This window comes from Medicago truncatula, chromosome 4, assembly GCF_003473485.1.
Source record: "Medicago truncatula cultivar Jemalong A17 chromosome 4, MtrunA17r5.0-ANR, whole genome shotgun sequence".
Lineage (NCBI taxonomy): Eukaryota > Viridiplantae > Streptophyta > Magnoliopsida > Fabales > Fabaceae > Medicago > Medicago truncatula.
In genome coordinates this window covers 9,918,572-9,990,660 of record NC_053045.1, presented here as the reverse complement: position 1 = coordinate 9,990,660, position 72,089 = coordinate 9,918,572, and the positions used below count along the sequence as shown (strand labels likewise).

General features: G+C 30.3%; 1 protein-coding gene across 2 annotated transcripts; it reads left to right on the top strand.

Annotated features, from left to right (window-relative positions):
• Positions 1–14,598: 14,598 nt before the first annotated feature.
• Positions 14,599–71,370, top strand: LOC25491681 (cysteine-rich receptor-like protein kinase 24). 2 transcript variants are annotated; one of them, XM_024781384.2, is made up of 5 exons: positions 14,599–14,806; positions 14,889–15,033; positions 15,166–15,293; positions 15,435–15,543; positions 70,754–71,370. In XM_024781384.2, the coding sequence occupies exons 1-5, from the start codon at positions 14,600–14,602 to the stop codon at positions 71,125–71,127; spliced, it is 963 nt and encodes a 320-aa protein (XP_024637152.1). In that variant the 5' UTR covers position 14,599; the 3' UTR covers positions 71,128–71,370. The 2 variants fall into 2 exon arrangements, with proteins under 2 accessions (XP_024637152.1, XP_013455128.1); XM_013599674.3 differs by lacking the exon at positions 70,754–71,370 and adding an exon at positions 16,421–16,904.
• Positions 71,371–72,089: the final 719 nt, after the last annotated feature.

The window sequence follows — 72,089 nt, the reverse complement described above, 5'->3', positions numbered from 1 at the left end:
AGACCAATTTACATGTACTTTTATCTGTCGTTTCTTTGCTTATCTAAGGTTAATTCAACACAATTGGTTTCACGCGTAAAAATAAAATACTGAATTTGATTAAATAATAATAACGAGAGCCCAAACGATGGTTTCCGTCAACCTAAATTACTCATACACATTATGGTGTTTGTTTGTAATGAGAATATTATTTTTTTTGCAAAAAATAATAATTTAGATTTAGTTTTGCTTTCGCAAATCTTTATCGGATTTTAGCGCATAATTGCCTACTTTCGTAAGGCTAAACTACAGGTTAAAATTCCCTTTTCGAATTCAATAAGTTCTTAATTAATTAGAAAAGTGTTTTCGCTATCTACTTGATTAAAAATCTGAATTTTCTAAGTCCAATACCATTTTCATTCTTTCCACACGTAAATGGCATTTCAATGTTCCTACTTTCGTAGCAAAGCTTTACATTACAAACAAAAATGATCAGAACTGTAAAATTCATTCTCCTTGTAACCAAACAGGTGTGTATTTTACATGAGTCCCGTCGGTACGACGGTGCTCTCGTTTTGGACTCAATTTTCCTACTCAGACATGTTGAAACATACTCTAAGCATAAGCATATCACTGATGAATTCATATTAAAAAAAACATGAGCAATTAAAAAGACCGGAAACTTTGATAATTAAGAATGAAACAATAATCTAAACAACATATTAGCACATAATAAAAAGGGTTAATTATTGAAATTGACCCTGTAATATATGCGAAGTCTGAAAAATACCCACTAAATAAATAACACATATTATAACCCTGTAATTTGAGATTCTGATTCTTTTTGACCCTGTATTATAGTTGAAGTCCAAAAAAGCTACTTAGAGGTTGAATCTTTACATGATTTTTTTTAGGCATGTTCAGGACGCTAAAATATGAGATGACACAAAAAATTAGAATTTTTCAACTAAGGACGAAATAATTATGTATTTTTAAAGTGCCAAAAACTCAAAAAACAAAATAATGAAAACCCCAATCTAAAAATTAAATTTTGAGCTGATTGATTGCAGAGACATCTATAGAAATAAATAAAAAGGATCTGCAAAATTTTGTAGCATTTGAAAGATATTTCGATTTTTATTTTATTTTTCAACCAAAACATGCGAAATTGCAATTTTGTTTCGAGTAAGCGTATACTTACGAGTCAAATTCCGTTCTCTAATTTTTTAGACATGGTCAGAATATCATAAAAACCTTCGCCATAAAATTTTGGGGTTTTTAAACGAGATACAAATTTATTATGAATTGTTTAAGAAATTCATAATTATGGGTATTAAAAATTAATAATAAATCTGTCCCAAGTGGGAAAAATATAATTTTTGGGATAAAGCCATGTTTTAACATCTTAAAGATGCCTGCAAAAAATTATGAAAAAATTTAATCTCTAGATGACATTTTTGGACCACGTGTATATTATAGGGTAACAAATTTAATCTCAAATTACTGTGTTAAAATATGTATTTTTTATTTTACAGGGTCATTTTTCTGCCATCACGTATTTTACAGGGTCAATTTAAACAATTAACCCTAGCAAAAATTTGAAGGAAAACAACAGCAGTAGCAATCGCAGCAACAGTGAATAAGAAGTTGAAACTTTGAGTTAAAATAAGCACGTAAAAGATGTTTTAAACTAATGAGTTCCATGTGAAATCATGCGCGAATAAAAACCGAGTTTCTTTGTGTGTTTTCTAGTCGAAATACTTCTCAAAAATAACTCCAATCTGTGCAAAAAAAAAGTGAAAACTGTTGGATTCGATTCTGAATATGTTGCGTTTTCATGGAAATCGCGTTTCTGGGTTCTATGACGGGCATTGTGGAGATTGACGGCCTGCCCATCATGGACTTGGTCAAAAGCACCTTGTCTCATTTGATTTTATTCCTGACTTCAGCTTCAGCATCTCAAGTCCTGAAATGTAAATAAAACACCAGTAATCAGCAATGCAAGACACAATAAATGACTCTAAAACCAGTGCAAATCAAGCTATTTAGACATTATATTTTGCACGTTATCAAGTACCACTTTTACAAATTCTCCGTCATACTGAGTAAAAGTTGTGTTTTCTTAGATAGCATACCGATTATGAATGTTTCAATCTGGTATAACATTTCCAACATATTTTTGCGAATAAAAGTTATTTTTAATTGCGGAGCAAATTTTATTTGATCAAAATGAGAGATGTACAAATAGTAATGAACCCACATATAAGGTATAAGTACAAAGGGTACTCTACCAACTAAAATAAAATCACCCAAACTATAAATTAGTGCAAAAAATAGGATTTGAAAATACTTGTAGTACATACAAACGCCATTGCATAAACAACTTCTAAGGGGTGGACTTAATAGCATATACAATTTCATAAACCTCTAGTAACATAGTTGAGAAAATAATTCAATTTCTATCCTCCTAAACTTCCAAAGGGTTGTGTGTCAGATATGAGTTAGACCTTTATAATGAGTCTTGCTGCAAGAAGAGGAGGAGAAATAAAGAAAAGTGGTAATGAAATCAGTAGATCTAGCCATACTACTTTATAAAAAAGGTAACCAAAATGTGATTAATGAAAGAAATAATGTGCCAAAATAGGTCTCAACTTCATAAAACGAACTTTCATTAAACTAAATGTAAAATGTACAAATTAAAACACGCAATATATTCAAGGAAAAGTTGCACAAAATAGGTTTTTAGCACAAAACGGACTAAATACATAAGACCATCTTTAATATAAATTTATTGAAAGTAAGTTAAATAAAATCAAATCAAAAGTAGTTTAGACATAAACCTTTTAAGTGAACAAAGAGAAATTATAAAAAGAACAAAATATGTCGGTGCTTCGTTGACCACACATTTCGAATTTAACCAAACTCTCGAAAAGTACAAGTTTTTACACAGCTTGAGGATGTTTTATGTAATATATTCCAAAATAATACGGAAATTATTTTTAAATATATAATCTGGAATATGTCCGAATGTGGACGATTGCTTGGTCAACAAGGTTGGCTGGCTCCAAGGTCATTTAACATGTATTTTTTTATTGGTTAGAACGGTTGCACATTTCTTAGCTTTCGTTGACTGTCGTTTTAGTCAATGTTTGCATTTTGCCTATAAATAGCCCCTCATTTTTCACAATTTGTTTTATTCCAACTCACATTTTATTCTTTTCATTCTTACTTTAGTTTAGAGTTGTTTATGATACAAATATTCTACTATTTGCCTTTCATATAAAGGTTCATGTCTTCTTCTGCGGATAATATAAATGGCAAAAGTGCGTTGTTTCACACTATGCAAATTTGCACCCTCTATCTGGATATGGGGTTGGTGATCGGAGTCTACCTCTCCTACTCCGTCATCTTGTATTTCAATCTTCTCTAAAGGATGTGCGAAAGGGATGACAAATATTTTCCTTATTCTCCCTCCATCTTCTTGCACCATAGATTTAGCATTAGGTGTCTAATACTGTCTAATATTTTGTTGTAATAAGTGTTATGTTAATGATAAAATTTGTTTAATTCTTGCCGATTTATATTATGTCTCTTTAAAGCAAAATGCTAAATGTAGCGAATACTATTTTCACGAAAATATAACGAATGGCCGCGTTGTGTATAAATTGTCCATGTATAAGTTATTTCTCTCTCTCTGTTTTTTTTTTTTTTTTTTTCAGTCGTGATGTTGTCGGGAAATTATCTCTCGCGACATATAACACTTCTCCTCTTTAAATTGTCATTTTAATTTTTGCAACTTAAATAATTTATGTTATTGTAATTGAATAACTAGTTAAACACAATTTAAATTTTATAATTCAAAAATAATCAAATATGCTTCGGGTTATAAAATCCAAACGGGATAAAATGGTCAAATTGGAGGGGGTATGGGAAGTAAGTAGGGTGGAAAAAGAAATTTTAAAAAATAAAACACCAACCTTATTTATTTTACAAATCTCATTTCTAAATGGCCCATCAAATCTCTCTCAGTTTGCTATAAATACATAAATTCTGTCTCTTGGGGTTTCAAATTACAAAACACACATGCCGCAGCACAGCCCCATGAGTTTGTTTTTGCATAGTTAACAACAGGTATATCTCAAATGAGTTTTTCTAACATAGTTCCTTTGGTCCTTTGTTTTAACAAAATGTATATGCCTTTTTCATTTATGATTCCACCTTGCAGGAAACACTTTATGAGCAACATGTTGAATTTCTTCGTCGTCATCATCTACATGTGTGTTGCTTGGTCGATCACAAGATACATGTTTTGTAATCATTTCACGAGTGTGATTTCTTTGATTAAAGAATATTTCAAATCGGTAAGTGTACATCTAAATACATGTTAGTTCCTTATGTTGTCCGTATATTTTATTGAAATTGTGAATACTAGTTAATAGTTTTTGGTACTCTATCAATGAAAAAAAAAATTAAACAGAAGTATACAGTTAGAAAATATTGATCGATCTGTTTTGAAATAATTTTTTTTGTTCTATTGATGACAGAATAAAACAAGATCATCAATTTCCGATCCTTTGCCGACCACAACAATAGGATCCACTGCTACTTGCCTCTTGTTTACTGAGGCCAATGCTCTTCCATGGTCGAAATGCTGATGACGATCCATGTGAGAGGGGTCTAACCATGTTTGATTTCTTAGGCCCAGGTCCCTCTTTTGTTTGCAACATGTTTGTACTAGTCACTCTCTTTGGGATGCCCTTCATTTTTTCTGATAAACAAGAAATGGAAAACATGGATCATCTCAATAAGTTGAAATAAGAGACTCAAATTCACACAAACTTAATAAAAGAAAAGAAAATTACTAACTTTTTTTCATTAGAAAAACACATTAGCAAAGTAGGACAACTATTGTTGGGTTTCTTTGGAAGTGTAAGATAGGAAAATACTTATAAGTGGACAACTATTGTAATTTGTACAATGTAAATATACAAATTCTTTACCTATTTCTTCAAATACTACAAAGAATAATTTATAAAGTTGTGAATTTTGTTTGAACTGTGTAATTTCCCTCTATTCTCCTTTACCCACAATTGATTATGTTTTTTAGTTGGTTTACCTCTCTTAACGAGAAAGAGAGTATATATAATAAAGCATTTGATTGAAAAAATAGAGAAAATGATAAGAAAAGATATAACATGATGAATCATAAAATGATGAGAAAATGATGTAAAGATTTTGAGGAATAGTCTCTGTAAAATCAAGCCAACGGAAGACTTTCGTCCAAACTAAACATGCTACAACGCAATGCAAAAAAAGGTGAAATGGATACTCCTCATGGCCTTTGGCTAAGAGGAAAATCACTAGAACTGTCCGGAAGCACCACATTACGGTGTGCAAGATTTTCTTTTGTTCGGATACAATCAAATGTAAGCTTCCAAGAAACAGCAATCTCTAGTTCAATGTGATCTAAATCAAAAGGATAGACAAGAATCAAAATTCAACACACTGTCGAGATCTGCGACTCATCTGAAGCATTTTGTTCTGTGCTGAAATTAATAAATAACTAAAAGGTAGCTTTGATTAAGAAGTGGCATGTTACTATACTTTGGTACAATGTCTTAGTTCAACCATAAAGATAACATTCAAAATATGTATATAGCAATTAGAAAGCCATTGTCAAAAAAAATAAATAAATAAATATCATAGAATTGTATGATACTTCTTTTGTAACAGATTTGGATAAAATATTTTATGATAGTATATCTTTTTTACTTATATTTTTTCTACTTATATTTCTGATTTTATTCCTTACCCATATGATTTTTTCTACTTCCGTCCAATTGTTTTGATTTTACTCCTTACCTATATGATTTTTTCTACTTATATTTTTTCTATACTTTCAACTTCTAACCTATTTGGAGGCTCATTTGTCAAAAAAAAAAAAAAAAAAAAAAAAAAACCTATTTGGAGGCTCTTATTACATCTGATTTAATGTTTAATGCAAAAAGGGTTTTGACTGCATTTTCACCTATAACAAAGATCTTATTCTTCTTCCAAAAAAAGCCAAAGATCTTATTCTATTTTTTCTTTTAAAAATGTGGCCGAATTCTAATCAATTGCATAGCAGGTATTTATTTTTTCTATTTCTAAATATTATTTCACTCTAATTTGTTTTCCTTATCCTTTCACCTGAAACAGAAAGGAATTAGTTGTTAGTTCAAATTTGTTGTCCTTTGACCCTAACACTTGTAAATGGAACATGATTGTGGTTGGAGTTTAATGTTAGGTGAATTTGTATATTCCTCTTTATAGGGCAAGTCTAATATTTTTTTTTGGGTTAATAGTGTTTTACCCCTCTGTAATATAGGGCACTTTTGGTTTTGTCCCCTGTAAATTTTTTTTTTTTTAGATTTCATCCTTGTAAAATAAAGATTCTTCAGTATTGCCCCCTGTCCCCTATGACTCAGTAGAATCTCTTACGTGACGTGTAATATGTTTTTTTATAAAAAAGAAGTATCCACATCAGCGCCACGTAAAAGATTCTGCTGAGTCATAGGGGTCAGGGGGCAATACTGAAGAATATTTATTTTACAAGGACGAATGAACAAGAACAATAAAATTATGAAGTTTATGGAGTTGAGGAGGCATTTGGAGAAGAGAAAATGACGAAATGAACAAGAACAATAGGAAAGAACAAAGAGAAATGAGAAAAAGAACATATATGATGAAATAGTTGAAGTTAAAGAAGAAGCCCACTTGGGTTCGCTTGCTGATATTGATTTGGAATCTTAGAGTATGCACATGTTGAGGTCTCAGGTTCAATTCTCCTTAATATCAGTGTAACCTCGCTTCAGTCAGAGTTGGTTTGGATTATTGGGGTTTCGTGGCCAGTTGTGGAAGAGGCAAATACAATGTCGATATTTCATTTGATAGAAGTTATCTCTCTCTAAGGATTTTAGGTAAGAATTAGTCTTTTAACAATACTAGCCCTCAACCTGTGTGTAAGAGTTCTGTAAAATGATGTATATGTATGTTTCTAAATGTGTAAATATGCATTTGTTTTAAGGGCACTTCTAAGGTTGCAGTCAGAAAACTGACTTTTTTGAAAGAGTTATTTTGATTAGTCAATAGTATAACTTTGATGTCATGTCAGTGTTTACTAGTGTTTTGGTAAACAACGAGGGCTGGTTTTTGTTATTACAAGAAGGATCAAACAAAAAAATTTAGGACATGTTGTGCATTTCTTTTTAAAGCGTTCATCGAGTTCATAGGTTGCTTTACGAACAGGACGAGACCGTGTAGCCTCTTACGACAGAAAAGGGGTTTTAAAAAGCAAAGTAAAAGTATTAAGTTTAAATTGCATAAACTTAAAGGAAAGATAAAATACAATGCATTAAAAATAAAGGTGGTTCGACAAATCCTTTACATACATTCTTTATAACTTTTTTCTCTTGCGCCGGTACTTCGAGTGTTTTAGAATTCTATATAAGTGATTTGCGACCCGTTTCCCCTATGGAAAACTACTATTTATACATAGGAAAATAACTGGAAAAAAACAAATAATCCCACGATCAACACTTCTTCCATGTAGACAACCGTTTGTCTACCACATTCTCCATTGAGGAAACCGCTTCTCTTTGAAATTCGAATCTTCCCGCCTCAACGAAAGTTGCTTGACTTCGACGATTTTGCATCCCTGACTCGTTTCTTGTCGAACCCTAGGGCTTTTAGCCCCTTTTGGGCCAAGTCCAACATTTCGTCGAAACTCCTTAAGTTCAAGAAAAAGACTTTGATTCCTGCAAAGATAAAAGTCAACTAATGTTAACCACATTGAATGACCCTTTCACGTTTTCCCACTTTCTTCATCATTATGGCGCCTCCTTCTTGTCGATCGTTTTCTTGAAACTCTCAGCTTCTCCATTAGGTCAAGAAAATTAACTTCAAATGCAAGACACGCTGCGGTTTCTGAACAAGGATATGAGGAGTTTTGCTATCTCAATTACTTCCCTCATTTATAAAAAAACCCCTCTTTTTGCTGTGAAACACCACTTCACTCTTGTTCTTCAGGTTATATTACCTGCATCTTTGCTTTCTTTTCCCACACAGGGCAACAACAGTGAATAAGAAATTGAAAACCAAAGTTAAAATAAGCACTTAAAAACTGATTTAAACTAATGAATTCTGTGTGTAATCCTGCGTGAATGAAAACTGAGTTTATTTGTGTTTTTATAGTCAAAATCCTTCTTAGAAAACACTCCAATCCGTGCAGAAAAAGAGTGGAAATTATTGTATTAAATTCTCATGAATAAGTTGGGTATTTCTTCGAAATCACGTTTCTGGGATCCATGACGGGCGTTATGGAGGCTGACGGCCTGCCAAACGTGGACCTGGTCAAAGCGCCTTTTCTCGTTTGAAATTGTGAATATTATTAAATAGGTTTTGGTACTCTATCAATGAAAAAAATTATACACAAGGAATATCACAGTAATAAAAGTGTTTAATATGAAAAAGAAGAAAATATGATCATGACAAGAAAGCGTAAGTATATAGCAAGGAAATATGATCATGATAATCAAGTATATCTATATAGTATATGGATTGATTTGTTGTTTTGAAATATTTTATTTTTTACACTATTTTTTTTCTTTAGCAAGCTATGCTCTATTGATGACGGAATCAATCATCAATTTTCATTCCTTTGCCAAGCACAACAGTGGGAACTTCATCGCGAAAATATTCTTTTAGAATGGTCGACAATTGATGACGGCGACCAAGTGAAGCTATGTATTGACGATGAAATCAAACAAGATCACAAATTTCTGTTTTGTTGCCAAGCACATTTCTGTTTTGTTGCCAAGCACATCGTGTGAACTTCATTGCGTCAACAAGACAACAAAGATTCTTCTACCATGGTTGACAGTTGATGAAGGCGACCAAGTGTACTTCAGACAAGTGGCTTTGATGCTAAGACAGTTTGGATTGATGTGTTTATATGAAAGTGTCATATAGGAAAGTACTCATAATTTGGCAACTATTGTAATTTGTAGATTGTAAATATACAAATCCTTTACATATTTCTTCAAATATACAAAGAATAATTTATAAAGTTGGTGAATTTTATTTGAACAATGTAATTGCCCTCTACTCTATGCTTTTACCCACAAATTGATTATGTTTTTGAGTTAGTTTACTTCTCTTAACGAGAAAGAGAGTATATATAAAGCATTTGATTGCAAAAATAGAGAAAATGATTAGAAAATATATAACATGCTGATCAGAAAAATTACGGCTTTATGGCTCATGATGTGGATTTATGTTATGTTTAGCACAGTTGCTTAGATAGATTTCGGTTTAACATGACCGTAACATTTTATATCTATCAATCTAATATCACATGAATGTCAACAATAAACTGAACATTTATTTTTCTCTAAATCATTACTTCATATATGACATATACCCTGCTTTTGAATTGGTAAGAAGTTTTTGTCCTTTTGATGAAAATTTTATTACTTGCATCCATTAGTGATGCTCAAATAAAACCAATTGTTAAATTTTTGCTTGATTTGTACTAGACCTTCAAGCATTTACCGTTTACTTTATATTAGATCTTCTATAATATGTTCTACTGATTTGAAAATGATTGGGGAGGAGAATAAAGAGTTAAAGTTTGATATTCTTCCAAATACAGTAAAAAAAATTGTGCGGCATTACCGGTCAAAAGGGCTATCACCAAATCCCAACGGGACGCCAAAGTAAGTTGATGCCTTAAGAGTTTGAGTTGTTCTGAAGATGATATTTTCGCATGCATTTTAAAGAAAACCTACCTTTAGTGCTCCTGGCCGAACTTGATATTTTTGGATTTAGTATTGTAAAATAGGTTAATTTCAAAGGCATTTTTTGTCCATTATCTTCTTTCTGAAGGTTTGAGGACGATTCTAGCTAGCATTTTATTTTTGTGATGAGTTATTCCTGCAAAAGTACGTGGCTATTAAAGCTATATCAGGGAGGAGGATGCTAGCATATGATTCTTGGGTAAGTTCTCAAAGAATGGGTGGATTTGTTGTATCTCTAAGACTTTTAACTTTTGATGCATGTTCATATGTAATTCCTCTTGATTTGGTACATTTATTCGATGTGGTGTTTCATAGAAAAGCTTGATTTACATCCTCTTTATTGAAGATTTAAACTGAGATTAATTTGAAAAATCTGAGATTGATTTTAAATTAAATGATAATGATTTTTTGTAAACTAGAAATTGTTTGTATCGCCACTCTCCACATTTAGAATTGGTTCATATATTATATAATTCATATATATTCCAAGATTTTTTCGGATTGTATAATATGAAACATTCTCAGACTATGTCAAAACTTGAGGTTTAGAGGGTTTGACATGGTTCGGATTATATTTAGAAAAGTCAAATGATATTATTGGTCATTATTTGAATATATTATGCCATTATTTGTCATGATAAGACATTATTTGTCATTATGTTTATTGTAATTCCTTTTTATATATAAACAGTCTTGGACTGTAGAAATAAAATAAGAAAGAGTCATTCCTCATATGATTTCTTATATGTTTTTCAATATGGTATCAGAGCCTTATGGTTTGATTAGTGTTAGCAGCTTGCAAATAGTTAACTGCAAGTCTTAATCTTTTGCGATCCCTCAAAATTGCGATTTTTTCTTTTTTGTCTCTATAATGGCTCATCACAATCCATGGAAGACGACGACAACCATTCCCGACCTGACGCTGAAAACAACTTTTATGACCACCACAATTAGCGGCGGTCCAACTCAAGAACCAGAAACGTTAAACAATGGTAGTGGCACCATACTGATTGTCACCAACAACAACGGCAGCACCACTACTGGCAGTAGTGGTTCTGGTGGTGGTGGCCCTGTCGGTGGAGGTTCTGGTGGAGGTGGCCTTGGCGGTGGCAGTTCTGGCAGCGGCGGTCCTTATGGCAACAAAGATGGTTATTCTAATACCCTCAAGTTTGAAGTTCAGTGCCTTGATGGAAAAAATTACATGGAGTGGTCTCAAACCGTATGACTAATACTAGACAGTAAGGGAAAACTTGGCTTCATCACAAGGGAAATCCAAATGCCTTCAACAACAGATCCAAATTACAGATTTTGGAAGTCTGAGAATTCAACAATTATTGTTTGGCTGTTGAGCACTATGGAGTCAACAATTAAGAAACCCTATATATTCTTCTCTAATTTTTTATCTCAAATCACGATTGTGCCAGGCCGAACATTGTGATAGGGATGTGGCCACTTATTATAATTAGTTCATGGCGTTATGGCAGGAATTTGATTTATGCTATGATGATAATTGGAGGTGCACTGAAGACAGTGTTTTGTTTCTCAAGAGACAAGAGAATGACCGAGTATTTGTGTTGTTGGCTGGTCTTAATAATTGTCTTGATTTACTAGTCAGTACCTGTAATTTTTTACCCCTCTTTAGTCATGATGTTAGGCAAGTTGATGTTAGATTATAGCATAAAATTTGTCCTGTTGTGTGCGGTGGAGGTTATGCTGTCTACAGGGTTTTTTTTTGCTCGCCTGTTGCCGGTTTGGTGTGTGCCTGGGTGTTTTTTTGGTGTTGTTGTTGGTGTTTTCAGCAACTGCAGCATGGCTGATCAACACCTGATTTTTCAGTAGTGGTTGCGGTTTTGCGGCTGTGCAAGTTTCTAGCCTTCTAGTGTGTCTAGGCAAGCTTGTAGTTTGTTAGTGGGAAGCTGTAGTTACTACCTTTCTGTGCAGGTTTAGGTGTTTTGGTTTTTTTGTGCTATCTTTGTTGTTGTTGGGTTATGCTTGTGCCGCTTTAGGCCTTTTGATTTTTGGGTAGAGGTTCCGCATATATAAGGATTTTGGTGTTCCTACATTGTTAGGTGTTCCGCATATTTTCGGCACCTTTGTATGTTTCTCTTTGTGGTCCCAGCTTTTGTTATTCTTTCACTAGTTTGGCTTCATAAATTTCACTTGTTGTTGGTACCACCGGTACCTTATGTTTCTAATAAATTTTTGTTTCGACTTTTAAAAAAAAAAAAAAAAACTATATGAATTTATCCAAGATTTTGCTGTGATTTTGTGGTTGATGATTGAAGGATGACGACTATAGGCAGACTTGTGACAATGGAGGGATGACGACTACAATTGGACTTAATTACTATACATGTGTATACCACACATTTGTTGTGGGGATTATTAGATTTAGTAGTTAATTTTAGTCTATACTTGTCTATTGACATTGTCTACGATGAGTAGTTAATTCTTTTTAAATGTCATTTTCGAAGTGGCGAAGAATATTAGACACATGGATTATGTGTACTTACAACTCTTATAATACAAATATTAGTTTTATTGAAAAAGTTTTTTGTTTCAATATTTTTCTATTCTTACAAGTCACGTTTTAAAGAATAATCCAAATTCATTTCCATTTCACGTGATTTTGCTAATAATTGATGTATAATATGCCAAATGTTTAATAGAAGGAATTGCTGCTGTTGGTGTTTATAGTTATTTTGTTTCAATTATTAAAAAAAATGAACGATTGTAAAAAAAAAAAAAGTGAACGAAATCGAGTCAAGAAATTTAATAAATTATGATAGAAAAAAAATTTAAATTAATTATTTTTTTAGGATTATTTTTTCCAGTTAATTAGTTTAAAAATCGAAGAAATTATAAGAAATAAAATTTAGTCAAATAAAGGAATTCAATTACTTTGTCATCCAAACAATGAATTTTGAAAATGAAGGAATTCATTCACTTTACCCAAACAATGAATTTTGAAAATGAAATGAATTCAATTGAAGCATTTGAATTCCTTAGAATTTCAAATTCCCTTGAATTTTCAAATGCTCTATCCAAACACACTCTTAGTTCTCAACCGGTTTGGTGTAATGAGAATATTTTGCTGTTTGATGAAATCGTAAGTCTTATCAAAAAGAAAACAAATACGATTTCATCATTCTGTGAAAAATTCTCACGGTGCCATGTTCATATAAGCATGTTTTTCAGCTCATGAAGATGGTGACAACCATAGTCGTCAGTAATATATCAAAATAATGTGTTGAAACTTCTTGCCAAATTGATGTTTCCTTTTTATTTATTATTTTAGCTGCAGTTTTTAATTTTCTAATCTATGTATTAATGCCATTCAACATTAACAAAAAAATTTGTTTGCAGGATTATATGCCAAAATTACTTGATTTGTTGTTGTTCCTAAGCCAAGTGGAAGAAGAAACAATGTCAACTAGCTTCATTAATCCTTCTTTTTCTACCTTTAAAATATTTTCTTACAATTTATTATGAATCTATAAAGCTATAGAGTAGTACAATATTTCTTATTAAATCATGATCATTCAAAGTACTGCATAAGTATTAAGCCACAATTTCAATGCACAAAAATGGAATCCTTGCAGTCAAAATGTGACAGCAGGAAGAGGAACATAGTGGTTTTATGATTTTGATAGGTGGTTATGTATCACTTTTGATTTATTTTGTCAGGTACAGGTTTAAACTTTTTTTAGAAATTGGAAACAGATTTAGGCTAAAAAGGAGTTCAAGCCAAATTGTTTTCTTGCTCACCATAACACTATTGGTTTTGCAATGCATAAAAATTTTCAAGAAAATTGTGCTTCAATGAGGGATCTGTTGAAAAATCTTGAAAATATTTAATTCACAGCACTTGTTTGATGCTAGATCAACTAAAACAGAGTGTTTGTCTCAGGTTCGATTCTCTTTAGTGCTAATTTCAGTGGATAAGTTCATACTGAGAGTTTTACTTTGGCTTTAAACAGGCACCCCAGCAAGTGGACGGTGAGATTGTTCTCCTCGAATTATTCGGTCCTTAAATTGGATATTGAATTTTAAAATAAAATAAAAAACAAAAATGAAAAAGAAATTGATTTCATCCAGATGCACAGTAAGATTTGTTATGTTTAGAGACAAACACTTTTTTTTAAATGGTTTTATAATTAAATACAAAGAAAAAGTGTTATTTTCACTTGTTAAACCGCAAATTAATTACCTTTGAACCATATAATCCAAATCAGTTTATTTACTTGTTCAATTTCCAATTCAATTTTATTTGCATCCATTGGCATGGACTAATTGTGTAAAGAAAGAAAAGGATAAATGACATTATGTTTTTTTTTTTTATGGAAAATAATTTAAATAAAAGTATATGTTCACATTCAAAAGTCAATGGCAACTAAACAATGAATGTGTCACATTACATGATACAGACGTTGATACCAACAATTTTTTCTTTTTAGGGATTGATACCAACAATTTAGAATAGTTCACAAAAGTTTTAATCTTCAACCAATATTTCAAAAATCGAACCAAAGTTAATAGGATAAGATATTTATAACATGATTTAATTATTCAATTGATTGAACCAAATGGTAAATATATAAATAACATAACAAGTATAACAAAAAGTATTCAAGATTCAGTCAAAAATTAAAAATAAAATAAAAAAATAAAAAAAGTTTTACTGATTTAGTCAAAAAGAAAACTTCTCAAGGTTGACTCAAAATAAAATATCTCAAGATATAAATGTGGTCCCATGTATTCATTTGTTACACCTATTGCAAAATATGGACCTAACAAACCTTGTTCTTTCATCTCAAAACTTGCAAGAATGTACAAACAATTTCAATCAAAACAACCTCATTGGGTTGACACAGTTTGGAAGATTGTTTAGAGGAAACTTCCAAGGTCAACATGTATTGGTGAAAATATTGGATGATGAGAAGTTTAAGTACATAAGTTCCAAATACAATGATGAGTATTTGATTATCAAAGTAAGTTCTTCTCTCTAAATTTCTCTCTTTGACTTTCTTATTTTCTTCTTCTTTTCAACCCTAATTTGATTCTGTTTACTAGGAGGAAATAAAGTTTTGGACAAATCCAAATTTGAAAGGTTGTCCCAATCTAGTTAGTTTGATTGGTTATACTTGGGAGAGAGATATAAAAGGGATTGTTTATGATATTAATCCACTTGATACTTTGGATAAAGTAATCAAGCAAGGTAATGCTTTTGTATGTGCTTTATATGAATTTTCCTTATTGTACATGAGATTTTGCTTTGAAGATGTGCTTGAAAACAATGACATATGGTTTATTTTTATATTTATGATGTGATTCTTTTTTTCTGAGACAGATAGCTTAAATTGGCTTCAGAGAATAAATGTAATTCATGAACTTGCTATGGTCTTGAAATTCATTCATGACCAAGAGAAACAAAACATGGTGTTGAATATCACTGCATCTCATATACTTCTTGATAAGGTTAGCATAGCACACTATCATAGCATTAATCCTCTTCGTTGCTTATGAATTGATTAGATCTACAAGACAGAGATAAAGTTCGTCGCCATTGACTTATCTTGATGTATCATCTTTACTTATTAAATACAACCTATTTTGCAGGACTGCAAGCCAAAATTATTTGATTTCCTGTTGCTTAGTGAAATGAAATTGCTCAAGGAACAATTAACAATGTCAACTAGCTACATTGATCCTTATTTTTCTCTAAGAGGTAATTCTATTAAATACATTGAATATATATTTTATTTCAAATTGTTATGCAGCTATAATATTTTAAAACGTTCCATTATCTTTTATTAATTATAAAGACTGCTAACCAAGTGATTCACTTGAGCTTAAGTGTTTAATGAGTCCAAAGAACGAATCGTTTGGTAGAATCCATGTTCGATTTATAGGTAAAAAAAGACTTAATGATGTGATTAGTCCTTGCAATTAGGGGTCGTTTAAAAATTCGTCCCTGTAATTGCTAATCCTGGCAATTTAGCCTTGCAATTGTTAATCATTTAAAATTTCGTCCCTCTCCCCACTTAATCACTGCCACGCCACATGAAATTCCAAATTTACCCCTGGGTTTCCAATTCTTTCTTCAATATTTTGTCCTCTTCTTAAGGGCAAAATTGGAATTTCATCTGTGACAGTGATTGCCACGTCATCAAATTAGTGACGTGACAGTGATTAAGTTGGTCCAAGGACCAAATTTTAAATGATTAACAATTGCAAGGCTAAATTGCCAGGATTAGCAATTACAGGGACGAATTTTTAAATGACACCTAATTGCAAGGACTAATCACATCATTAAGCCGGTAAAAAAATTATTGGTCAGACTTTACTTACCTCTTGACTGGACTCTAAATTACTAGAATATAATCGTCCTTACCCTAAAAATCGGAGGGCTAACACAAAAAATGATCGTGCTCTGCCTTTGTGTAGAGCATGGTGCATAAGGATAGTGTTTTAATCCACAATTTCTAGTTTCTACCAAATGGGTTTATTTTTTTCACATGTATTTTTAGCAGCACATAATTATATGAAGAAACCTCGTTCTAAACTTTTGAATACAAAACACTAATATTTTCCTTTAATGACAGGTGGTGAATGGGATAGAAGCAGTGAAGTTTTTTCATTTGGCATTATTTTGCTTGAACTAGTAACAAAAAGATCTTCAAACATTGAAAACACAGAAGATACAAGCTTAAACATGGATAATCTAGTACACATTTGGGCTAAGAATGTGTATAAACCAAATTGCTCTCTTGTTCACAAACATCTGCAAGAAGATTGGCTTTATTGTGCTGAAGATGGTGTTGCAATAACTCGACTTGCTTTGCAGTGCATAGAATTTTTTCCAGCAAATCGTCCTTCAATGAGGGATGTGTTGCAAAATTTAGAAAAGCTTTCCGTGTTGCAACATGTGTTTGATGCTAGATCAACTAAAAGGGAGAAGAAGTTGATTTCATCATGATGCAAATTTAAATTACACAAGCCAAATATTTGACAGAAATAACTTTTTGTTTCTTAATTAACATTACAATGACAAGAAATTGCTATGTGAATCATATTTTTACTACTGAATCATTGGTACACTAGCTTAATGTTTATATGAAATATATTCGTTGAATATTATTGATATGTTCAAGTGATTATATACAAGTATTAGTTAGCTAAGAAATAATAACTAATCATGATTCATAAAGGCTAACCATTGACTAGTGCAGTAGCGTAGAAGTTCCCACCTAATAAACACTAATAATAATATTTACATAAAAAATAAAGATATTCTTTTGATATTCTATCACACTCCCGCAGTCTGAGTGGGAGGATATCCTATGTTGAGATTGTCCCTAAAATCTTGAAAGAGTACAAGGGGAAGACCTTAGGTAAAGATGCGCCTTTGATGTAACGGAAGATGCGCCTGAGAGCCTGCATGTGAACTTCCATCGGATTGTGCATAAATAAACATATTTATTGGACCGCATATGAAATATATTGATGTGATCCTAAAATTCTCTCTCTTGACAAGAATAATAAAGTCATTGTGGAATAAAAGAACCAAATTAATTTTGGGTTCAAAGTTTTATTTTCGTAGGTCATGATATGTCTGTCTTGTTTTGGCTATATTTGGAGCTCTGGATGTCCGTTTGAGGTGATCTTTAACTCGTTGGAAAGCTTACGAAATTCTCTACATTTCGTCTGTTTGACTCAAGAGCAAATTCGGAATATTTAATGGTGTAGAATGATATATAAGCAGAAGACGTGGTTAAAGTGTGTTAGCTGAAGAATTAAAGGCGGTGTTTGTGGAATTGTAACGTCTAGACATAATAAGCCTTCACAAATAAATGTGCAAATGAATATGTAACCTTCTCATGCATTGATCAGCCACTAACTTTAAAGATCCAATTAAATTGTAACCTCTTTTGTAATAACTAGCCACCTAGGAGTTATAGCACTAATTATGCTATGATTGTAAGTTTTTCAGCATCCAAGTTTATTCCCTATATAGAGGGGGCGAAAATAATGAAGGGATAAGTAGAATTTTGATAAAAAAAAAAATACACTTTGTGTGTTGTGAAGCTTTGCTTCTTTTTGGTTCTGGATTGAACCAAGTTTATCGAAACTTATCAATGGCTTCCTTACCATTGTGGCGATTCCTCAAGGCTTAGCATTCCTTCTTGGATTGGAAGTGAATGTCACGCATTCTTTCACCATTTCTTTCCCCAAATCCCTCTTTTTATTTTACTTTTATCCTATACGATTTCTGACCTTCATCATATATGGTCTTGTAAAAGTGAGATGCAAGATAGCACCTGCAAAGTTGTGATAGAGGGATGGATCCTAATATTGAGAGCCGATTGTGGTGCTAAGTTTCACTTTCGTGTCAACCGAGGTAGGAGAAAACTTACAAGAAGACATACTAGCACATCCAAGGACCTCTTGTGCATACTTTTTCTAAGATAAAAGCATACCACCTGAATGTCGAGTTACAGAAATGCCCAAAAAATAACTGATTGGTCCCAAGTCCTTCATTGTAAGTTCATAAATGAGAAGAGATATAATAGATGTGCAAAGAGCATCAGTAGAAGTGATGAGAATGATGGCATCGACATCTAGCATAAGATAAGGTATAGTAGTGTCTTACTGATAGATAAAAAGAGAGTTGCCAGCTTTGGGAGAAACCAATTGATGAAACATAATCGAAAACTCGTTTGTAACAGGCTCTAAGGACTTGCTTAAGGCCATACAACGATTTGCGCAAAAGGAAGACATGATCTTGACAACTTGGATCCTGGAACCCCAATGGTTGATACATGTAGACTGTTTCTTTGAGTTCACCATGTAGGAAAACATCTAACTGATGAATAAGCCATGCTTTTGAGAGGGCAAGACTAAGCCATGGTGAAGGAAAAAAGAGTGCATAAAATCTTTATTTCTCCCCCTCAACCAAATAATCATCTATGAGAAAAATGAACAAATACTATCATTTTTATACTACTCTTTTGTAAAATATTCACTAAGACTATTATACAACATGTTTCAATATTTTTATTTGATCAAGTAATTTCTTCGAGAATCTGAATAGTATGCCTCCATAAAATCAAATCCTTCGGGGAGTTTTATATAAAAATATCAAACAAGTCATGTATTGTAGCAAATACTTAATATATAAATTGAGCCTTTCATGTGGTAGTAGACTTAATCAAGTATGATAATGTGCTTGAATTCACTTTAGGTGAATACGTATCTTCAAATTTAATAGTAGATTTTCACCCATACTATTAAAAATAAGGCAAACTTCATATATGAATATTTCATGATTCTCTTTTTATTTTGGCTAAACTGCACTTTTCACCCCCTAAGTTTTAAAATGTTGGGATTTTGGCCCCCTATTAAAAAAATGAAAATTTGGCCCCTTTAGTCCCAAAATTGTTGAGAACACGGCACGTGTCCGAAAAAAAGGTCATAATGACAACTTTTTGTAAAGATAAAGGGTTAAAAAAACATATTTCCTTTATGTTAGAGGGTCAAAAGAGCATATTTCCCTATACATGGGAGATCACTTTTGCCATTTTTTTTACTAGGGTTCCAAAATCGCAACATTTTGAAACTATGAGGAGAAAAGTGCAGTTTAGCCTTTTATTTTCGCATCTTCAGATGTATGGACTACGTACTAATCCGAAAACCATTCTCTTTGCAAAACTAGTTTAATATCGCCTCAAATTCGAATTTCCATTAAGTCAATTATTTTAGGGTAAATACTTCTTTTCGTCCCTGTAATATTAGCAAATTCCGGTTTTAGTCCCTGTAAAAAAAAGATTTAGATTTTGTCCCTGTAATTTCAGATTCTTCCACTTTTGGACCATCATTCCAACACGTCAGCAGAATCTGCATACATGACACGTAAAATGAGGGACCAAAAGTGGAGGAATCTGAAATTACAGGGATCAAAAGTGGGAGGAATCTGAAATTACAGGGACGTAATTTATGCAGATTCTGCTGACGTGATGAAAGGAGGGACCAAAAGTGGAAAAATTTGAAATTATAGGGACAAAATCTAAATCTTTTTTTTAACAGAGACTAAAATCGAAATTCGCTAATATTACAGGGACGAAAAGAGGTATTTATCCATTATTTTATTGTCTATAATTCTGAATAAACTTTGATTCATAATCCTTGTTATCATTTTTACATATAACACTATATTTTGTGTAAAAGCATCGTCAACGTTGACTTTTATTTTTCGGTTCCATTGCATTTCATTCATTACATAATTTATCGAGATCTTTTTATTTACATAAATTTCAAGTACCTGATCAGTTCTACAGGAACTAAAAATCAAACTGTTCATTTTCTTCCTCTAAACTTCAGCAACAAAACCCATAAAAATTAACGATGATTTGATCAATTTCATTAACAACCACCGTGCCGGAAATTGCCTCCATCTCACCGGAATTTGTCTTGAAGTAACTTCATCTAATACTGGTAAGATCTGAAGCACAATTTCTTCTTCACCACTTCTACTCTTTGTCATACATGTAACAAAAATTAAAAAATCACTATTACATCGATCAGATTTAGTTGTTGATTCTGGTTTAGTTTTGCATGCAACACAACACAACATATGTTCCCTTGAATATTTTTTTAGTAAAATATTTGCTTCTGTTGAATATATTCTTCTGGAGTTTTTAATTTCTGCTATTCTACATTAATAGAAAACAGTTTTATGAATGTATTCTTTCAAATACTATCTCAGTGAAAAAACAATCAACTTATGTTTTTGATCTGAAAAATTGGTAAATCTAACTAATAATAGTGTTAAAATATTAGTATATATGACAAACAGACTAATGAATATAATTTTTTTTATGATTTACAAAAAAATATGCTATTTGTTTCAAAAAGAGTAAAAAAAAGTAGAAAAATAAATAGCATATTTTCTTAATAAAGGTAAACTTCAGTAATTTCTTAATAAAAAAAAGCGTTTTTATGCTGCTAAAGATTTTATTTTTTTACCGTTAATATACTTTTAAAAGACTATGAACTTAAAACTTTCATTAACACATGAACACAAAGTTAAATAACACGAAGGTTACCTTGCTGGGTAATTTGTAGAGCAATGTGGCATTCAAAGACATGGTAGTTTGTTGTAGAAGAGCAAAATATGAAGATGAATAAATATCCTTGAAAAAAAAAATCACATTTGTTGGAGAATAAAGTAGTTTGTTAAATACAATATGGAAGAATAAAAATAACAACATACCTGCATTTCTCTTCTTCTTCATGTTTGCTGATAATCTTTTTTCTTTGTAAATGTGTGAATTTGAATTTTGAAATTATGTGTGAACGAAGATTGGAGAATGCATGGCTTATAAACTAAGTGGAAAAGACTCTCTTACCCTTCTTACTATAAATTTTCCCAATCAAAATTAGTTATCATTACATCTTGTTTATTGAGTGGGTGGATTATTACCTTCTACCCCCTTACGAAAATTTTGTCATCGAAATTTAGAATTTATGTGAGAAAAGATGTGGATAACTCTTTATTATCTTTGGGGGACAAATAGAAATTTCATGTTGGAGATATAAGATGTTAGTTTGATGAAGTAATGATTACATCATTTTTTATAAAAAAAACTTACTTGTTTTGGATGCTTAATCAATGTCTTTAGAATACTCTTAAGCTTTCTTATCTGATTGAGATAAATGTAAATATTGTAAATAAAATATATTTTTATGTATTGAAATTTTCATGGATGGAGTTATAAGGTTAACTAAAGTGAAGAGTTAAAGTGATGTGTTAAGGGTAAAAGAATAGATTTGTGTTATTTGAATAACCATTTTAATTGACTAAAATCGCTTTGCTCTGACCTCTCTCTTCAACCTAAATCGCGTCGCCGCCCTTCCCCCCTTTTCAATCAAATGTAACCACAGTAGCAGGTGGTGTGACGGTCGGCGATAACCAGCCGCACCTCCGCAAAACCAGATGTTCCAGCTCGGGGGTTTCTGGTTTTGTTTCCGCCCTTATGGGTTGTTTCAGTCGAGTCTGTACACGATGCCATCCCTTCCAGATTTACAGCCCACGTCTCTGTTTCTTTTCAAATGCGTGGTGTTGGCGTTTGATTTGGTTGTGGATTTGTGCGATGCCTTCTGCTGATTGTGTGGGTGCCGTTGGTTTCATCATACAATGGTGGCATGGTTTTTATTGACCCTTGCTGCCGCTGTAGGTCTTATGTTGTAGTTAGATCCGATTGATTTTGTGCTCATCTCGCCTTTGTTTCCTGATTCCATTTCAGATTTGTTGAGTTCTGCTGGTTACAAAGTTTATGGGGTAGCATCCATCAAATAATCGTAATTGGGAAATGGTTTTGAATTTGTCTTAATCCTTTGTGATTGAACTCAAACAATTTTCTGATGGTTCGGCTCGAAAGGGCAATTATAGCTTGTTGTTGTTTTACAGGGAGTTGAAGGATCTTGGATTGATTCTGTGTTGGCAGACGATCCATACGCCAGTTTAGACTCGCCACTCTCTATGTTGGCTTGGACGGTGGGGCTCAAGAGGGTCATTTTGCTTGCTGCTATTTTGTTGCAGGGAGTTGATGGTACATGGATCCACTTCCGTGTTGACGGACGGTCCAATCACCACAATGAACACCTTTGGTTAGTTTTAGGATTAATTAAAGGCTCATCCACTAGCGTTGTTTTCATTTTTTGTATCATCCGTTTGGCGTCGACCTGTACTTTTGTGTGGATGTACTGTGTTAGGTTTATGCTGTCCAAATTTTTCTATGTATTTTTTCCTTTTTTATAATAATATATATGAGCACAAATGATTAGAGTCTAGTTGAGATACCTTCTATTCTTTTTTTATTTTGTGCTCTTTACTTAGAAAAAAAAAATCATTTTAATGAAAACTTTTTGGACAACCATAAATTTATACAGAAATGAAGGTATTGACACAAAAATCAAAGCAATAGAAAGAGAAAATAAAAATATGTTGTGAGTAAAGAAAATTTTCACAAAAGTTGTAAAAAAAATTGTTGTATAAATATCATTTCTCAAAAAAATATGCCGTGTTATATGTAGTTGTTTAATCATTTAAATAAGTAATGATTTTTTAACAACCATTGGAAGACAACTTTTGTTACAATCTTTTTTTAATTTTTTTATTAATCAAAAATAATAGAGACAAAAAAAGAAGATGATAAGTACTTATGAAAGAAAATTTTTCAAAAGTTGTGATAAGATAGTCGTGCAAATATCATGTCCATAATTAAATTCAACATTTACTTCACACCAAATAATCTTGACCAATGGTTGGATATAGTTCTTATTTTATTAAATAAGTGTGAAACCAATCAATAACCAAAGCTTTAAATCAAAGAAACCAATATCATGTTCATTTTATAGTTATACGGACCCTATCCCTTCTTCTTTTCTTTTGGACCATAAGTTTGTCTGCTGTTGCTGCAGAACTTGAATTTGCAAGGTCTACTTCCTTCTTCTTTTATCTTCTCCTTCTTACATGCAAACATAATAACTACCATTTTATTATTGCATATTTGCATTTATGAACAGTAATACTTTTTCTTTGAACAAATGAACAGTAATACATAAATAAGGTAAGAAACAAAATTGTTGGAAAGACTGTCTAGTTGTTGAACCAAAATTATATTTCTACAGCAGAGTTGTTGACTTGTTGCAGTCAACATTACCTTATTATGATCTTCATGATGCTAACTACTACATATTGGAGAAGGATCTTGAACATTTGCTGAAAGTGCTGGAAATAAGGTAACAAACAATCATACTATTTTTTTGTTTTTGGTATCGGGGGTTTGAACCCTGGATCTTACATATATAATGCATTGTCCTTATTAACTGAGTTAAACTCATGGGGACAAACAATCATACATTAGAACTATAGTCGATATTTTAATTAATTTCTTAAGAGTATTGCAAGGGTTTATAAATCAACTTGAGTTTTATGCTTTTGTATTATTTTTTAGAGAAACCAACTTGAATGGATAAGGATCGAATCAATCAAACATGGGGTCCGTTTCTTTCAGATTTTCTTAAAAAAAAAAAACTATTTTTTCATTAAAAAATCATTTTTTTCATTTTTTGAAGTGTTTGTTTAGCATTTTTAGAAAAATCATTTTATCAAAAAAATCTATTTTGACTTTAAAATGAAAAGCTATTAGGATTAGCTTTTCTCAAAATTTATTTTTTTCAACAACAAAGAGATAACACATGTACATGTTAGAACTCATTTTTTTTTTAAAAATGGATTTTTATGGATAGTAGGCAAACACAAATAATTTCAGATTTTTTTTAAAATCTCTAAAAAAAATCTCTAGATTCTTTTGATATAAAATCTATTTTTTTTAAAGCTGAAACAAACGCATAGTCTATTTGTAAGAAATTTTACTTTTCAAAGTAAAGCTTAAAACTTGAACCCTGCTTCCGAGAAATGTCCTCTAATTTCAACCATTAAAAAGGGGAAATAACAGTAGATTGATACAGAAACCTCAATATTTGAGAAAGCTATACTACATTGATTAAATAAAAGAGTCTGATATCCAAACACTAACGCTTTGTTTGCGAGTTTTGAGGGGAAGGAAAGGAAAGATTAATGATGGGAAGGGAAGGAAAGGGAGGGAAGAGAGAAAGGAGGGAAAACCTTTCCCTTGTTTGGGAGCTAAAAAGCCAATAAGGTAAGGAGATGGAGGGCTTATGTTATAGTTTTACTATTTTACCCTTTTTCCTCTTAAAATCAATACATTGTTATACTTCATAATTTAACTTCTAATTTATTCAAAACAACTTATCTCATGAAAAACAAATTATTACGATTTATTTTTAAAAAACAACTTATTTATAAAAAAAAAAAGCTTATTACAATCACTTTTTAAAAACAACTTATTTATACAAAACAACTTATTGCGGCCTCTCTTTAAAAACAGCTTATCTTATGAAAAATAAATTATTACGATCTTTTTTTAAAAAACAGCTTATTTATACAAAACAGCTTAATACGACCTCATTTTCTAAAACCGCTTATTCAAAATAGCTTATTTATACAAAACAGCTTATTACGACCTCTTTTTCAAAAACAGCTTATTCAAAACAACTTATTTATGCAAAACAGCTTAATACGATTTCTTTTTCAAAAACAGCTTATTCAAAATAACTTATTTATACAAAACAGCTTAATACGACCTCATTTTCTAAAACCGCTTATTCAAAACAGCTTATTTATCCAAAAACAACTTATTACGACCTCTTTTTCAAAAAGAGCTTATTCAAAACAGCTTATTTATGCAAAACAGCTTAATACGGTGTCTTTTTCAAAAACAGCTTATTCAGAACAGCTTATTTATGCAAAACAGCTTAATACGACCTCATTTTCTAAAACCGCTTATTCAAAACAGCTTATTTATACAAAACAACTTATTACGACCTCTTTTTCAAAAAGAGCTTATTCAAAACAGCTTATTTATGCAAAACAGCTTAATACGACTTTCAAAAACAGCTTATTCAAAACAGCTTATTTATACAAAACAGCTTAATACGACCTCATTTTCTAAAACCGCTTATTCAAAACAACTTATTTATGCAAAACAACTTACTACGTCCTCTTTTCAAAAAATAACTTATTCACCGCTTACGTCTTATTAAGCTGTTTCGTATAAATAAGCTGTTTTGAATAAGCTATTTTTTGAAAAAGAGATCGTATTAAGCTGTTTTGCATAAATAAGCTGTTTTTGAAAAAGAGATTGTATTAAGCTGTTTTGCATAAATAAGCTGTTTTGAATAAGCTCTTTTTGAAATGAGGTCGTAATAAGCTGTTTTTATATAAATAAGTTGTTTTGAATAAGCTGTTTTTGAAAAAGATATCGTATTAAGCTGTTTTGCATAAATAAGTTGTTTTGAATAAGCGATTTTTGAAAATGAGGTCGTAATAAGCTGTTTTGTATGAATAAGCGGTTTTTGAAAATGAGGTCGTAATAAGCTGTTTTGTTTAAATAAGCTGCTTTGAATAAGCTATTTTTGAAAAAGAGATCGTATTAAGCTGTTTTGCATAAATAAGTTGTTTTGAATAAGCTGTTTTTGAAAATGAGGTCGTAATAAGCTGTTTTTTTATAAATAAGTTGTTTTAAATAAGCAGTTTTTGAAAATGAGGTTGTAATAAGTTGTTTTTTATAAATAAGTTGTTTTGAATAAGCAGTTTTTGAAAATGAGGTCGTAATAAGCTGTTTTGTATAAATAAGTTGTTTTTAAAAAAGATTGTAATAATTTTAGTAATGTCTAAAATTGGAATTTTGAATTATTAAGAGGGCAAAATTGTCAATTTGTATGTTTAACCCCCCAAAATCCCCCAATTTGGGGGAACTTTAAAATTGGACAAATGAAGCCCTTCAAAACCCCCCAAAACATTTCCCTTGTTTTTTTAAAACTCGCAAACAAGGGTTTACCACTCAATAAACCTTTACTTCCCTTCCCTTCCCCTCCCCTCCCCTCCCCTCCAAAACCCAACTCACAAATAAAGCCTAACAGGAGAGCCTTACCATTTTGTAAATGACATGAAATGATTATTTATTAAGTTGCAACTATGCCAGGTCCTATACCTTATTTATTCAGAAGCGGAGTCCTTCATGAACCAAGGTGGGGCCATGGCCCACCCCCAAATGTTTTTTATTATATATTTATATATATATATATATATATATATATATATATATTAAGAGCCTGCTTTAGTGGTTAAGAGCATTTTTGACAAGTCTTATATGGTAGGTTCAACTCTTGCCTGCCAAAGTCATTTTCATTTATTCTTTTATTTTCTTTTGTATAAAAAAGAAGAAGCATAATTCATAATTGTTCAAATAATCTTTTTTTTTTTACTTAATCCTTTCTTTCTTTAATAAAACATAACTCCTTTATTCAATTTCAAATAATCTTTTAGGTAAAATTGTCTCTTTATTTTTTTATTTTATTTTATTTTTATACAAAGGGGACTTCAATTCTTTTTTTGTCAAAAAAAATTCTCTTTTAAAACACATAACATTTGCTCAAAAAAACACATAACATATTTTTTATATAAAAGAGGACCTCAACTATCTTTTATAACACATAACATATAATATAAATGTCAAAAAAACATAAATGTTAAAATATCCTTAAAAAACATGATATCATAAAAATATTTAATTGTATAAACATTATTTTTTTTAGGTAAAAAAAATACTATATTCTTTATTAAATTAAAATATATTTCATTATTGTACTTGATTATAAGTATATTTTCTTATGTAATGATCTTTTTTACATTAATATATATGTCATGAATTTTATTTTAAATTTTTTTTACTCAGTCGTTTGATTCAATTCGATTTAATACATATACATCTGTTTATTGAAGTCGAGTCATTTAATTCAGTCGTTAGGTTCAATGTAACACCCCAATTTCCCAACATAAATATTGTTAAATAAAATCAGAGTTAATCAACAAACGGAGTGTTACACTGCTTTTCAAAAATTCTTGAATAGGATAAAATGCTATTCATTAAATAATAGTTTCAATAAAACATATCAATTCATCGCAGCGGAAATATTTTCAACATTAAACATCCTTCAAATAAATCCTTGGCACATGGCCTCAACGAAATATCTTTAATGATTAAAATCAATATCAACAAGTTCATAATGATACATAAGGAATGAAAACATGTCAACGATATCCCATCCCGTTACGTATCAGATCCCTACGACACTTGAGCCACCACTTCTAATATTCTTCAATACCTGCAAGTTACCCATACGAACGGCAACAATTCCAAGCAGAAGGGGTGAGATTCAAAAACAATAATAGTAGATATATAAATCATCAACTTAATTAAATGACATAATTAGCAGCATATATTCAACAATAATATTCATACTTATTCATCTTTAGGAACACTTACTAAATCAACCAATGACGACAACAACAACTCAATCTACAACAACAGCAATAACTCACTCAACGACAACCACAATTACAACAACTCCATCTGCAACAACGACAACAACAACATCAATCGACAACGACATTAACTATGACAACTTCTCCATCAATAACAACGACAACAACAACATCAATCGACAACAAATTAACTATGACAACTTCTCCATTAATAACAACGACAACAACAACATCAAGGTAGCACCATTTCCATCGTGTTGAATGACTACGCATTCCGGGGCATAAGCCCCCAACAGTTGAATGACAAGGCATTCCAGGGCATAAGCCCTCAACGGTTGAATGATTAACATTCCAGGGCATGAGCCCTCAACAGTTGAATGACAAAGCATTCCATGGCATAAGCCATAGTCATGAAAGAACTCAACTTGTGTATATCAACATACAACTCAACTACGACAACGACAACATAGGCAACGACAACAACCGTGCATAATAACTATGACTCACACCTCAACAGTGTCAATTTGTGACACAACAACCTTTGCACAACGGTATTCAAAATCTTGTATAATTTATTTAAATATAAATATACATCAAACAACAAACAACAATCAACCATATTCATCAACACATACATTCATATAATAATTCATCATTATCCAAAATTATATAATAAATATTAATAACTTTTTATCACTATTATTATAAAATTAAGAGAAATCACACATTACTAATTGACGTAATAAATCATATGATGCATATTAATTACTGGAGCAAGATCAAAATGTCCTTTTAAAACTTTCATTGGTTCCAGCACATGTGAATTTCAATTCGGATCAATCGATATCAAATATTTATTTTAAGTTAAAAGTAAGTCTAAGCCTAAATTCATTCATATTACTAGGCCATGAAAAACATATACTTTGTCAGCCGCAACACCAAAATAGAAATTATGAATATGATTTCATCTTTTATTAGACTCATAAACTATAATTCTAAATGCTATTTATGCATAAACCAAAGAGCACACTAAAGTCATGAAGAATAGACCAATAGAATTGAAATTCTAGCACAGGACATGGCAATTTAACAACAAGGGAATATAATGAAAACTAAAATTGATTTCCGATTTACGTACGATACTGAATTCAACCCTAAAAGAATAGCTCAAACAAAACTCATAAACATGATGTAAAACAAAACCGAATAGCACATATTGAAACAGAAGTAACCACAAAAACATTAAAACAAATCGAAGTCTAAAGATAGCAAAACCACATTAATTATTACCGAAAATCTATAATCAATATATCAAAATCACAGTAACGACATAGAGCACAAATTTTTAACAAGGATTTCATAGAACTCTTAACCCTAATCCCAAATTCTAAAATTAATCAGAATCTTTGCTAAAACAGAATCAGAATTATATAGACTATAACTATTGAGAGTTAGCCTCACCCTTACCTTGAATTGACGAACAAGCTCTACGAAAATCAGATTCTCCCCTTTGGCTCTCCTCTAGGTTTTTCTCCCAAAACTCTGTTGTACGTGAAAACTACTTCTCCCTTCTATTTTCTATTTCTTAATAAATATAACCTCTCAATATTTCTTAATTCCTCTTAATTCTATTAAATTCTAATTTAACCCCCAAACTCCAAAATAAATCCTAATTCTCACTTATTCTATTAAATACTAAAAATAGCCATTTAATAAAATACACCACACCACAAATCAACATAAATGATTTAAAAATCATATAAAATCAACTAAAAATAATTAAATAAAATTGGGGCGTTACATTCAATGACCTAGTTGTTTGATCAATTATCTTGTACTTTATCAAGGTTGATAAACGGTTCAGATTTTAAAACACCGGTTTGAATTAAATTCAACAAATAACAAATTTATAGTCATTGGAACTAACCAATGATAAAATGTACTTGTAAGAAAATTAAGCTTCATCACTATTTATGGCCCATCTTAAACTTTTTTCCTAGCTCCGCCGCTGACCTTATTAGTTACAGATCCTATCTTTTAACTACGCTTATATTTTGCCAAATTCCAACAGTTTTGTAAATGTTATTGCCTCTGCAGCTTTTGTTCGCTGCAGGACATTAATTGCAGCAGTAACTATTACTCCTAATTCTCTAGACAGAATCTCTAATATTGGATGGACTCCCTGTTTCAAATTTGTTTGATGAAAAATGTGGCATCGAGTATCATTTTTCAAATGAACAGATTTCGAATGAAGAAAATCTTAATACACAAAAAAAAATTCATTGTGAAAAGTGTGTCATCTACTATCATTTATCAACCATTTTATTTTTCAATACACAATACAACACACACACAAACATATATATGCCTAATTTTGATCTATTGAAATATTTAGATGGCGAGTTTTCTAACTGATTTGGCGAAGCCTTATGTGGATAATTTGATAAATGGGGCAATCACTGAGTCAAGTTATATATGTTGCTTCACATGCATTGCTAAGGATTTTGAAGAAGAAATAGAAAGGTCAACTGTTAAGCAACGTGTTGATTTGGCAACCAGAGGAGAAGAAGATATTCAAGGTAATGCTCTTTTTTGGGAAGAAAAAGCTGATAAACTCATTCAAGAAGACACAAAACAAAACAAAGATGTCTTTTTGGATTTTGTCCCCGTATCATATGGCGATATAGAAGGGGAAAGGAACTGACAAATAAGAAGGAGCAAATTAAAAGATTGATTGAAACGGTAAAGGAACTTTCAATTGGACTCCCTGCTCGTCTTCCAGATGTTGAACGTTATTCATCCCAACATTATATTCCTTTTAAAAGTAGGGAATCCAAATACAAAGAGCTTTTGGATGCATTGAAAGACGACAACAATTTTGTAATCGGGTTGAAAGGGATGGCGGGCACAGGAAAACCTACATTGACCAAAGAAATTGGTAAGGAACTTAAGCAATCCAAAAAATTTACTTACGTCATGATACGACAGTGTCATTATCTTTTGATATTAGAAAGATTCAAGATGATATTCTTGGACCGTTGGGATTGAAATTTGATGACTGTAGTGAATAAGACCGACCCAAGAAACTATGGAGTAGATTAACCAATGGTGAGAAGATTCTTCTAATACTTGATGATGTGTGGGGAGATATCAATTTTGTTGAAATAGGGATTCCACAAAGTCGCAATCACAAAGGTTGTAGAATTCTTATAACCACACGCAATATGTTGGTGTGCAACAAATTAGAATGCAGTAAGACAGTCCAACTAGAGCTCTTATCTGAAGAAGATGCGTGGACCATGTTCAAAAGTTATGCTTGTCTAAGCGAAATTTCAACTAAAATTTTTCTCGACAAGGGCCATAAAATTGCAAATGAATGCAAAAGTTTACCAGTTGCAATTGCTGCTATCGCCAGTAGTTTGAAGGGCATACAATGTCCGGAAGAGTGGGATGGGGCCTTAAAATCCTTGCAGAAACATATGCCAATGCACGATGTTGATGTTGATGATGATATGGTTAAAATTTATGAATGCTTGAAGTTTAGCTATGATAATATGAAGAACGAGAAAGCCAAGAGACTGTTCCTTTTGTGTTCTGTTTTTCGAGAAGATGAAGAAATTCCTATTGAAAGGCTAATCAGACTTGGCATAGGAGCAAGCCTTTTTGGAGAAAATTATGGTAGCTACGAAGATGCTCGAAGTTAAGTTGTCATATCTAAAAATAAACTTTTAGATTCTTGTTTATTGTTAGAGGCCAAAAAAAGTAGAGTGAAAATGCATGACTTGGTTCGTGATGCAGCCCGATGGATAGCGAACAAAGAGATTCAAACAGTGAAGTTGTATGATAAAAATCAAAAGGTAATGGTTGAAAGGGAGACAAATATTAAATATTTGTTATGTGAAGCCAAGCTTAAGGATGTGTTTTCCTTTAAGCTTGATGGCTCCAAGCTTGAGATTCTAATTGTCATTGTCCACAAGGATGAAGACTGCCGTGATGTGAAAATCGAAGACTCAAATTCATTTTTTGAAAATAGTACGAGCCTTCGAGTTTTTCATCTAATCTATGATCATTATTATAATCTATCTCAATCATTGCCTCAGTCAGTTTAGTCGATGAAAAATATTCGATCTCTTCTCTTTAAGCATGTCAATTTGGATGACATCTCTATTTTGGAAACCCTGCAAAGTCTTGAGACTCTTGATTTGAATCATTGTACAATTGATGAATTGCCTCATGGAATCACAAAACTAGAGAAACTTAAATTATTGAACTTGAAAGATTGTGAAATTGCAAGGAATAATCCTTTTGAAGTGATTGAAGGATGCTCATCACTTGAAGTGTTGTATTTCAGAGGTAGTTTTAATGATTTTTGCATAGAAATAACTTTCCCTAAATTGAAAAGCTTTTATATCAATGAATATTCGGATTTAGCAAATGATTTATCAATGAAGTTTGTGTCTTTTGAGTCCGATGACTTTTTCCTATCTGAAACAACACTCAAGTATTGTATGCAAGAATCAGAGGGTATTAGATTGTGTAGAATCGAGAGGGTGTGGAGAAACATCATACCTGAGATTGTTCCTTTGGATCAAGGTATGAATGATCTGGCTGAGCTTCATTTGAGATGCATTTTACAACTAAAATGCCTCATTGACACTACGCATACTGAATCTCAAGTATCAAAAGTCTTCTCCAAGTTGGTTGTACTAGATCTTAATGAATTAGAAAATTTGGAAGAATTGTTCAATGGTCCTCTTTCCTTTGACTCTTTGAACAGTTTAGAGAAGCTGTCCATCAAGGATTGCAAACATTTGCAAAGCTTATTTAAGTGCAACCTAAACCTATTCAATCTAAAGAGCGTGTCGTTAGAAGGATGCCCGATGTTGATCTCCTTATTTCAACTGTCAACAGCTGTTAGCTTAGTGTCGTTAGACAGATTGGAAATAAAGGAATGTGGAAGTCTTGAATACATAATAGATGAAGGAAAAGGTGAGGAGTCGAGAGGTGAAATAATTGATGATAATGAAAGCACAAGTCAAGGCTCAATGTTTAAGAAACTGGAAGTTATTAGTATTGAGAACATCACAATCAGTGATTGTAAACATTTGAAAAGTTTATTCAAGTGCAACATAAACCTATTCAATCTAAAGAGTGTGTCGTTGGAAAGATGCCCGATGTTGATCGCCTTATTTCAACTGTCAACTGCTGTTAGCCTATTGCTGTTGGAGAGATTGGAAATAATTGATTGTGAGCTTCTTGAAAACATAATAATCGATGATAATAACAGCACAAGTCATGCTCATGATCTTCCAACACTAAAATCCATCATAATAAAAAGTTGTGATAAGCTGAATTACATATTTGGTGAAGATGTCAAACTTGGTTCTCTCGAATCATTGGAGTTTGATGGCATACCAAATTTGATCGACATTTTCCCATAATGTAATCATGCCATGTGATCTTTCTCCAGTAAGGGAGCATCTTCCATATCTGGATATGCTTCCAAGCCACAAGAACAATCAGACCCTATCAAATGCAATATATTTTCATGGACTGATATATATTGTTGTGGTAAAAAATATAGGCACAACAAATTGAGGAGTACCAAAAATACTACAACCTCATTGGTTTCTGAGGATCAACCGCAGGACAACATAATGGTAACCCTCTTACCTTCTTCTGTGATGTTATTTTTGTACTTTTTTAATAAGAAACTATTGATACATTTTATTATTTTAAAAAGAAAAACTATCTTTAAATTCGTTTTATTAGACATCCTAAGCTTGAAGATTACTAGTAATTAATATAATAGCAAATCACTAATACCGTATTATAATGTACAAATTAATAGTATAACAAGTTTAATGCTATTTCAAGTGTTTAATAACTTTGGTGCATTAAGTTAGTTATAGATAAATAAGGCCGGTCTGTCGGAATTGAATTGTAGGAGAGAAAATATTACACAATATATAAAAGAAAAATAGAAAAATGATTTATTTTTATATTCGCACACTAAGAGATTATATAATTGGAGAGTTCTACTACATCAGAGAAAAAAAAATGCAGCAAAAACGTGTTCCACCATTTCACTAACAAAGAATGAGCCATCTATACAAGTAGTTATTCCTTGCTAGTATTCTTTTTGACACTTTGTCAATCTTAAAAGTAAAACATCGATCTTTTTTATTTTAAGCAGGTTAGCGAAATAAGTGTTGAAGAAGGAACTGCATCAGCAAATACCAAGAGAATAACAGCATCATTACAGGTGAGTTTATTTTATTTAACAAAGCCTTCAAATTAAACAAATAAGTGTTGAAGATATATTTTTGACCAAATAAATGAAGGATATTGTTATGAATTCTGCGATATGAATAAATAAAATCATGTTTTAGTTGTGTCATCACATCCGAGAATAAAATTTAGTAAATTTATAAACAAACATAGACATATATATTTCTAACATTTTATTTTTAGGAATCAACAAATATAACTTCAAATAAAAACATCGTAAATTATTCACATGTTAGCATATGTCAATATAACTTCTAAGCCAATCGAATTCGAATATGTGTCGTGTCTTTATCATCGTATTATTACTTATTACTGCTAGGGATTCTAACATAATTTTCTACCTTATTTTATTTATTTATAGTTGATTATTAATTACTAGGGATTCTAACATAATTTTCTATCTTATTTTTTTTCTGGGTTTGTCTAACATATGCAATATTGCATATGTTAAAGAAACTAATTGTAGTAACTTTTCATTGAAAAATAGTATCAATTATTATTAAAAAGTTGTCTATTTAATATAGAATACACAAGTTCCAAGATAAATTTGCCATTTTAAATTTCTTAACATGTGCAAATTTGCACATGATAGAGAAACCTTTTCTTTATTTATAGTTGATTTTTTTAACATTGTTTTCATCTGCTTATTAGCTTCATGCACTCTTATAGAGTATTTACTTTGAAAAAATTGCAATGACACTAAAATGTTGCTCAACATCTAATCTTGCATCCAATGCAAAAAATTTGTGAAAAGTAGAATTTTGTAGCTTCAACTTGGCCGTGTATTTAACGCGTAAACAGGGTTTAAGCATGATGAAACAATTAAACTGAGGAAATTATTAAACCCCTAAAAGGATGTAGCAAGGTTGAAAAAATAAACTTATGAAAGGTCGATCTTTACTATTTTTAGTTAAAAATAAATTTTATAGTAATAGAGAAAATGTATTATATATAATATTTAATTAAAATTTATATTAAATTAAAAATATGATGGTCCGCCATTAGATTCGGTCCATATTAGCCTATAATAAAGCAAAAGAGAAAATTTTACTTCTAAATTAAACATAGATACATGTCTAGGTATAAAGTGTTCCTACATATGAATGAGTTTCCAATGCTTCCCTTCCTACATATGAAGTCAAAATTGGAAGACGGATCAATTAACTTGGACAATTAATTAAAGCTTGGACAATTAGATTAGATTGCTAAATTGACAATTTAACCCATTAGATTAATGATTTTATTAGATTAGATTAGATGAGGGTAATGACGGAAAATTGGTGGTAATCAAGTTTCTTATATATTTTTTTGAGAGGAGTTTCCGCCAACATTTTTGATAGAAAAGATTTAGTTATTATAATTATAGATGATAGAAAATTTTTTTTTATTTTTTCAAAAAATTATTCATTTAAGAATTTGGTGTACCAATACAATCAAATTCTTGGATGTACTCATTCCATATACATTTGGCCTATCATAAATCATAAATAACGACAAACGTGCTTAATTAGTTGACTTTATTCCATGTTTCTCCAATACGGACAAGTGACTATAATATGATTGATTCTAATTAGTTGACTTTATTCCATGTTACATTTGGCCTATCATAAATCATACTAGGTTTACTTTCTTCATACATTTGTTGGCTTGATTCTAATTCCATGTGCCTCGTATCCTGTCTCAAATAGTACTGCCAAAATAGGCTTAATTGCACTTTTCCCCCCTATAGTTTGCCAATTGTGCGATTTTGCACTCCATAGTTTTAAACGAGCGATTTTGCCCCCTATAGTTTTCCCCCTTTCTGATTTTATGGTCCCCATGACATTTAGTGCTGGTTTTTTATCCATTAATGTGTGCCACTTGTGTAATTCCATTTTTTAAAAAATAAAAAATGGTATTTTTCAGATTTTGAGAGAAGGAGCACGTGATTTTTCAGATTTTAAGAAGAAATATCACGTGCCTCCTTCTCTCAAAATCTGAAAAAATACCATTTTTTTATTTTTTAAAAAATGGAATTACACACGTGGCACACATTAATTGATAAAAAACAGACATATCAATACTAAATGTCATGAGGACCATAAAATCAGAAAGGGGGAAAACTATAGGGGGCAAAATCGCTCGTTTAAAACTATGGGGGGCAAAATCGCACAATTGGCAAACTATAGGGGGGAAAAGTGCAATTAAGCCGCCAAAATAAATATAACGACAAACATTTGAACAAAGGCTTAATTAAGATCTACCCTTAAACTAGATCAGCTGGATTATTGGGATAGGTTGTGTCGTTGCTTCCATTGGCTGAATCCATAGTCTTGAATATTGATGAGAACATGGTAGAAATCTTTACCACCATTACATTTATAATCAAACAAACGTAGATTTTAAGTGTGTGGCGAGCAAGTATAATTAGTATAGACCCCCCTACGCAGAGCACAACACCAAAAACTTGTCCCGGCAACAAGATTGGGAGGAGGGAAGCCGAAGAAAGTATTCCAAAGAGGTTAATGGCAAAGCTAAGAATTTGTTCTCCATATCCGCCGAGAGTCTTCGTGTACTTCTTGATTCCGAGTAGCATGCAGTAGATGCAGATGGATGTCAAGAAGATTTGCATAAGAATTTTGTGATCATCAAAGGGAGATCCTTTCTTGTTTTGGTACTTAACTTGCAATGCACCACAGAGTAATGCATCAAGAAAGGAAAAGATGAAATGGTATGGGAGTTTTTTATCCTTCAAAGTAGTTGCTAATCTACAAAAGTACAGTTAAATATATAAAACATTCTCAAAAGTTGTTGGCTTATTCTCAATCAAATAATAAGAATAATATAAATAAAAAATATCTGCTAGTTGTTTGATAAGAAATTTGATCCAATTAAAATAAATAAAAGAGGGTACAGTTTAATAAATAAAAAAATGCAATAGAATCAAAGCATGAATATACGACTACTGCTGTACAAATCCATGTCTGGGTACAGTGAAGAATAATGTAAAATAGGGTTTTGCTGATACTTTGTTTTTTTCTTTTTTGAAACAAAAGAGACATTTTATTAATGATTGGAGTTAATGTTGTACAAATCTATGTTTGGAATTTCTTCTTGTAGAAGAGAGAGATAATAAGAACCATACATTTGAGAACTTTTAAATCATACTATAATGGAATTCATTGGTTGATTACGAGATAAGCAGTTCACTTACTTTATTTTTCTGTCTTTCAACCTATTCCGCCCACCGACCGGAAATCTGATAGGCAATGATGAACGTGCAGCCATTGATGGATCACCACCTGCAGTAGAATAATAGTATATAATAATTTTTTTTAGGGAAGACTAGTATCAAAAATTGTTAGATTATAGAAAGCTTCATATGGTGGTATTTATAGTGGAATTAGTGGCTTTATTCCCTAAATGGGAAAGGATAAATTGCAGAACCGTAATTTATAAAAACTATATTAATTTTTGATAGAGATGTTGCTTCCAAATATACTTGCCATTCGCATAGTCAAAGTACAAATAATAATAGTTCGTTCATGGTTTTCTTCAAGCAACTATAGTTTGATTAATTTTACGTTTTTAATAATTTGAATATTTTCTCTATCGTTGAAAAATTCGTAGAAAGAAATATGGAAAGAACATTTTTGCAATTGTTAAATAACATATCAATTCTAATCAATTTTGCACAATTTTTTAAAAATTATAATAAAATTAATTTTACAACAATTTTTCAATACTAAAATTATGTAAAATTGGTTTTGCCTTAATTAAAATGTTCATCTTTCTCAAAATAATTGTTTCTTTAACATTTTTCGATGGTTACAAGACATTTACTCTCCGCACCACCAGTTCGCCTCTTCCCGGCCGATGTGATCCACTGTTTCACGTTTTCCTCTGATCTGTTCGTGGTTAATTGTGTTCTCGCGAGATCGAGTTCGTTGTTGTGCAGCACAAATTCGTGGTTCTCGCCGGAGGGTCGGGGTTCGTTTAGGTGGTCAGCGGCGGTGCCGCCGTGCTGCCTTGTCTTATTTCAGCTTCCTGGTGGTGGTGTGCGATTTCCTTGGTGGTGGGTCGTTGCTAAACATGGTGGACTTTCACAGTTCTGTTTTGGCTTCTACGTATTCACTTTCTGCGACCTTCAATCTCTGGTTTCTATTGAGATCTGCAGTTTTGCTGGTTGTTGTTCCCCGGCCACTGTGTCGGAGTTCTTGGAGGATGTTTTTGTTCATTATTTCCGTTTTGTGGTTTGTTTTTGTTGCAGGTGATGTGTTTGTTGTTGATGTTCTTAGACTGGTGGGATCAGATTTGCCCTTTTTGCAGTGGACTGGTTCGTAAACCCGAAAGGGTTTGGTGTGTTTAATAACCCAATAGGGTCTGGTTCCTTTAACCCGAAAGGGTTTGGTGTGTTTAATAACCCAAAAGGGTCTGGTTCCTTTAACCCAAAAGGGTGGTTGCTGACGTATTGTGTTCATCCATCGATCTAAGTTCTTACGCGTAGGTGTGCTCGAAAGAGCCTTTATGTTGTTGTTCATTAGGGAGGTGTTGGTACTTGGATCTTATTACCGTGTTGGCGGTCGATCCTTCGTCATTTTTATACTCTAATTGTTCGTGTGGAAGTTCACTTTGAATTCTCCAAAATTTTAGAGGGACTAAAACGAAAAATTGATATATTTATAGGGATTAAAAACATATTTACATGGTTTTAACAATGATAAAGAAATAGAAATAGAAATTTCAATCAAGAATCTTTACACAAAAGCATTTTTTTTCAAACCAAAGACAAAAGAAACCTAAATACATAGATGAAGCAGTAGATAATAGAAATAGAAATTTACCAAAGATAGTGTTTTCAGGGTTAGTAGCAGATTGATTCTTAGCAGCATCACCAATCAACCTTTGCTCATTGTTGAAAGCAACAAAAGAAGGTGTTGTTCGGTTTCCTTGATCATTGTGAATAATCTCAACTCTTTGGTGTTGATCAAGCCACACAGCAACACAAGAATAGGTTGTTCCAAGATCTATACCCACTGCACGTCCTTCGTGTTCTTTTGCCATGAAAATAAAAGAAGCTGAAAATAAAAACGCAAGTCAAAAGAATTAGGAAGAAGAAAAACTTCTAGGGTTTTTTTTTTGTTGTTGTTGAAAGTAACTTTATTAGGGTAATAGAGAGTTTGTTCTTGAAGTGAATGAGCCTTTCTTATATAGGAGAAATGGTACGTAATATCCGTGTATTCAATGAAAAAACAAATTTGATCAATTCCATCAAAAATTATAATTGAAAATATCATTTTTTGATCAAATTCGAATACAAATGACAAAGCGTGTCACTATAAAAATTAATTAAAAAATATAGAAGTCAACAAATAGTAATTTGCATAACTGAATTTGACACAATACATGCGTGGTGAAAAGGAAACGCTATTTCCTTTCTTTGAATGTTATTTCGTTCCTCTTGAAAAGGAAATGTTTATTATATACAAAAATTAAATGAATAATTAATCAATATTCTTTGTTTTGTCAAAAAGAAAAAATAATGTGTTGCCACATTAAGTATAATGAATATGATAATTCATAATTTTATATTTATCTTCCTTCCTTAAAAAAATAATTATTTATCAATTCGCACGACAATATATCAGTAGATATATATGTAAAATAATTGTACACTAACAAAATATACTAATTAATTTTATTTTATTTTTGAGGAAAAATATACTAATTAAAATTTAAAAATTCCTTCAAAAAAATTTAAAATTAAATAATGTTTCTTAGTAAAATAATTCTTTCATTTTTTTTTTGGTAGATTTTCAATTTCCTTGTTTTAGTAACATTCTTTTCAAAAAGAAATAGTAAGAGATTTGATTATTTCCAAGGACCACGTAACATTGCACTAATTATTATAAAGAAATTAAATGAAAATGAGCAACATTAATGTAATGTTTCTATCAAAAAAAATTATATATAAAAATTCATTAAATATTTGTATATCGTCCGTTGTGAATTTTATTTGCTTATATTTGTAAAAACAATTTTTTATGTACCGATACGATAAATTTTGAAAACTTTTATGATTTTTTTTTTTTTGAAGACATCAAAATGGAATATATTAACACTGACAGTGAAACCTTTTCAGTACAAGATGTACTGAAGGACCACCCCTAAAAGGGAACAGTCAGACAATATTTACAAAAGTACGGTCAGTCGATACTCAAACATAACATAGGGTCCGACCACCCTAAACTCATGATTGTTTTCAAAATATAAACATTAATGTAGTGTTTCTATTAATTAAATGTATTTTTTATCTATATGTAAAACTTTGTTAAATGTTTGCACCGCGTCTGTTATATATTTTATGTGTTTTTATATCCAGAAACAAATTTTTATGTATCGACATTAGAAAATTGATATGATAGAATTTTGAAAACTTTTAACTATCTAAAATATATATATCAACATTAATATGTAATGTTTCCAATAAATATTTTTGTTATGTTATATGCAAATTAGTGAGATGAAAAGATTAATCGGAAGACATAGTATAAAGAAAAAAAAATGGTGAGATATGTGAGGAGAATAAACCCTTTTCCTATAGTCATGCAATAAGAGAAGAAAATGATTTCGTATATTTATGTCACCATACGTTGTTTTTCGATTATTTAATAGCAAATTATCCATGAAGGCCACAAAATTAGTGAGATGAAGAGTCTAAACGAATTTATACAAAATGGTGGACTTAAGTTTTATTATATTTGTAGTAGAGAAGGAGTCGTGTAAGCATTTTCCTCACTTTCGTCTCTCATATTTGAAGGCATACTTCCTCTAAAAAAATGCACTTAGTCAATTGCATAGTTTTGAAACTCGGCTCGGACCGGTCGAACTGTGAACCGGTGGGTAAGCCGGTTCGAGTCAACATATGGATCGGCCATGCAGTTAACTCGGTCAAAATCGATCAAAACCGGTGACTCGGCCGAGTCGCGGGTAAGATCGGTTTTTTTTTTTTTTTTAGCTTACCTAAAAGGCTAAAACGACGTCGTTTTGGATTTGGCAATTAAAAAAAAAAAAATGGAATTAGAAGGGTCAGAACAGAACTCTAAAACGAGTAAAACCTCACTCCCTCCATCCAGTACTCTGTTTTCACGTACAAGAGAAGAGACAAGAAGTTGAAAAGTTCAAACCTTACCATCATCCTCCACGCCGTCGCAGTCGCCATCGCTCCACGTTGCCGTCGTTGTGAAACACGTACGTTACGTGGAAACCCTTTTTTTTTTTTTTTCTTCAGATTGTTCTTCTTTGATTCTTTTTGATTTCTTGTTTTGATTTATTGTTGATTTCTTGTTTAATGTTTAATTCCATGTTGATTCTGATTGTTTAATGTTTAATTTCATGTTTAATTTTGATTGTTCTTCTTTGCGTTTTTGGATTTTTATAACTGGGGCAATCTCTTATTTGAATTTATGTTGGAATCATACTTTTTTGGGATCTATTTGGATTTTTACTACCAAGATGTATTTTGAGTTATGACTATGTTTTGAATTTGAGCAATTAGCCTATGAAATTATTATTGTTGGATAGTTTTTATCTTATTTTACAAGGGTCATTATTTTAGTTTCTAAAGTGACCGAGTCACCGATTCAATCCGGTTAAATAACTATATAAATTTAATCTAAGGACCGAGTTATCTAACCGAGTCATCCGAGTGGTTCCGGTTTAGTCATGCGGTTCGACCAATGACTCAGTGGTTCGACCATTGACCCATTGACCCAGTACCCCCGCCGAATCGATGACCGAGCCGAGTTTTAAAACTATGGTCAATGGAGTTACTTTTTTTTTAAAAGAAGTCAAAATAAAATATATTAATCAAACAAAGATTTCTACTGAACATCAAGAGTACGAGGATTGAATTTAAGAATACAAATAGTTCATAAAACACCGAATAAAAAACCAACAAGATGAAAAATAAGATATTGAACATTTGCTGAAAGTGCTGGAAATAAGGTAACAAACAATCATACTATTTTTTTGTTTTTGGTATCGGGGTTTAAACCCTGGTTCTTACATATATAATGCATTGTCCTTACTAACTGAGTTAAACTCATGGGGACAAACAATCATACTTTAGAACTATAGTCGATATTTTAATTAATTTCTTAAGAGTATTGCAAGGGTTTATAAATCAACTTGAGTTTTATGCTTTTGTATTATTTTTTAGAGAAACCAACTTGAATGGATAAGGATCGAATCAATCAAACATGGGGTCCGTTTGTTTCAGATTTTTTTGAAAAAAAAAACTATTTTTTTCATTTTTTGAAGTGTTTGTTTAGGATTTTTAGAAAAATCATTTTATCAAAAAAATCTATTTTGACCTTAAAATGAAAAGCTATTAGGATTAGCTTTTCTCAAAATCTATTTTTTCAACAACAAAGAGATAACACATGTACATGTTAGAACTGATTTTTTTTTAAAAATGAATTTTTATGGATAGTAGGCAAACACAAATAACTTCAGATTTTTTTAAAAATCTCTAAAAAAAAATCTCTAGATTCTTTTGATACAAAATCTATTTTTTTTAAAGCTGAAACAAACGCACCCGCAATAAATTTTACTTTTCAAAGTAAAGCTTAAAACTTGAACCCTGCTTCCAAGTCAAAATCCTAAAAAATGTCCTCTAATTTCAACCATTAAAAAAGGGGAAATAACAATGGATTGATAGAGAAACCTCAATATTTGAGAAAGCTATACTACATTGATTAAATAAAAGAGTTTGATATCCAAATACTAACAGGTGAGCCTTACCATTTTGTAAAGGGTTAATATGTCTTTACCCCCTTGTAATTTGGGCGAGTTCCGGTTTTCCCCCTATAAAAAACAAAGTTTAGATTCCAACCTTGTAAAATAAGATTCTTTGATTTTAGCCCCTGACCCATGTGACTGTGCATAATTGCTGACGTGGCGGGCTGAGTGGCATGCTGACTGTGCATATCTGATTATGTGGCGTGCTGACTGTATAATTAATTATTTTTTTATTTTAAAAAATATATAAAAATTAAAAAAAATCGGGATTTTTTTTTATTACGAAAAATATTTTCTAAAATATTTATTTTTCGAAAATTCCAAAATTTATAATTTACGAAAAATATATATTTCAAAATTTTTTAAAATTATTTTCGAAAATGTTGAAATATATATTTCAAAAAAAAAATTCAAAATTATTTTCGAAAATTTGGAATATATATTTTTTGAAGTTTAAAACAGATTTTTTTTCGAAAAATAAGTTTTTAAAATTTTCTCAAAAAAAAAATCTAGATACAAATTTATTTAAAAATTTAGGAAAATTTAGATTTTTATTACGATGTGTTACAGATTTGAGAATATTTTTTAATATTAAAAAATTGAGGATAAAAAAAATCTGGAAATTTAATTTTATTCTTATCTATTTGTTGCATGTGTTATTTGTATTGAAAATTATGGACATTTTTGAAAAGAAACAGCCAACCCAAAAGCTGAAAGGGGTTGTTTTCTTTATATATATTTCCAAAAATATTATATATAAAAAATTCATACACTTAATATATTTTGAAACTTTCGAAAAATTAAAAAAAAAATCCAAATTAAATTAAAATTTTAAAAATATTCGAAAAAAATAATATAAGCTAATTTTTGAATGTTTTGGTAAAATAATTAATATTTTTATTTTTTGAAAAAAAATCCAATTTTTTTTTCGTTTTTTAAAAAAAATTGTTTTTTTTTTCTTGATTTTAAATTTTTGAAAATGAATTTTCAGTTTTTTTTTATCTTTTTAAAAATAATTTATTAAACCATTACACACATGTCAAATTTAAAAAAAAAATTAAAATTAAAATAATTACATAGTGGCGTGCCACATCAGCGTCTGAATGGGGTCAGAGGTGTTTTGTGGAGAATCTTCATATTACAGGGGTGTTTTGTGGAGAATCTTTATATTATAGGGTTGGAATCTAAACTTTTTTTTTACAGGAGGGAAAACCGGAACTCGTCCAAATTACAGGGGGTAAAGACATATTAACCCTTTTATAAATGACGTGAAAGGATTATTTAATAAGTTGCAACTATGCCAGGTCCAATACCTTATTCAGAGGGGGAGCCCCTCATGGGCCAAGGTGGGGCCATGGACCACCCCCAAATGTTTTCTTATTATATATATATATATATATATATATATATTATGTTTTGTAATTTTATGATGATTGTGTAGTATGCTGTTGTGGTTAAGAGCCTTTTTACCAAGTCTTATATGTTAAGTTCAACTCTTGCCAAAGTTATTTTCATTTATTCTTTTATTTTCTTTTGTATAAAAAAAAAAAGCATAATTCATAATTGTTAAAATAATCCTTTTTTTTGTTACCTAATCCTTTCTTTCTTTAATAAAACATAACTCCTTTATTCAATTTAAAATAATCTTTTCCTTCCTTACTCTTATTTTTGGGTACAATTGTCTCTTTACTTTTTTATTTTATTTTATTTTTTATACAAAGGGAACTTCAACTCTTTTTTGTCAAAAAAATTCTCTTTTAAAACACATAACATATTTTTTATATAAAAGAGGACCTCAACTATCTTTTATAACGCATAACATATAACATAAATGTCAAAAAACATAAATGTTAAAATATCCTTAAAAAACATGATATCATAAAAATATTTAATTGTATAAACATTATTTTTTAGGTAAAAAAAAATACTATATTCTTTATAAAATTAAAATATATTTCATTATTGTACTTGATTATAAGTATATTTTCTTATGTAATGATCTTTTTTACATTAATATATATGTCATGAATTTTATTTTAAATTTTTTTTTACTCAGTCGTTTGATTCAATTCGATTTAATACATATACATCTGTTTATTGAAGTTGAGTCATTTAATTCAGTCGTTAGGTTCAATGACCTAGTTGTTCAATCAATTATCTTGTACTTTATCAAGGTTGATAAACGGTTCAGATTTTAAAATACCGGTTTGAATTATATTCAACAAATAACAAATTTGTAGTCATTGGAACTAACCAATGATAAAATTTACTTGTAAGAAAATTCAGCTTCATCACTATTTATGATCCACCCTAGACTATTTTCCTAACTCCGCCACCGACCTTATTAGTTACATTATTAGTTACAGGATCCTATCTTTTAACTACGCTTATATTTTGCCAAATTCCAACAGTTTTCTAAATGTTATTGCCTCTGCAGCTTTTGTTCGCTGCAGGACATGAATTGCAGCAGTAACTATTACTCATAATTCTCTAGACAGAATCTCTAATATTGGATGGACTCCCTGTTTCAAATTTGTTTGATGAAAAATGTGGCATCGAGTATCATTTTTCAAATGAACAGATTTCGAATGAAGAAAATCTTAATACACAAGTCAAGGCTCAATGTTTAAGAAACTGGAAGTTATTAGTATTGAGAACATCACAATCAGTGATTGTAAACATTTGAAAAGTTTATTCAAGTGCCACATAAACCTATTCAATCTAAAGAGTGTGTCGTTGGAAAGATGCCCGATGTTGATCGCCCTATTTCAACTGTCAACTGCTGTTAGCCCAGTGCTGTTGGATAGATTGGAAATAATTGATTGTGAGCTTCTTGAAAACATAATAATCGATGATAAAAACAGCACAAGTCATGCTCATGATCTTCCAGCACTAAAATCCATCATAATAAAAAGTTGTGATAAGCTGAATTACGTATTTGGTGAAGATGTCAAACTTGGTTCTCTCGAATCATTGGAGTTTGATGGCATACCAAATTTGATCGACATTTTCCCAGAATGTAATCATGCCATGTGATCTTTCTCCAGTAAGGGAGCATCTTCCATATCTGGATATGCTTCCAAGCCACAAGAACAATCAGACCCTATCAAATGCAATATATTTTCATGGACTGATATATATTGTTGTGGTAAAATATATAGGCACAACAAATTGAGGAGTACCAAAAATGCTACAACCTCATTGGTTTCTGAGGATCAACCGCAGGACAACATAATGGTAACCCTCTTACCTTCTTCTGTGATGTTATTTTTGTACTTTTTTAATAAGAAACTATTGATACATTTTATTATTTTAAAAAGAAAAACTATCTTTAAATTCGTTTTATTAGACATCCTAAGCTTGAAGATTACTAGTAATTAATATAATAGCAAATCACTAATACCGTATAATAATGTACCAATTAAGAGTATAACAAGTTTAATGCTATTTCAAGTGTTTAATAACTTTGGTGCATTAAGTTAGTTATAGATAAATAAGGCCGGTCTGTCGGAATTGAATTGTAGGAGAGAAAATATTACACAATATATAAAAGAAAAATAGAAAAATGATTTATTTTTATATTCGCACACTAAGAGATTATATAATTGGAGAGTTCTACTACATCAGAGAAAAAAAATGCAGCAAAAACGTGTTCCACCATTTCACTAACAAAAGAATGAGCCATCTATACAAGTAGTTATTCCTTGCTAGTATTCTTTTTGACACTTTGTCAATCTTAAAACATCGATCTTTTTTATTTTAAGCAGGTTAGCGAAATAAGTGTTGAAGAAGGAACTGCATCAGCAAAATACCAAGAGAATAACAGCATCATTACAGGTGAGTTTATTTTATTTAACAAAGCCTTCAAATTAACTTGGTCTATTAATTATTACTCAATTGCCATGTAAATGAATAAGTGTTGGATTTGTCGCTATTTGCTTTTTGTCACGTGAAAATAACAATCATATTATGTTCTTTCTAAAACAAATCATATTTTGTTGAATAAAGCCATTTTTTTATATATACACAAAATTTAGGATGAGAGGAATGATGTCTTGATTCAAGGCAAGGTAGACCTTTGACTTTGAAATACTTTTTACATTTACCTTCATCCAAAAGACACTAACATAATCTAGAACATCCAAATGAAGACCAATATTTACCACTAAACCAACCTTAGGAGTTAAAACAAGTTTCTTTGAAACCGTTGTTATTTTTTCCGGTATATTTTTACACAAATTCTCAAGTATACTTGACATTTTCATATTTCTGAAGAGCATTAAAGTCTAATTCATCTCATAAAATTGTACTCCCTCCGTCCCTAATTATAAGACCCTTTTGAGAATTTTTTTTGTCCCTTTTTATAAGATCCCTTTGTTATTTCCAACTACATTAATTATTTCTTTACATACATGCCCCTATTTATTATACATCTTTTTCTTCAATCAACAATAAATAACATGTTGAAAACATAAACTAACCTTCTTTCTTAAAGGATAAAATTGTAAAAACAATAGTGATTACAAACAACTTTAATACAAATATCAACTATCTTAATTCCCGTGATTTTGACAAAAGGGTCTTATATATAGGGACGGAGGGAGTAGAAGCTTACACATGATCTATTTGATAAGGTAATATCCATGTAATTATGCACTAATATTTTTATTAATTGCCCTATTTATAGAAAACAAATAACATGATTAGGATAATCATTAGGGTTTGTTGTTATCATTATCATTTTTTTTTTACAAAGTTATCATTATCATTATATAGTTCATTAATTTGGTTGTTACAAATTTGATTTTTTCGTTGAAATATACATTTTAACAGCTAAATTATAGTAATGCATGAAGCCGAATCATAAAAATAAAAACAATAGTTGAGAAAAAATTTGTCCAAAAAAAAAGTAGAATAAAATTAAAATTAATTACAAATTATAAACGGGACTAAAGAAAATGAAATATTTTGGTCAAAGATATATATGCATGGTAACTTTTTTGATAAGATAAATGCATGGTAATTGGTTACTCATATGTTTTTTTAATGATAGAAATGAGTTTAAGCATAAATGTGATATATCATCCTTTTGTTTTCAAATGATACACCTAAATGGATCAATCATGCAAGATAATATGGAAGATATATTTTTGACCAAATAAATGAAGGATATCGTTATGAATTCTGCGATATGAATAAATAAATAAAAAAAATCATGTTTTAGTTGTGTCATCACATCCGAGAATAAAATTTAGTAAACTTATAAACAAACATAGACATATATATTTCTAACATTTTATTTTTAGGAATCAACAAATATAACTTGAAATAAAAACACCCTAAATCATTCACATGTTAGCATATGTCAATATAACTTCTAAGCCAATCGAATTCGAATGTGTCGTGTCTTTATCATCGTATTATTACTTATTACTGCTAGGGATTCTAACATAATTTTCTACCTTATTTTATTTATTTATAGTTGATTATTAATTACTAGGGATTCTAACATAATTTTCTATCTTATTTTTTTTTGGGTTTGTCTAACATATGCAATATTGCATATGTTAAAGAAACTAATTGTAGTAACTTTTCATTGAAAAATAGTATCAATTATTATTAAAAAGTTGTCTATTTAATATAGAATACACAAGTTCCAAGATAAACTTGTCATTTTAAATTTCTTAACATGTGCAAATTTTTGCACATGATAGAGAAACCCTTTCTTTATTTATAGTTGATTTTTTTAACATTGTTTTCATCTGCTTATTAGCTTCATGCACTCTTATAGAGTATTTACTTTGAAAAAATTGCAATGACACTAAAATGTTGCTCAACATCTACTCTTGCATCCAATGCGAAAATTTTGTGAAAAGTAGAATTTTGTAGCTTCAACTTGGCCGTGTATTTAACGCGTAAACAAGGTTTAAGCATGATGAAACAATTAAACAGAGGAAATTATTAAACCCCTAAAAGGATGTAGCACCGTTGAAAAAATAAACTTATGAAAGGTCGATCTTTACTATTTTTAGTTAAAAATAAATTTTATAGTAATAGAGAAAATGTATTATATATAATATTTAATTAAAATTTATATTAAATTAAAAATATGATGGTCCGCCATTAGATTCGGTCCATATTAGCCTATAATAAAGCAAAAGAGAAAATTTTACTTCTAAATTAAACATAGATACATGTCTAGGTATAAAGTGTTCCTACATATGAATGAGTTTCCAATGCTTCCCTTCCTACATATGAAGTCAAAATTGGAAGACGGATCAATTAACTTGGACAATTAATTAAAGCTTGGACAATTAGATTAGATTGCTAAATCGACAATTTAACCCCTTAGATTAATGATTTTATTAGATTAGATTAGATGAGGGTAATGACGGAAAATTGGTGGTAATCAACTTTCTTATATATTTTTTTGGAGAAATGCTGAAACGCACGACATTATTTGTCGTCAGTTTTGCACGAAAAAGTGTATATTTATTTAGTTCTGTATCTTAATTTTAATTTGACACAAAGTGACAAACTTTCCCTCTCCTGAGTATATCTTATAAAAAATCACAAAAATACTAGATTGGTGGACTTCTTCAAGTTTACTGTTGTCAATCCCTTGTCTCACCAATGACATGTAAAACGGTGGATCATGCATGTGCTTTCTTTGGTAACATGACTTTTTAATACACATTTTTATACAAAAGCATCAATAAACTAGCATGAAATCCATTAAGCTTTCTTTGGTAACATTACCAAAATAAATATAACGACAAACATTGGAACAAAGGCTTAATTAAGATCTACCCTTAAACTAGATCAGCTGGATTATTGGGATAGGTTGTGTCGTTGCTTCCATTGGCTGAATCCATAGTCTTGAATATTGATGAGAACATGGTAGAAATCTTTACCACCATTACATTTATAATCAAACAAACGTAGATTTTAAGTGTGTGGCGAGCAAGTATAATTAGTATAGACCCCCCTACGCAGAGCACAACACCAAAAACTTGTCCCGGCAACAAGATTGGGAGGAGGGAAGCCGAAGAAAGTATTCCAAAGAGGTTAATGGCAAAGCTAAGAATTTGTTCTCCATATCCGCCGAGAGTCTTCGTGTACTTCTTGATTCCGAGTAGCATGCAGTAGATGCAGATGGATGTCAAGAAGATTTGCATAAGAATTTTGTGATCATCAAAGGGAGATCCTTTCTTGTTTTGGTACTTAACTTGCAATGCACCACAGAGTAATGCATCAAGAAAGGAAAAGATGAAATGGTATGGGAGTTTTTTATCCTTCAAAGTAGTTGCTAATCTACAAAAGTACAGTTAAATATATAAAACATTCTCAAAAGTTGTTGGCTTATTCTCAATCAAATAATAAGAATAATATAAATAAAAAATATCTGCTAGTTGTTTGATAAGAAATTTGATCCAATTAAAATAAATAAAAGAGGGTACAGTTTAATAAATAAAAAAATGCAATAGAATCAAAGCATGAATATACGACTACTGCTGTACAAATCCATGTCTGGGTACAGTGAAGAATAATGTAAAATAGGGTTTTGCTGATACTTTGTTTTTTTCTTTTTTGAAACAAAAGAGACATTTTATTAATGATTGGAGTTAATGTTGTACAAATCTATGTTTGGAATTTCTTCTTGTAGAAGAGAGAGATAATAAGAACCATACATTTGAGAACTTTTAAATCATACTATAATGGAATTCATTGGTTGATTACGAGATAAGCAGTTCACTTACTTTATTTTTCTGTCTTTCAACCTATTCCGCCCACCGACCGGAAATCTGATAGGCAATGATGAACGTGCAGCCATTGATGGATCACCACCTGCAGTAGAATAATAGTATATAATAATTTTTTTTAGGGAAGACTAGTATCAAAAATTGTTAGATTATAGAAAGCTTCATATGGTGGTATTTATAGTGGAATTAGTGGCTTTATTCCCTAAATGGGAAAGGATAAATTGCAGAACCGTAATTTATAAAAACTATATTAATTTTTGATAGAGATGTTGCTTCCAAATATACTTGCCATTCGCATAGTCAAAGTACAAATAATAATAGTTCGTTCATGGTTTTCTTCAAGCAACTATAGTTTGATTAATTTTACGTTTTTAATAATTTGAATATTTTCTCTATCGTTGAAAAATTCGTAGAAAGAAATATGGAAAGAACATTTTTGCAATTGTTAAATAACATATCAATTCTAATCAATTTTGCACAATTTTTTAAAAATTATAATAAAATTAATTTTACAACAATTTTTCAATACTAAAATTATGTAAAATTGGTTTTGCCTTAATTAAAATGTTCATCTTTCTCAAAATAATTGTTTCTTTAACATTTTTCGATGGTTACAAGACATTTACTCTCCGCACCACCAGTTCGCCTCTTCCCGGCCGATGTGATCCACTGTTTCACGTTTTCCTCTGATCTGTTCGTGGTTAATTGTGTTCTCGCGAGATCGAGTTCGTTGTTGTGCAGCACAAATTCGTGGTTCTCGCCGGAGGGTCGGGGTTCGTTTAGGTGGTCAGCGGCGGTGCCGCCGTGCTGCCTTGTCTTATTTCAGCTTCCTGGTGGTGGTGTGCGATTTCCTTGGTGGTGGGTCGTTGCTAAACATGGTGGACTTTCACAGTTCTGTTTTGGCTTCTACGTATTCACTTTCTGCGACCTTCAATCTCTGGTTTCTATTGAGATCTGCAGTTTTGCTGGTTGTTGTTCCCCGGCCACTGTGTCGGAGTTCTTGGAGGATGTTTTTGTTCATTATTTCCGTTTTGTGGTTTGTTTTTGTTGCAGGTGATGTGTTTGTTGTTGATGTTCTTAGACTGGTGGGATCAGATTTGCCCTTTTTGCAGTGGACTGGTTCGTAAACCCGAAAGGGTTTGGTGTGTTTAATAACCCAATAGGGTCTGGTTCCTTTAACCCGAAAGGGTTTGGTGTGTTTAATAACCCAAAAGGGTCTGGTTCCTTTAACCCAAAAGGGTGGTTGCTGACGTATTGTGTTCATCCATCGATCTAAGTTCTTACGCGTAGGTGTGCTCGAAAGAGCCTTTATGTTGTTGTTCATTAGGGAGGTGTTGGTACTTGGATCTTATTACCGTGTTGGCGGTCGATCCTTCGTCATTTTTATACTCTAATTGTTCGTGTGGAAGTTCACTTTGAATTCTCCAAAATTTTAGAGGGACTAAAACGAAAAATTGATATATTTATAGGGATTAAAAACATATTTACATGGTTTTAACAATGATAAAGAAATAGAAATAGAAATTTCAATCAAGAATCTTTACACAAAAGCATTTTTTTTCAAACCAAAGACAAAAGAAACCTAAATACATAGATGAAGCAGTAGATAATAGAAATAGAAATTTACCAAAGATAGTGTTTTCAGGGTTAGTAGCAGATTGATTCTTAGCAGCATCACCAATCAACCTTTGCTCATTGTTGAAAGCAACAAAAGAAGGTGTTGTTCGGTTTCCTTGATCATTGTGAATAATCTCAACTCTTTGGTGTTGATCAAGCCACACAGCAACACAAGAATAGGTTGTTCCAAGATCTATACCCACTGCACGTCCTTCGTGTTCTTTTGCCATGAAAATAAAAGAAGCTGAAAATAAAAACGCAAGTCAAAAGAATTAGGAAGAAGAAAAACTTCTAGGGTTTTTTTTTTGTTGTTGTTGAAAGTAACTTTATTAGGGTAATAGAGAGTTTGTTCTTGAAGTGAATGAGCCTTTCTTATATAGGAGAAATGGTACGTAATATCCGTGTATTCAATGAAAAAACAAATTTGATCAATTCCATCAAAAATTATAATTGAAAATATCATTTTTTGATCAAATTCGAATACAAATGACAAAGCGTGTCACTATAAAAATTAATTAAAAAATATAGAAGTCAACAAATAGTAATTTGCATAACTGAATTTGACACAATACATGCGTGGTGAAAAGGAAACGCTATTTCCTTTCTTTGAATGTTATTTCGTTCCTCTTGAAAAGGAAATGTTTATTATATACAAAAATTAAATGAATAATTAATCAATATTCTTTGTTTTGTCAAAAAGAAAAAATAATGTGTTGCCACATTAAGTATAATGAATATGATAATTCATAATTTTATATTTATCTTCCTTCCTTAAAAAAATAATTATTTATCAATTCGCACGACAATATATCAGTAGATATATATGTAAAATAATTGTACACTAACAAAATATACTAATTAATTTTATTTTATTTTTGAGGAAAAATATACTAATTAAAATTTAAAAATTCCTTCAAAAAAATTTAAAATTAAATAATGTTTCTTAGTAAAATAATTCTTTCATTTTTTTTTGGTAGATTTTCAATTTCCTTGTTTTAGTAACATTCTTTTCAAAAAGAAATAGTAAGAGATTTGATTATTTCCAAGGACCACGTAACATTGCACTAATTATTATAAAGAAATTAAATGAAAATGAGCAACATTAATGTAATGTTTCTATCAAAAAAATTATATATAAAAATTCATTAAATATTTGTATATCGTCCGTTGTGAATTTTATTTGCTTATATTTGTAAAAACAATTTTTTATGTACCGATACGATAAATTTTGAAAACTTTTATGATTTTTTTTTTTTGAAGACATCAAAATGGAATATATTAACACTGACAGTGAAACCTTTTCAGTACAAGATGTACTGAAGGACCACCCCTAAAAGGGAACAGTCAGACAATATTTACAAAAGTACGGTCAGTCGATACTCAAACATAACATAGGGTCCGACCACCCTAAACTCATGATTGTTTTCAAAATATAAACATTAATGTAGTGTTTCTATTAATTAAATGTATTTTTTATCTATATGTAAAACTTTGTTAAATGTTTGCACCGCGTCTGTTATATATTTTATGTGTTTTTATATCCAGAAACAAATTTTTATGTATCGACATTAGAAAATTGATATGATAGAATTTTGAAAACTTTTAACTATCTAAAATATATATATCAACATTAATATGTAATGTTTCCAATAAATATTTTTGTTATGTTATATGCAAATTAGTGAGATGAAAAGATTAATCGGAAGACATAGTATAAAGAAAAAAAAATGGTGAGATATGTGAGGAGAATAAACCCTTTTCCTATAGTCATGCAATAAGAGAAGAAAATGATTTCGTATATTTATGTCACCATACGTTGTTTTTCGATTATTTAATAGCAAATTATCCATGAAGGCCACAAAATTAGTGAGATGAAGAGTCTAAACGAATTTATACAAAATGGTGGACTTAAGTTTTATTATATTTGTAGTAGAGAAGGAGTCGTGTAAGCATTTTCCTCACTTTCGTCTCTCATATTTGAAGGCATACTTCCTCTAAAAAAATGCACTTAGTCAATTGCATAGTTTTGAAACTCGGCTCGGACCGGTCGAACTGTGAACCGGTGGGTAAGCCGGTTCGAGTCAACATATGGATCGGCCATGCAGTTAACTCGGTCAAAATCGATCAAAACCGGTGACTCGGCCGAGTCGCGGGTAAGATCGGTTTTTTTTTTTTTTTTAGCTTACCTAAAAGGCTAAAACGACGTCGTTTTGGATTTGGCAATTAAAAAAAAAAAAATGGAATTAGAAGGGTCAGAACAGAACTCTAAAACGAGTAAAACCTCACTCCCTCCATCCAGTACTCTGTTTTCACGTACAAGAGAAGAGACAAGAAGTTGAAAAGTTCAAACCTTACCATCATCCTCCACGCCGTCGCAGTCGCCATCGCTCCACGTTGCCGTCGTTGTGAAACACGTACGTTACGTGGAAACCCTTTTTTTTTTTTTTCTTCAGATTGTTCTTCTTTGATTCTTTTTGATTTCTTGTTTTGATTTATTGTTGATTTCTTGTTTAATGTTTAATTCCATGTTGATTCTGATTGTTTAATGTTTAATTTCATGTTTAATTTTGATTGTTCTTCTTTGCGTTTTTGGATTTTTATAACTGGGGCAATCTCTTATTTGAATTTATGTTGGAATCATACTTTTTTGGGATCTATTTGGATTTTTACTACCAAGATGTATTTTGAGTTATGACTATGTTTTGAATTTGAGCAATTAGCCTATGAAATTATTATTGTTGGATAGTTTTTATCTTATTTTACAAGGGTCATTATTTTAGTTTCTAAAGTGACCGAGTCACCGATTCAATCCGGTTAAATAACTATATAAATTTAATCTAAGGACCGAGTTATCTAACCGAGTCATCCGAGTGGTTCCGGTTTAGTCATGCGGTTCGACCAATGACTCAGTGGTTCGACCATTGACCCATTGACCCAGTACCCCCGCCGAATCGATGACCGAGCCGAGTTTTAAAACTATGGTCAATGGAGTTACTTTTTTTTTAAAAGAAGTCAAAATAAAATATATTAATCAAACAAAGATTTCTACTGAACATCAAGAGTACGAGGATTGAATTTAAGAATACAAATAGTTCATAAAACACCGAATAAAAAACCAACAAGATGAAAAATAAGATATTGAACATTTGCTGAAAGTGCTGGAAATAAGGTAACAAACAATCATACTATTTTTTTGTTTTTGGTATCGGGGTTTAAACCCTGGTTCTTACATATATAATGCATTGTCCTTACTAACTGAGTTAAACTCATGGGGACAAACAATCATACTTTAGAACTATAGTCGATATTTTAATTAATTTCTTAAGAGTATTGCAAGGGTTTATAAATCAACTTGAGTTTTATGCTTTTGTATTATTTTTTAGAGAAACCAACTTGAATGGATAAGGATCGAATCAATCAAACATGGGGTCCGTTTGTTTCAGATTTTTTTGAAAAAAAAAACTATTTTTTTCATTTTTTGAAGTGTTTGTTTAGGATTTTTAGAAAAATCATTTTATCAAAAAAATCTATTTTGACCTTAAAATGAAAAGCTATTAGGATTAGCTTTTCTCAAAATCTATTTTTTTCAACAACAAAGAGATAACACATGTACATGTTAGAACTGATTTTTTTTTAAAAATGAATTTTTATGGATAGTAGGCAAACACAAATAACTTCAGATTTTTTTAAAAATCTCTAAAAAAAAATCTCTAGATTCTTTTGATACAAAATCTATTTTTTTAAAGCTGAAACAAACGCACCCGCAATAAATTTTACTTTTCAAAGTAAAGCTTAAAACTTGAACCCTGCTTCCAAGTCAAAATCCTAAAAAATGTCCTCTAATTTCAACCATTAAAAAAGGGGAAATAACAATGGATTGATAGAGAAACCTCAATATTTGAGAAAGCTATACTACATTGATTAAATAAAAGAGTTTGATATCCAAATACTAACAGGTGAGCCTTACCATTTTGTAAAGGGTTAATATGTCTTTACCCCCTTGTAATTTGGGCGAGTTCCGGTTTTCCCCCTATAAAAAACAAAGTTTAGATTCCAACCTTGTAAAATAAGATTCTTTGATTTTAGCCCCTGACCCATGTGACTGTGCATAATTGCTGACGTGGCGGGCTGAGTGGCATGCTGACTGTGCATATCTGATTATGTGGCGTGCTGACTGTATAATTAATTATTTTTTTATTTTAAAAAATATATAAAAATTAAAAAAAATCGGGATTTTTTTTATTACGAAAAATATTTTCTAAAATATTTATTTTTCGAAAATTCCAAAATTTATAATTTACGAAAAATATATATTTCAAAATTTTTTAAAATTATTTTCGAAAATGTTGAAATATATATTTCAAAAAAAAAATTCAAAATTATTTTCGAAAATTTGGAATATATATTTTTTGAAGTTTAAAACAGATTTTTTTTCGAAAAATAAGTTTTTAAAATTTTCTCAAAAAAAAAATCTAGATACAAATTTATTTAAAAATTTAGGAAAATTTAGATTTTTATTACGATGTGTTACAGATTTGAGAATATTTTTTAATATTAAAAAATTGAGGATAAAAAAAATCTGGAAATTTAATTTTATTCTTATCTATTTGTTGCATGTGTTATTTGTATTGAAAATTATGGACATTTTTGAAAAGAAACAGCCAACCCAAAAGCTGAAAGGGGTTGTTTTCTTTATATATATTTCCAAAAATATTATATATAAAAAATTCATACACTTAATATATTTTGAAACTTTCGAAAAATTAAAAAAAAAATCCAAATTAAATTAAAATTTTAAAAATATTCGAAAAAAATAATATAAGCTAATTTTTGAATGTTTTGGTAAAATAATTAATATTTTATTTTTTGAAAAAAAATCCAATTTTTTTTTCGTTTTTAAAAAAAATTGTTTTTTTTTTCTTGATTTTAAATTTTTGAAAATGAATTTTCAGTTTTTTTTTTATCTTTTTAAAAATAATTTATTAAACCATTACACACATGTCAAATTTAAAAAAAAAATTAAAATTAAAATAATTACATAGTGGCGTGCCACATCAGCGTCTGAATGGGGTCAGAGGTGTTTTGTGGAGAATCTTCATATTACAGGGGTGTTTTGTGGAGAATCTTTATATTATAGGGTTGGAATCTAAACTTTTTTTTTACAGGAGGGAAAACCGGAACTCGTCCAAATTACAGGGGGTAAAGACATATTAACCCTTTTATAAATGACGTGAAAGGATTATTTAATAAGTTGCAACTATGCCAGGTCCAATACCTTATTCAGAGGGGGAGCCCCTCATGGGCCAAGGTGGGGCCATGGACCACCCCCAAATGTTTTCTTATTATATATATATATATATATATATTATGTTTTGTAATTTTATGATGATTGTGTAGTATGCTGTTGTGGTTAAGAGCCTTTTTACCAAGTCTTATATGTTAAGTTCAACTCTTGCCAAAGTTATTTTCATTTATTCTTTTATTTTCTTTTGTATAAAAAAAAAAAAGCATAATTCATAATTGTTAAAATAATCCTTTTTTTTGTTACCTAATCCTTTCTTTCTTTAATAAAACATAACTCCTTTATTCAATTTAAAATAATCTTTTCCTTCCTTACTCTTATTTTTGGGTACAATTGTCTCTTTACTTTTTTATTTTATTTTATTTTTTATACAAAGGGAACTTCAACTCTTTTTTGTCAAAAAAATTCTCTTTTAAAACACATAACATATTTTTTATATAAAAGAGGACCTCAACTATCTTTTATAACGCATAACATATAACATAAATGTCAAAAAACATAAATGTTAAAATATCCTTAAAAAACATGATATCATAAAAATATTTAATTGTATAAACATTATTTTTTAGGTAAAAAAAATACTATATTCTTTATAAAATTAAAATATATTTCATTATTGTACTTGATTATAAGTATATTTTCTTATGTAATGATCTTTTTACATTAATATATATGTCATGAATTTTATTTTAAATTTTTTTTTACTCAGTCGTTTGATTCAATTCGATTTAATACATATACATCTGTTTATTGAAGTTGAGTCATTTAATTCAGTCGTTAGGTTCAATGACCTAGTTGTTCAATCAATTATCTTGTACTTTATCAAGGTTGATAAACGGTTCAGATTTTAAAATACCGGTTTGAATTATATTCAACAAATAACAAATTTGTAGTCATTGGAACTAACCAATGATAAAATTTACTTGTAAGAAAATTCAGCTTCATCACTATTTATGATCCACCCTAGACTATTTTCCTAACTCCGCCACCGACCTTATTAGTTACATTATTAGTTACAGGATCCTATCTTTTAACTACGCTTATATTTTGCCAAATTCCAACAGTTTTCTAAATGTTATTGCCTCTGCAGCTTTTGTTCGCTGCAGGACATGAATTGCAGCAGTAACTATTACTCATAATTCTCTAGACAGAATCTCTAATATTGGATGGACTCCCTGTTTCAAATTTGTTTGATGAAAAATGTGGCATCGAGTATCATTTTTCAAATGAACAGATTTCGAATGAAGAAAATCTTAATACACAAGTCAAGGCTCAATGTTTAAGAAACTGGAAGTTATTAGTATTGAGAACATCACAATCAGTGATTGTAAACATTTGAAAAGTTTATTCAAGTGCCACATAAACCTATTCAATCTAAAGAGTGTGTCGTTGGAAAGATGCCCGATGTTGATCGCCCTATTTCAACTGTCAACTGCTGTTAGCCCAGTGCTGTTGGATAGATTGGAAATAATTGATTGTGAGCTTCTTGAAAACATAATAATCGATGATAAAAACAGCACAAGTCATGCTCATGATCTTCCAGCACTAAAATCCATCATAATAAAAAGTTGTGATAAGCTGAATTACGTATTTGGTGAAGATGTCAAACTTGGTTCTCTCGAATCATTGGAGTTTGATGGCATACCAAATTTGATCGACATTTTCCCAGAATGTAATCATGCCATGTGATCTTTCTCCAGTAAGGGAGCATCTTCCATATCTGGATATGCTTCCAAGCCACAAGAACAATCAGACCCTATCAAATGCAATATATTTTCATGGACTGATATATATTGTTGTGGTAAAATATATAGGCACAACAAATTGAGGAGTACCAAAAATGCTACAACCTCATTGGTTTCTGAGGATCAACCGCAGGACAACATAATGGTAACCCTCTTACCTTCTTCTGTGATGTTATTTTTGTACTTTTTTAATAAGAAACTATTGATACATTTTATTATTTTAAAAAGAAAAACTATCTTTAAATTCGTTTTATTAGACATCCTAAGCTTGAAGATTACTAGTAATTAATATAATAGCAAATCACTAATACCGTATAATAATGTACCAATTAAGAGTATAACAAGTTTAATGCTATTTCAAGTGTTTAATAACTTTGGTGCATTAAGTTAGTTATAGATAAATAAGGCCGGTCTGTCGGAATTGAATTGTAGGAGAGAAAATATTACACAATATATAAAAGAAAAATAGAAAAATGATTTATTTTTATATTCGCACACTAAGAGATTATATAATTGGAGAGTTCTACTACATCAGAGAAAAAAAATGCAGCAAAAACGTGTTCCACCATTTCACTAACAAAAGAATGAGCCATCTATACAAGTAGTTATTCCTTGCTAGTATTCTTTTTGACACTTTGTCAATCTTAAAACATCGATCTTTTTTATTTTAAGCAGGTTAGCGAAATAAGTGTTGAAGAAGGAACTGCATCAGCAAAATACCAAGAGAATAACAGCATCATTACAGGTGAGTTTATTTTATTTAACAAAGCCTTCAAATTAACTTGGTCTATTAATTATTACTCAATTGCCATGTAAATGAATAAGTGTTGGATTTGTCGCTATTTGCTTTTTGTCACGTGAAAATAACAATCATATTATGTTCTTTCTAAAACAAATCATATTTTGTTGAATAAAGCCATTTTTTTATATATACACAAAATTTAGGATGAGAGGAATGATGTCTTGATTCAAGGCAAGGTAGACCTTTGACTTTGAAATACTTTTTACATTTACCTTCATCCAAAAGACACTAACATAATCTAGAACATCCAAATGAAGACCAATATTTACCACTAAACCAACCTTAGGAGTTAAAACAAGTTTCTTTGAAACCGTTGTTATTTTTTCCGGTATATTTTTACACAAATTCTCAAGTATACTTGACATTTTCATATTTCTGAAGAGCATTAAAGTCTAATTCATCTCATAAAATTGTACTCCCTCCGTCCCTAATTATAAGACCCTTTTGAGAATTTTTTTTGTCCCTTTTTATAAGATCCCTTTGTTATTTCCAACTACATTAATTATTTCTTTACATACATGCCCCTATTTATTATACATCTTTTTCTTCAATCAACAATAAATAACATGTTGAAAACATAAACTAACCTTCTTTCTTAAAGGATAAAATTGTAAAAACAATAGTGATTACAAACAACTTTAATACAAATATCAACTATCTTAATTCCCGTGATTTTGACAAAAGGGTCTTATATATAGGGACGGAGGGAGTAGAAGCTTACACATGATCTATTTGATAAGGTAATATCCATGTAATTATGCACTAATATTTTTATTAATTGCCCTATTTATAGAAAACAAATAACATGATTAGGATAATCATTAGGGTTTGTTGTTATCATTATCATTTTTTTTTTACAAAGTTATCATTATCATTATATAGTTCATTAATTTGGTTGTTACAAATTTGATTTTTTCGTTGAAATATACATTTTAACAGCTAAATTATAGTAATGCATGAAGCCGAATCATAAAAATAAAAACAATAGTTGAGAAAAAATTTGTCCAAAAAAAAAGTAGAATAAAATTAAAATTAATTACAAATTATAAACGGGACTAAAGAAAATGAAATATTTTGGTCAAAGATATATATGCATGGTAACTTTTTTGATAAGATAAATGCATGGTAATTGGTTACTCATATGTTTTTTTAATGATAGAAATGAGTTTAAGCATAAATGTGATATATCATCCTTTTGTTTTCAAATGATACACCTAAATGGATCAATCATGCAAGATAATATGGAAGATATATTTTTGACCAAATAAATGAAGGATATCGTTATGAATTCTGCGATATGAATAAATAAATAAAAAAAATCATGTTTTAGTTGTGTCATCACATCCGAGAATAAAATTTAGTAAACTTATAAACAAACATAGACATATATATTTCTAACATTTTATTTTTAGGAATCAACAAATATAACTTGAAATAAAAACACCCTAAATCATTCACATGTTAGCATATGTCAATATAACTTCTAAGCCAATCGAATTCGAATGTGTCGTGTCTTTATCATCGTATTATTACTTATTACTGCTAGGGATTCTAACATAATTTTCTACCTTATTTTATTTATTTATAGTTGATTATTAATTACTAGGGATTCTAACATAATTTTCTATCTTATTTTTTTTTGGGTTTGTCTAACATATGCAATATTGCATATGTTAAAGAAACTAATTGTAGTAACTTTTCATTGAAAAATAGTATCAATTATTATTAAAAAGTTGTCTATTTAATATAGAATACACAAGTTCCAAGATAAACTTGTCATTTTAAATTTCTTAACATGTGCAAATTTTTGCACATGATAGAGAAACCCTTTCTTTATTTATAGTTGATTTTTTTAACATTGTTTTCATCTGCTTATTAGCTTCATGCACTCTTATAGAGTATTTACTTTGAAAAAATTGCAATGACACTAAAATGTTGCTCAACATCTACTCTTGCATCCAATGCGAAAATTTTGTGAAAAGTAGAATTTTGTAGCTTCAACTTGGCCGTGTATTTAACGCGTAAACAAGGTTTAAGCATGATGAAACAATTAAACAGAGGAAATTATTAAACCCCTAAAAGGATGTAGCACCGTTGAAAAAATAAACTTATGAAAGGTCGATCTTTACTATTTTAGTTAAAAATAAATTTTATAGTAATAGAGAAAATGTATTATATATAATATTTAATTAAAATTTATATTAAATTAAAAATATGATGGTCCGCCATTAGATTCGGTCCATATTAGCCTATAATAAAGCAAAAGAGAAAATTTTACTTCTAAATTAAACATAGATACATGTCTAGGTATAAAGTGTTCCTACATATGAATGAGTTTCCAATGCTTCCCTTCCTACATATGAAGTCAAAATTGGAAGACGGATCAATTAACTTGGACAATTAATTAAAGCTTGGACAATTAGATTAGATTGCTAAATCGACAATTTAACCCCTTAGATTAATGATTTTATTAGATTAGATTAGATGAGGGTAATGACGGAAAATTGGTGGTAATCAACTTTCTTATATATTTTTTTGGAGAAATGCTGAAACGCACGACATTATTTGTCGTCAGTTTTGCACGAAAAAGTGTATATTTATTTAGTTCTGTATCTTAATTTTAATTTGACACAAAGTGACAAACTTTCCCTCTCCTGAGTATATCTTATAAAAAATCACAAAAATACTAGATTGGTGGACTTCTTCAAGTTTACTGTTGTCAATCCCTTGTCTCACCAATGACATGTAAAACGGTGGATCATGCATGTGCTTTCTTTGGTAACATGACTTTTTAATACACATTTTTATACAAAAGCATCAATAAACTAGCATGAAATCCATTAAGCTTTCTTTGGTAACATTACCAAAATAAATATAACGACAAACATTGGAACAAAGGCTTAATTAAGATCTACCCTTAAACTAGATCAGCTGGATTATTGGGATAGGTTGTGTCGTTGCTTCCATTGACTGAACCCTTAGTCTTGAATATTGATGAGAACATGGTAGAAATCTTTACCACCATTACATTTATAATCAAACAAACGTAGATTTTAAGTGTGTGGCGAGCAAGTATAATTAGTATAGACCCCCCTACGCAGAGCACAACACCAAAAACTTGTCCCGGCAACAAGATTGAGAGGAGGGAAGCCGAAGAAAGTATTCCAAAGAGGTTAATGGCAAAGCTAAGAATTTGTTCTCCATGGCCGCGGAGAGTCTTCATGTGCTTTTTGATTCCCAGTAGCATGCAGTAGAGGCAGATGGATGTCAAGAAGATTTGCATAAGAATTTTGTGATCATCAAAGGGAGATCCTTTCTTGTTTTGGTACTTAACTTGCAATGCACCACAGAGTAATGCATCAAGAAAGGAAAAGATGAAATGGTATGGGAGTTTTTTATCCTTCAAAGTAGTTGCTAATCTACAAAAGTACAGTTAAATATATAAAACATTCTCAAAAGTTGTTGGCTTATTCTCAATCAAATAATAAGAATAATATAAATAAAAAATATCTGCTAGTTGTTTGATAAGAAATTTGATCCTATTAAAATAAATAAAAGAGGGTACAGTTTAATAAATAAAAAAATGCAATAGAATCAAAGCATGAATATACGACTACTGCTGTACAAATCCATGTCTGGGTACAGTGAAGAATAATGTAAAATAGGGTTTTGCTGATACTTTGTTTTTTTCTTTTTTGAAACAAAAGAGACATTTTATTAATGATTGGAGTTAATGTTGTACAAATCTATGTTTGGAATTTCTTCTTGTAGAAGAGAGAGATAATAAGAACCATACATTTGAGAACTTTTAAATCATACTATAATGGAATTCATTGGTTGATTACGAGATAAGCAGTTCACTTACTTTATTTTTCTGTCTTTCAACCTATTCCGCCCACCGACCGGAAATCTGATAGGCAATGATGAACGTGCAGCCATTGATGGATCACCACCTGCAGTAGAAGAATAGTATATAATAGGTACAGCTGAAGATATTTATATATTTATACATAACGTAATTGCAACAAATTAGACATTCTTATTTCTTTGGAATTAGACATTCTTATCATCAGTTCTACTTTCACACATTGGAGCGTACATATCATCTTTGACTCTTTGGATTTATTTAAGGCTGAGATTCTATTAAATTCAAAGCTTTTTCTTACACCTACATAGCTGCTTTTTTTTTTTTTTTTGGACTAAACCTACCTAGCTGCTGTTTGATTATTAATGATATTTCTATTACATCATCACGTGTATGAGTGTTGATATTTCTATTAGGATCCACTTAATAGTGATTATGAAACTTAGTTTGAGTTCTGAGTTCGTTATCGCTTTAACATATTGCATGAGTTACAACACTAGACTTTTTTTTTTTTTTTTTTAAGGAACACACTAGACTCATTAAAGTTAGCTTATATATTATATATATATATATATATATATATATATATATATATATATATATTCAAAAATGTTAAGTAACGTGTTGGACGCATATTCGATATTGATGTATATCGAGAAAGTATCAAACAATTAATATGATACGTTTGCGATACGGTTGATTTCTGCTCTCGAAATGACTTATTAATCTGATACATACTCTCGATACATTTGTTATCCTTTTCCTCTTTTTTCCTTTTCAAAAATGAATTAGAAAAACTTAATCAAGATGGGATATGATAGAAACAAGATATATTTAAAGTTCAATAGAGACACGATATGACATAGAAATAATAAATATTAATCTCATCATATGTTTGACGCGCACATGATAACAAACATGGTGATATTATTTTATCATAATTAAATGATAAAATTACTCTTTTAATTAACTAAATGTATTAAAAATGGTAGACAATGAATTGTAATAACAAACAAATAATATTATTATTTTAAATATGTCATGATATAATGATAATAAATAAAGAATGAATTTAAATTCATATCATGATAGTTTCTAACTCAGACTATATTTAGGATATCTTTATCTTTATCTTTATCTTTATAATACTAAATATTAGGTAGTCTTGACTTAACCCTAAAGACTATCCCTACTTTTGGTCCCTATTTTTAAGTTAATTTTTGTATTTTTATATGAAATTGTGCAGAAATGTTAAGAATATTGTAAAAAAAAATTCCCAAAAAAAACTAGAATTTTTTAGCAAAATACAAATTAAATATGAATTTTTAACCTTCAAAAATATAAAAATTCATATTAAATTCATGTTTTGTTAAAAAATTCTAAATTTTTTTTGGGAGAGATTCTTATAATATTATGAATATTTCTGAAAATTGTTATTAAATAATATTAATTCTATATATGAGTTTACTTTAAAAGAGGGATCAAAAGTGAAGATGAAAAAATTTTAAGGGACTAAAAGTTGAAGGAAAATTTTAGAGGGACTAAAACGAAAAGTTGATATATTTATAGGGATTAAAAACATATTTAACCCTAAATTATATTACATTTTTCAAGGGTTTTAAACCCATATGATGGGTATCTTTCTTAAGATGTTCAAACCCATGTCCTAAATTATTTGATCGTATATTGTTGTCTTTAGTGATGTTAGGTTAACTTGTATGGGGATTAATGTGTAATTGGCTTTAACTTTATGTTGGTGCTTTCTTAAGAACGGCACCATCTTGCTGTATTTGTGCTGGTTAGTTTATCTTTTGCATGTCTTGTGCACGGTAAATCAACCTTATTTATAATATATATCATTTTAGTTTGTTCAAAAAAAATGATGTTAGGTTAATTGCTTTGTTTGATTTCAATAATTTATATATGAGTAAAAATCAAGTTACTTTGTTTGATATTTCATTATAAACATTGAATTTCATCAAGTTAACCATTGAAAACGATCATATTATCTTAATGATTAAACATAAAATCTCTTATCTAACCTCAGTATTTGTAAAAATGCTAAGTGATCTTATAATATACATTTATTTATATTTTTGAAAAATTTATTACAAGTCTAATTAAAATTATTTGACATATTATATTACATATCAACAAGTACTAGTAGTAATGAAATTTTATAAAAATCTCGTGCGAACATAATAAGGGTAATTTAAAGTAACCGTGATTCCAGGCTGGTGGACTCCAATAAAAATTGGAATTTATGGTTAGGTAAATGGAAATCTTGTAATATGGTGGATAATAATCAAAACTAGATTGATGACCCGTGCGCCGCACGGGTCTTATGAGTTGCAAATTTTTGCCATGTATAAGAGAAAAAGAAAAAAATCTAAAAAAAAGTAGGTAGAACACACAAAGACAATATAGTATCAGATATTATGGCATTAACACACGTTGGTTTTTTTTTTTTTTTGAAGAAACACACGTTGGTTTTTAAACACATAGGAAATGTGAACAGCCACATTGTTTATCTATATGTTCGTTCACAACTCACTATGAAAGGATGGGAGAAACCAAAAGACATGAATGGACTTGCTCAAAAAAAAAATAAAAATAAAATGGACGTGTTATCTATAACTTGCCCAAATCTTCCTAACCTAGGGAAATTGAATAGTTATATTTTTCAGGTTTTTCCTTGTCTTTGAAATGTCTAATACAGCAGAAATTTGTTATTTAGTTAAGGTGAGTAAAAATGTCAATGGTCAAGAAAATAGTTTGATATTATTGAAAATAGTTTGTTATGTTAGTGTCTTGCGTACCATCATAGCCTATCTACTCTCTTTTTCCACACAGTTCGCCATTTCCCATTCCCCTTTATAATTTTTTAATTACAGTGGGTTTAATTAGATTGTAATTCAATAATTTCATAAGAGGATATTTGGAACAAAGGAAAGGTATGGTTGCACTGATCTCAAATACACTCATATGCATAAACAAAAAAATTGGGAACCAATTACACGTTCTAGAGGATGATGAAAAAAGACATCATAAAAGGATAGTGGTTGTTCAATGGGTTTGGTTCTTTTAATTTCGTTTGATTTTTGTTTTGGAATAAATGATAGTTTTTTTTTTTTTTTGTTGAGGAAGGAATAAAGGATGGTTGTAAGTTGCAATTGTTTCAAGGTTTAAACGTACCTGCAGTTTTCTTTTTCTTGCGGTAAACAAATTTTTCCCTTGCACCAGTTACGTGAAGTTACTTCTGAAGTTATTCTTTTTTGTTTTTTTTTTTTAAATAAAAATGAAGTTAAAGTGAGTAAATTAGAGTAACCTTTGAGGGTAATTATGAAAGTAAATTAGGCTACACCGAAACAAAAGTATTGCCTTTATTAAATAGGTATAGAATAGGTCTAGATAACTGATAAATTTAAGGACATTCAGATGAAAGAAATTTGATGTGAAATTTTAATTGTTCTAAGCCAGTCGTACAGTGTAAATTAATTAAGATTGAACACCTAAATATAATTAAGGCAATATTACATTATGAGTCATTTATCTTATTTATTTGTAACACTTTGGTCCTTTGTCTTTATTTTTTTCCGTTTAGGTCCTTTATTTCTCTTAAAAGCACATATACATCTTTTTTCGCATTTTTTTATTAAAAAATACATAATTTTATTTTTAAAAATATATTTTTATTAGAACTGAAAAAAAATCCAAAAATATGATGAAGATGTTCATCATCTTCATCTTCTTCCTTTGAATCTTCATCATCTTCTTTAAATAAAAAAAAATTATACTAAAATACATCTCCAAAAATCGTGAATTAATGTTATATTCACCTCAAATCTTATTTTAAACACAAAAATCAAAACCTTAATTTCACAAATGTTGCAAGGCGGATGGTGGAGGCTTAGTCACTGGCGGAAGGGTTAGACTTTACGAAAGTTAAGATTTTTCTGGAAACAACAAAATTGATGTGCAAAGCTGCTATCAATTTTGGAGTTATTTTTATGTCGGACTTGAATATTGAGTTAGAAAATAAAAATAATAATAATAATAATATACAGCGTGACAATTTATATAACTAATTTTTTTTTTTTTTGTGATGAAACTAAATCTCTTTCTCTATAGGGGTTTGATTTTTGTGTTTAAAAGAAAATTTGAGGTGAATATAACATTAATTCATGATATTTGAAGATATATTTGTGTAGAAATTTTTTTGATTCATGAAGATGATGAAGATTCAAAGGAAGAAGATGAAGATGATGAACATCTTCATCATATTTCTGGATTTGTTTCATTTTTAATAAAAAGATATTTTAAAAAATAAAATTATGTATTTTTTTAATAAAAAAAATGAGAAAAATGATGTATATGTGCTTTTATAAGAGATAAAAGACCTCAGCGGAAAAAAAATAAAGATAAAGGACCCAAGTGTAACAAATAAATAAGATAAAGGATCTCTAATATAATTATGTCTATAATTAAATAAAAATTAAAAGTATTAAAAGTTACCTTATGATTTTAATTTATTCTTTTTTTAGAAAAAAATTGACTCATTTATGACATTTAATGTTGTCAATGTATATTACATTTTGATTGGTTGATATCATGAGAGGGTAAAATACCCTCTTATGAGGGTAATCTAAAAAAAATCTAAATAAATTGATTATGTTATTTGGTTATGGTTGTTGATCTTCTATAACTCATGAATTTGACAATAACTTAATTTCTTTCCCTAAAAAAAAAAAAAACTTAATTTTACTACTATTCTTTAAAGATATAAGAGTAATTGTAAAGACATAGTGGAGTTGTCTTATAGAGGTGTCACATAGGCACAATCCAAGCATTAGAATGAAACAAGTTTCTAATTCAAAGATATATAGATAGATGACAAATAGATCGCAGAATATGTATGCATGTAGTTTACAAAGACTCTTTTGACCGATTATTAGAGGTGTTTATTAGATACACTCTATAGCTAAAACAAATTTCTATTTGATTTGTTGTATCAAATCATACCCATTCAATTTCACAATTATGCTTGATAGATCACAATTTTATATTTTACTTTTTTGTATAGGGATAAGGAATTAGAGTCGTTTGGCTAAATCAACAAAATGGATGAGGATTCCCTAAAATATTTTACTTTTATATTTTTTTTAAATCATACCCTTAAAATAAGATAGGGTTAATTATGTTTTTGGTCCCTATAAATATGTTAACTTTTCGTTTTAGTCCCTCTAAAATTTTCCTTCAACATTTAGTCCCTATAAAATTTTCAATCACTACTTTTGGTCCCTATTTTTAATTTAATTTTTCTATTTTTTAATAAAATTATGCAAAAATGTGTAAAATATTCTAAAAAATTTTCCTTTAAAAAATTAGAATTTTTTTAACAAAACACAAATTAAATATGAATTTTTAACCGTAAAAAATATATAAATTCATATTAAATTCATGTTTTGTTAAAAAATTCTGAATTTTTTTTGGAGTGATTCTTATAATATTTTTAATTTTTCTGGAAAGTTTTATTAAATAATATGAATTCTACATATGAGTTTACTTTAAAAGAGGGACTAAAAGTGAAGATTGAAAATTTTATAGGGACTAAAAATCGAAGGAAAATTTTAGAGGGACTAAAACGAAAAGTTGATATATTTATAGGGACTAAAAACATATTCCGTTGACACCAGGTGTCAACGGATTCATTGACACCAAATCACAACCGTCAATTTTTTTAATCAAAGGCTAATAATTATTTTTTAAATTGACTCAAGGTGCATATCTTTATTATTGATTGCACTGTATTATTCTTTTTAGTTAACACAAAAACTCAATTTGATTGATAAAAAAAAAATAAAAAATCAATTTGAAAACACCATCACATCGTGATGCTCCTTCTTTGCTTCCTGAAAATTTGATGTTCTCCAACGCATCCACCTTTTGGTTAGTACCCCGTATATGGATTGCAAATTTCATGAGATCAATCCCAATTAGAGGAAACTAGTGAAACTAGGGTATTTTAGATGAGTTTTCAACGATTGAAAGGATTTTAGGTGTGGAAATTGAGGGTTTGAAATTGAAACAGGTGAGAAGAAACATTATTTTATAGAATCCGATTTTGAATTTTAGAATATAGTTTGAATTGATCACATAGAAAACCCTTTAAATTGAGAAGAAATGATTTCATCAAACTTTGGTGTGGTGATGGCAGATTGAGTATAAAAGATGAGTTGCAATCAGATGGGTTACCGGGGAAAATATCACACGAATTAATTTAACTAATAATTACAGACCATTGGATCAAACAAAATAAGTGGTTGAGATTTGGTGTCAACAAATTCGTTGACACCTGGTGTTAACGGATCCTGACTCTATCTTAAAATGTATTAAACAGAAGTATAAATTATTACTTAATGATATCTTATTTTAAATAGTTTAACCATATTATTTTCAACACTACAAATAAAATGGATTTGGATTCCCTAAACACCCACTAATGTGGTTGTCCATCTTCACGGTTAGATAGAGATCGGATGTCTCTTATCATGAATTTGAGAAATTAAAACTCAAAATTTCAATTGCCCGATCCAGATCAACAGTAGAGATCAACGTCTAGCATGACGCGTCATTCACACCGAATACGTCACTAAATAATTAATTGTAATCATATGTGTCAATTTTTTGTCTAAGTCGAACACCAGACACACTTTTAATCTAAAATGTATGCACTATGTAAATTTGAAGTCAATGCACATACTTATAATACATAACAATATTTTGCCTTAATGGCAGGTGGTGAATGGGATAGAAGCAGTGAAGTTTTTTCATTTGGCATTATTTTGCTTGAACTAGTAACAAAAAGATCTTCAAACATTGGAAACACAGAAGATACAAGCTTAAACATGGATAATCTAGTACACATTTGGGCTAAGAATGAGTATAAACCAAATTGCTCTCTTGTTCATAAATATCTGCAAGAAGATTGGCTTTATTGTGCTGAAGATGGTGTTGCAATAACTCGACTTGCTTTGCAGTGCATAGAATTTTTTCCAGCAAATCGTCCTTCAATGAAGGATGTGTTGCAAAATTTAGAAAATATTTCGGTATTGCAACATTTGTTTGATGCTAGATCAACTAAAAGGGCGAAGAAGTTGATTTCATCATGATGCAAATTTAAATTACATAATCAACATTTGTTTCTCTAGCTAGGCATCAAACACTCCATAATCAACCGTGCCTTTGATGTATTTTAGAATTTTCTTAGCAGCTCCATAATCCAAGTCTGTGACTTATATAGAGTTGCATTCACAGGTTCATCATTTGTGTCTTTGCTCAGTTTAGCACATGTTTCCATAGGAGTAATTGCAGGGGTTACAATTTCACATTCTGAATTTCTTTATAAGTCTTCTGCATATTTCTTTCGATGCAAGAAAACTCCAGCTACTGATATACAAACTTCATTCCCAGGAAATATGACAAGTTGCATAAATCATACATCTCAAATTCAAGCATTTGTCAAATCATCAGTATTTGATCCTGCAATGAGCAAGTCATCTACATACAAGCATAAAATGACCTGATTTTGCAAGTCGGAAAAGTGTATAGACTCATTTAACATTTATAGATCTCTTATCGGATATGCTAACAAGCTCCCAGGTGTTTTTTTTCTCTCTATAGCTTTCAGCTCCTCTTTCATAGCAGCTAACTAGTTTGAATCCTTCGTTGCTTGATTCAAATCAAGTGGTTCTGATTAAGCAAGCATAGCGTCTTTTATAAGATTACCTTCTTCATCGACTTCTAGACCAAGAAATATATCATACTCATTCAACCTCCCTAATTGAGTTTTGATTCTAGTTGACCTTCTTGCATTTTGAACAGGTTCAACCACACCAGCTTCTTCTTCTTCCTTTTCTTCTAACACAATCTTTACTTTGTCTGAGTTCTCAACATTCTGCTTTGAGCTATCCGAATTTTGATGCGAGTTCAACCTTTTACTCTCATCAAACTGCACATATATGCTTATTAGTTATTACTACTTTATTCTCATTTGGTGAGAACAATATTTGTAAACACAAGCTGACTGGCCCGGCCTAACGGTCAAGCAACCCAAACAAGGGCTTTATGCTTC

Bases quoted from the DNA above. Each gene is read 5' to 3' on its own strand.
- LOC25491681 (XM_024781384.2), top strand. From the start codon at position 14,600: ATGGACCTAACAAACCTTGTTCTTTCATCTCAAAACTTGCAAGAATGT. The intron at 15,294-15,434 runs GTTAGCATAGCA...CCTATTTTGCAG, and splicing joins CTCATATACTTCTTGATAAG to GACTGCAAGCCAAAATTATT. The intron at 15,544-70,753 runs GTAATTCTATTA...CCTTAATGGCAG, and splicing joins TCCTTATTTTTCTCTAAGAG to GTGGTGAATGGGATAGAAGC.